The following is a 72,089-nucleotide window of genomic DNA, read 5'->3' as shown; positions in this document are numbered from 1 at the left end:
TTTACCGTTTATTAAGTAGTCAAAACCAATTCTGGAGCAATCAAATATACCAAATAGTCTCATGAATCTTTTGTACTCTCCATGGCTCCAGCACACAGGTGGGCACCCTGCAGGACCATGAGAAACACTCACTGGCCAATCCACGGGGCGACAGGTAGCTTCCTGAGGGGCGGGCTGCAGGTTTCATCCTGTCGGGTTAGCTGTGGGACTTTAAGCAGCTGGCTCAAACGCTCGGTGCCTCCACTCAGGCTGTACAACGAGAATGCTTTCTGCCATCTTGGGCTGAGGATTAAGCGGTGGAAGCACTTGATCCCGGCTGAAGCAAGTTCTCCATAAACAGTAAATTTTGTTCTGGGGTGTGACTCAGTTGTAGAGCACTTTGTCTGGCACGTTCTGGGTCCAATCCGCAGCGAAAGAAATAACTAACTTGTACCCTTCGGAAGGGATTTAGATATTAGAGATGCCCTTGACACACGAAGGCAAAGCGATTATTACAATACTCATGTTTCCTCACAGCTAAGGACTACACATGATGAAGGTAATGAGATCTTAGCCCTGGCTGTCCACGCAGGCATTTGGGTGTGTGGAAATCACGCACCCTTCCGTCCCAGTGCCATCATGTCTTCTGTGTGACCTCAAGGTCACCATTTGTAAAATTGGATGGAGAACAATCCGTGTTCTCCATCCTGCCACCTGCGTTGAAATAATCTCTTGCCTTTTTAGCCTCAGACAACTGTCAATACACCAGTTGGGGACAGCTATCAAGCCACGCTTCCCTCCGAGGATGCCTCGGCTCAGGTGGCAGCGGCAGAAGTGCCCACTAGGGGGCGCGTGCGCTCTCTCGTCAGGCCCGGCGCCGGGGAGGGAGGGCGAGCTGGGAACCTCCGTGGCCCCTCTGTGGGCATCAGCACGGGCAGCCCCTCCATTGGCCAGCTCAAGGCCGAGTGTTCTTCAAATACAACCCAAGGACTCTGAGGCTAGAGGAATCGGTCAACTCACCCAGGATCTCAGAGCAATGGCAGTGGAGAGAGGGCCTCTGTGGCTCTGCCAGGCAGTCTCCAGGACCCCGGGAAGAACAGCCCTGGATTTTGTTTGGAAGAAGGGAAGAGATGTGGGTAGCCCAAATAGGCACGGGTATGGAGCTGTTACCCAGTTTGTCCCTGGGAACACGGCCGCTAGGCGGTGCTCTGTGGGAAGGGCTTGGCGTGTGGGAAGTCAGTGGGGTGTGGCAGTGGCCCATCTCTCTGAAATACAAAGCGCATAGTCCTGAGAGAGCCCTGCAAGAAGCGGTGTGCTTGCTGAAGCCGCCCTGCATCTGCCCGGCCTGCTAGGTGCCCTGGTTGTTAAAGACACATGAGATACGAAAAAGGTCCGTTTGAGAACTGATAGCTTGGCAAAGTAAGTAACACACTGAAAGTCAGGAAGTGGGGCATCGCGCTTTTGGATAACAGCTTGACATCACTGGCTTGGGGACAGAGGAAGAAGGACCCAACCAACGTGCTTCCGGACATCTGCGTGGTAAAACAAAAGCGGGCCCAGAATCAGAAAGTGTTTACGGCAAGAAGACTTATTTCGGCGCTCAGGGGGCTCCCGAAAGTAGCCTAGAAAAAAAATCACAGCAAGGTGTGTCGGTCACACCATGGGCGCAGACGCTAGGTTTTATGAGGTTTTGGATCTTGGAAAAAAGCTCAGAGCCACATCTTAACTTGGGTCATGTGCATGGTCAGCAAGGTTTTGCGGTGCACGCTCGGAGTGATATAGAACAAACAGTCCACAATCCGGACAGCTACACCCAGAAGTCTCCTCTTCCCTGTAGAGGCCAACAAACAGCGGGAGCTGCAGGGCCTGACCCTCAGAAGACCCTCCATCAGCACAGACGACATGACCTCACCTCAGGATGACAGGAGAGGGTTAAAGAAGGCTTAAACCCCGCAAGCGCCTTGCCTTCTCGAAGGACGCTGGCTGCTGCAATGGCTAGCGTGACTAAGAAAAGGCAGTAAGGGTGTCACCAGGGGCTCTCAGAGGCTAGCTCACGAGCATTGCAGCTTCTTTCAGCCCCGGAGTCTCTGAACCTAGCCAGTGGGGAAGCCCAAGCATCCTGGTGAGGCCAGATGCATCAGGCTGAGCTGTGGTGGGGGCCTTCCTACCAGCCGTCTGTTTCCTTGGGAGTAGCAAGCCATCCAACCACAACAACAACCCAGCCCTAGCTTACTTTCCGCTCAGCATTTCTCTTTGCTTGCGTTTTGCTTAGTTTGAGGCTTTGAGACAGGGTTTCACCAGGTAGCCCCGGCGGTCCTGGAACTTACTACGTACTCAAGGTGGCCTCAGCCATGTAGTAATTCCTGCCTCTACCACACAAGCACTAAGATTACAGGTATGTACCACCACACCAGGCTAAAAAGGGTTGTTTTATGCTGCTATATTTGAGATTGTTTATTAAACAGCAAAGATAACTCAAGTGTCATTTAACTGCACTGTTACTATGTGGCAGACACTAAGGTAGGTACTTTGCATTCTCATTTTTGAAGTACGGTCTCCCATCCTAGGCTGGCCTCAAACTTACTTCGTAACGGAGGGTGACCTTGAAATCCTGAGTGCAGTACCAGGACAGGTTTTCAAACCCGATGTCTCCATAATCTTTAGTTGCACACTCATTGGGAATGATGATTCAGATCAACAGTGGACTCATGGAGAAACATAACCAATGGGGCCTAGAGAGATGGCTCTGTGGTTAAGAGGGCTTGCGGCTCCTACAGACAACCTGAGTTCAGTTCCCGGCGCCTACACACACACACACACACACGCATGCATACATACAGGCAACAGTGATACACATGAAATAATAAATATTAAAAATAAAGTATGTTCAAAGCCACACAAGAAAGCCTGTTCTGTTCATCACCAAGACCTTTACTGACGAGGAAAGTAGGGCGAACCTACAAAGTGGGGCCAAAGAGCAATCAGGGAGTGGAACATTGGTTGGCGGGCTTGTGTGATATAAAGAAGGCCTTGCAGATCCTGGCATAAAAATAAATCAATAAATAAAAGCTATGGAGAATGGGAAATGTCCCTGGAAAACGCTGTTCCTTAGGCTTCAGTTTTGTCACAGCTATGCGACTGGAGAGGAAATGCTTTCCTATTAGGATCTTTCTGGAAGTGAGCAAGGCCCCAGTGTCAGTCGCCCGCAACCCTCGACATTAGCTTTTCCTAATCGCACCCACGGATGGTGTGCCTACTGTGTGTCTGGCGGGTCTTAGATACTCCACCTGCCAGGTGTCCCACATCTGCGAGCGCTTCTGAGTTTACAAACCCCACGTACCCACACGCTCTCATTTCACCATCACAGCAGGTGCTTTTCCTGGGCAGTGATGAAGCCAAATCAATCAACAGCTAGTAACCATGTATCAGGCACCATTCATGTATCTGAGAAATTATGATCCTTCTTGACTCCTGCACTCTGCTTTGTGTTTGTTTGGGTTTTGGTTTTTTGAGACAGGGTTTCTCTGTGTAGCCCTGGCTGTCCTAGAACTCACTTTGTATAACAGGCCAGCTTCTAACTCACAGAAATCCCCCTGCCACTGCCTCTGCCTCCCAAGTGCTGGGATTACAGGCATGTGCCTCCACCACAGGAACTAAGGGAACAAGGTTTCAAGATGGGGGTGAATAGGTAGGCTAGGACCTGCTGGGCAGCATGGAGTGGGGTGTCAGTGCAGAAGATAGGAAGCTAGCAACAAATGAGCATGTGAACATTCAGGGAGGGGTGCCTCAGAATCCAGCCTCCCGGCCCCCACCGAATGATCACAGAGGGCTGAAGGAGAGCAAGAAGGACTGACCTCAGGCCCTCACATACAGCCAAGGGGGTCCTAGCAGGCATACATGTTTTCTTGAGGAAGAAAAGTGTGGGAGTAGAAGGGCATGGAGGCTCATCTGTAGTGATGTGGCAGGTTTCAATGTCGTCAGTGTGAAGGGTTCACTCTTACCACTATTGCTTAATGCTTAACATGCCCAGTGTTCTGTAAGGTGTACCATGCACTATTTCCTTCATTGTCTCTCCTAGCCTCATCTGATGTTTCATCAGTGCTGGGGACAGAGTGTCACTGGTGAAATCAAGTAAAGCAAACTGGCAGCTCAGAAGCTGCATAGCATTGGCGGGATGGCATTTTCATACTCAGACTAGATCCATACTTTCTAATGTGTTTCCTAGACATGGAGTTCCATCCCTCACAGAAGTTCACAGCACAATGATAATTTCCTCCTCCCCAGAAGTGGAGTCCACTTCCACTATGCACCTCCCAGAATGCTGATTCATACAAGGGCTCCCAGAGGGAACTTCAGTATCATGTGGAATTGAACACTGCATACCCATGCAATGCTGGGTTTACAGCCCTGAACCTAGAGAATGTCAGTTAGCCGTAGACCTGGAAAATGACCTGGTATCTAAAATGACCTGGATACACTGGAAAGCAAGAAGTCAATGGGCCTCTGTGTGTTAGTATGTATGCATGTGCCAGTGAGGAAGACCAGTCACCCAAATCTGCAGTGTAGACCAGGGGGCTGGAGAACCAGGGAGAAGCTTGATTTGAATATGGTCTTCTGGAAGAACTAATTTTCTCTTCTTCCAGGAAAGCCTTCAGCTGAGAATCAGTTTTCACTCAACCCTCTGATACCCAGTACATGCCTCCACACGTTGGACCAACTATCTGGGTCCTATAGTCTTAAAACGGAACCCTGCCATGCAATTTGAGAAAAGAGAGCCTGGCAACAAGCACAGAAGTGAAAATCCCCAGGGGTCCTAGTTACATTTTCCATTGCTGTGAAGAGACACCATGACCATGGAACATTTATAAAGCATAGCATTTAATTGGGGCTAACTTAGAGTTTCAGAGGTTCAGTCTATTATCATGGTGGGGAGCATGACAGCGTGCAGGCAGACACGGTGCTGGAGGAGCCAAGTGTTATACAATGTGATCCAAAGGTAGCAGGAGGAACCTCTTCCATACTGGGTAGAGCTGGAGACCTCAAAACCCACCCCCACAGTGACACACTTCCTCCAACAAGGCCATTCTTTGTAATAGTGCCCCTTCCCATGAACCACGCATTCCAACACATGAGTCTATGGGGGCCATACTTATTTAAATCACCACACTAGGGAGACAGACAACATTGAACTCTCAGGAGAAAGCGTAACGAAGTGTTTTAAGAAAATCATGCAGAGGGCCAAGGACTCTTTGTGCTATGCAGCATCTGTTTTAAGAGGATTTTGGTCAATTTGAGGCTTTTGAGAATGTGGGAAGATTTGAACAGACCCAGAACGGAGCCAAGGCAACTAAAGGGCAACACAGCAAAGCTGGCTACTCAGCCACTGTCCCCCCACCCAGATCTGGAAGCGATGCAACCGTCTTCTTCAGAGAGGCTGTAGAGAGCTGAGATGCCTGAATTAGGAGCCTGAAATTTTCTAAACCACGATTCACAATCCAGCTATGAGATGAGAAATAAGTGTTCAGTGAGTCCGGCCCAACCAGTGGGTACCTCGAGCCACACAAAGTCCTTGAGACTTGAGACTTGGATTCTGTTCTCTAGGTCTACTTGTACATGACTCTGTACCATGAGCAGACAGGGGTAAAATGTATTTCTGTTGTGGACCATGATCATAAAGCTTGGAAGCCACTGGAATGGGCATACCCCTTCTCACCCAGAGTCTACCATTTCTTGAAGTCACTGCATTCCTGCTGAGCTAGAAGGGAGAAAAATCTAACCACAGGATGGGATTACAGAGCAGTTTCCTCTACCCAGTGGGGTGATGAGTATAAAATGTTTCTCTCATTCTGGACTATTTCAAAGCCTGAGTGTAAGTTTGAGCCTAAGCACTGGGAGCTGACAATTTGACAAATCAGCTGAGGAAACAGCACATGCAAAGGATAAACACAGCAGCACACAACCCTGTCTTGAAGACACAGCTTGTTTTGTTTTAGTGGTGTTCCTTTACAGTTCATGCTTATTTTACTATCTCTGAGGAAATAGATACAGAAATACTGAGCTCAACAGGTTTCTGTAAGGGATCAGTTCAGTATCCTCAGGACACTCCAGGGGTTAAAAAAAAAAAAAGAGGAAGAGGACCAGTTGGGAAGTGATAGCTTGGAGCTTCTACCAGAACAGCCAGGCACTGGGACTGTATACGCTGTGCCCAGCACTGGAGCAAGCAGCAGGCAGCAGGGTAGGAAACCTCTGCAGACCCCTGAGGGAGGCCAAATTTGTGGAAAATGTTGGTGCGATGAATGGATTTTCTTAGCCCACTCTTCCAGAAAGAACACTCCTCCTGCCTACAAACACCACGGGCTAGTTTGAAGTTGCAGTGTCTGCTAATTCTACCACGTTACTGGTTCTATTGAGTATTCACTACCCAAGTTCAAGGCCACTTCATCCCCAGACACTGGCCAGCCTCAGAACTGGTTTCACACACTGGCTGAATAAGTTCCCGTTTCTTTCACTAGGTCTAAAGTAACCCAGGCTTCAAGCTTAATGCCCCACCTCCCACCTCTCCAGTGCCTGGGTGCCTCCACCTTACTGTAGGTTGTGCTAGGAATCTAATCCAGGGCCTCTCTCTGGAAGCTAGGCTAGTTCTAGCCACTAAGCCACTATTCCTGAGTATCCTACCTAGTGACTTGATCATCCACTGGCTCCCCCTGGGGACACGTGTGCAAAAAATCCTGTTGTGATGTACTTAGAATACTGTTATTCTATTTTTGAGTTTCACTCTGCAGGCCTGACCTGGACCTTGCTGTGTGGCCCAGGCTGGCCTCAAACACTGAGATGCACCTGCTGGTATTGAAGGTGTGCACGAGCATGCTCAGCTCTTTCTGTACTTTTAAGCATTGATTTTCAACACTTTAAATGTAAAAAAAAAAGCTACATTCCCCATCTCTACACCTCAGTGAGTTGAGTGTAAGAGGCGCACTTCATGCTTAGAACTGAAACTCTTCCATAGTCTTTGTGGGGCTAGGACGATTTGCCAAGCACTGGACCCAGATGGAAATCAACAATACCAGGCCTGTCTTCACGGAACCGGTCTAAAACCACATCTCCTTCTGCTCATACCCACCACTGCACTCCCATGTGTTCAAGAAGCCTATGTCTTATCCACAGCAACCCTGGTAAGGAGAGTTCTCCCCAAATCTATATGCTCCTTACCTCCTGCTGGAACAGATTATGCTACCTCTCATAGTGTCATTTCCTGTCCTCCATCGAAGGTGTGTCCACGGCTTACAAGAGAAATAAGCTAGCTGATTCTGGGCCTTTCCCCTATCTCTGTAAACATGCGGCAGTTTTTTTGTTTTGTTTTGTTTTGTTTTTTCAACTAGGCAGCTTTTTATTACCCATGGACCATCTGATGATGCCCACAGCTGGCGACTTGCTGGAAGCTCCACTTGAGTATGCCCCCACATGGCCGCCTAGTGAGTTAACGGCTGCTCAGGAAAGCCATCAAGGCTGGTTTACTCCATCCTACAAGACACCTGAACCCTATGAGGAGGATGCAAATTCCAATTCTGGAAATACACAGAACAAGAAGGAAGAGGCCCATTTCAAGGAAGCATTTTTTCTGTTTCTGTGCCTTTACAGTTGCATTACACATTACGAAACCTACTTAAAAACAAGTGTGAAAAGAAGTTTGTGTTCCCATAAAAACTGGATGGAACGTCCTGGCATGACTGGAAAGATGTTAGTTGCTTAAAAGAACACACTGTAGGCTTTGCCATGGGCCAGAGAAACATTAAGCGTTGGAGGTTAAAGTAAGATTCTCGGATAAGTTCTGCAAGTGTGTTTAAGTTCCTCTTGGAGGCCACAGTTGATGCATTATTTAAGGGTGTGGATTATACAAAACAGAGTATGTCAATTGGCACACCTGGATGACAAAGAGGAACTTAGGCCATAGAGGAGCTTGGGATACAACTTTTCAGGAGACTCTCACTTTTAGAAGCAGGCCGACAGGAGAGCAGCTACTGAGCCAGCAGTCTATTCTAATGAGTGCCTGCTTGTCTCACCCAGCACTAGCGCTGCGCTGTCCTGCCCTGCCCTCTTCAGATTTGCATGTAGATAGAACGGAATATCATGAAAGATCCGTCACTCCATTAACCAACTAGCCACTTCCAGTCTTATTGGAAAAAGCTTCTATAATATGCAAAGTATTTACTGGGTTTACTGCAGTAAAAGCAAATGTTTGCTGAGTGGGTCCCCTGAGAGAGACGACGCCTGAGCGCACTGCTAACTACTAACGTGGCAGGTTAGCACAGCAACGTAGCAGGTTAGCTACTAAAGACGTTGAAACTGACCATCAATGATTGTATCAGACCACAGGGAGCCTGGGAGGTGAACTGGTCATGTTGGGGTGGATCTTGAACACTTAAGAGGATCAGCACCTTTAAGAAACCAGAGAACTCATGCCTTCTATCACCTGAAGATGAGGCGTCTCAACAAGATGCCATTGTGAACTAGAGAACAGTCCCACCAGGCACCAAGTCGACCAGTGCCTTGGTCTTGGGCTTCCTATCACTGGAACGTGGGAAATACACTGCTCTTTATGAACTACCCAGGCTGTGGTTTGATACTAGAGAAGCTTCCCGGGTCTAAGACACAGCACTGATCTGTGGTGGGTTTCTCTTCCCAGTGTACAGGTGAGCAAAGAGGCATTGTGGCATACCTGGAAGACAATCTTTACTAACCAGAACTCCAGTCAGCTAGGGACACTAGGTAGGTAACTCAGTGGACATTCCTTGTCCATGTACTTCCCTTGCCCACTGACTCGAGGCTGTTCCAGGAGCCATTTACTTCAGGGAACTCTGACTATCCAGGAAGGCACATGGCATTACCAGATCTAAAAGGTCATAAGGTCACCTGTCAGCCTTTGCACTGAGCCCAGTCAGTATTTCTAACTCCACCACATCAAAAAGCCTGTCAGGTCCCTCGAAGAAGCCTGGGAAGCCAGGGCTCAGAAGAGAATGGAGGGGATGTTCAGGAGCTAACTACCATGTTACCATCGAGAATGGTTTTGGCTTACTTTGGCAAGGCAGGGAATTAACAGTTACTCTCCAGGCTCCCACTTAGCCTGTTTCTCTGCTAACCTTAGGTGGTGAATTAGGATTCAACCTTACTGGGCAGTATGATTTAGGGGAGCCCAGGTGGGCCTACTGGGAACCAATGTTTCCCTTTGCCCTGGGCCCAGCATAGCAGTTTAAATCCCTGCAATTGTGGTTTTATAAAGCTGCAGGCCACAGCCTAGAGCACTCATTTTTGTCATATAATGTGTCAAATGAACTTCGATGTCTTGCTGGCAATCTGCTGTTTGAAGAACTCCACAAGTGAAACAGTACCCTTTTAGTGGAAGATTTTAGGAAAAAAATATACAAACTATACCCTAAGAACACAGGTGAAGTGGGAACATCACTTAGGAAGCCCTTAAGTGAGAGGATCCTTACACTCTGCAAGCTTCTTCCTTCCTTTCCTCTTTCAGCAATGATTTAATGGGGCCCCACTCTGTGATAGGAAAAAGTGAGTTCTGCTAAGCCCCTGCTCTCACATGGAAATAAAAACAGGAGCTTTTCAGGTTGTTGAGATGGCTCAGCAGGTAAAGGTACTCTGCTGCCAAGCCTGAAGACGTGAGTTTCAATCTCTGCAACCCACATGATGGAAGCAAAGAACCCTTTACTACAGGTTGTCCTCTGACCAACACAGGCACGCTTTGGCACACACATACACTAAATGAATAAATATTAAAAAGGACACTCTTGTAGTAAGGTTATTGTGGGTGATACGACAAATGATAAAGTAAGGAGCATCTTGCCGAGCGATGTGATATGAAGTAGACCTGATGGTGTGAATTCCAGGCTCAAGTAAGTGAGCAAGAATAGGAAGGCTATGCAATGTAAGATATTTCAGGGAAAGGAAACTACAAGGAACTGCTACAGCAATCAACAGCTTTCTACAAAAACATGCCATACATTTGTATCCCACTGTTGCTAGGACAAGTCACCACAACCATACTGATGTAAAATAACCACCACCTTATTACTGGAGGTCCTCGTAGACTGCCAGTGTACCTGCATTCCTCTAGCAAGCCTTAGGAGTTGAAGTTTCCTTGCCCTCTCTGGTTTCTAGGCAACAGGCATTCCTCCCTTCCTTACGTAACTCTAATCTCTGCAAATGCATCACATCCACCACTGTGACCCTTCTGCACCCTCTACCATGGACTGCTTTAGATCCAGGTGAGCATCCAAGGTAATTCACCACATTTTAAAGATCTTTTATTAAAAACAAAAAAAAAAAACAAAACAACAATTCATTGAATTTTATTCTCTGTGCATTGGTATGAAAGTGTCAGACCCTGGGAACTGGAGTTACAGACAGTTATGAGCTGCCATGTGGATGCTAGGAATTGAACTTGGGTCCTTTGGAAGAGCAGACACTTAACCACTGAGCCATCTCTCCAGGATCCCCATCTGCATAGTCCCTTTTTGGGATGGATTGTAGCAGATTCAAAAATTCAGGGATTAGGGCACTGATAACTTTGACAACCCATGATTCAGCTACCTCTGTAGTACAGTGCCTAACTCTGATCAGCCAAAATCAGAGGACTTCAGTCTTCACACCTAGCTGGTGGGGAGACCACGGAAGAGATCATTTAGTAGATGACAAGTGGGTGGAGCATTGAGGAGAGAGAGAGAGAGAGAGAGAGAGAGCACAATGGGGCCACACAGGTAAGACTCACTTAGGTGGGAAGCCACAGATACACCTAGAGATAAAAAGGGACAGACACCACAAGCAAACCATTACTCAAATCTGGCTGAACTATTGACTGTATTTTGGGTTAATGGCCTACATGCTGCTTTAAAAAGCATTCTGATATGGCAAAGCTGCAAACGGAATTTTTAAAAAAGGACATGCAGTCTCAAAGTGGCTTTAAAACATTCTGTGTCAACTGAAAAGCTACGGGCAAGAGCTATAACGAAGTTGGCAGAATAATAACTGATGATGCAGGGGGTTGGAAGCTTGGAACTTCACTACATAAAACCCATCCTTCCATGCAGGTCTGAAATGTCTCATAGAGAATTTGAACTCTTTGTGGAAGAGCAGCTTGGCCTTTCTACTACAAATGTAGAGTCCTCTGGTCATGAGAACATGTGCAAGGAATGCACCCGAGCAAAGGAATGGAAATGGGACAGTAAGCTGCCAACTTGGAGAAAGCGAGAAAAGGAACAAAGACCAACTGCTGGCAGCCACATAGGTGGTGGTGTGCCCCAAGAGCCACGAGGAAGACTAACACTGCATTTGCTTGAGTAAGACAGTGAGGCACTCTGGTCTCACGTGCAGCCATGTGCCACAGCAGCATGGAGAACAGGAGGCAGCTGCAGATGATCTGTGTGTGCTCAGGAGAGTGCCTGGTGGCAGGAAGATGAGCGGGGTGAAAGCTGTAGCAGCAACCAGCATACAGTGGTGAGAATCATCAGATGAGACGACCCTACCGAAACACTTTAGGGCACTGAGTTGAGAGGGGAAAAGTAGAATCTGAGCTCAAAATACTGCCCCACCAAACAAAGCATCCACTTGGAATGACACAGAAACAAGAAAGTGCCTGAGAAACACTGGATAGTTATCTGGGAGCAGAGAACAAAAAATCCCAGCTTTTGCTCAGGTGAAATCCCACCTAGCCTCGCTCAGTCTCACTGGACACACCCATCCTCATTTCTATGTACTGTCACAGCCTTTTGTTGTTTTTTTTTTTTTTTTTTTTTTTTTTTTAATCTTTCTGTTTTTCCCGGACTCGTTTTGCAGACCAGTCTGGCATCAAACTCAGAAAAACTGCCTCTGCCTCTCAAGCACTGGGATTAAGGGTGCACAGCACTGCACTCAGCTCCATATTGTCACAACTTCATTTGAGCAGATGATGTTATCTACCAAAGATTCAACAAGCTTCCGGACCTGGGTCTTAAAAAACAAAAAGAAGGTAGGGGGAGGGTTCAGCAGGTAAGGGAACTTGCCACAGAGCCTGACAACCCAATTTCTCTCCTGGGCACCCACATGGTGGACAGAACTGAGTCCTGCAAGCTGTCCCCTGACTTTCACATGCACCGACCCCCCCCCCCCATAAATAAAATGTCAGTCTTCAATACTAAGAGGCTTAAACATTCCTGTGTTCACAGCTAGAAGGAAAAGGTAAGATCCACTTTAGAGATAGCCATCCTCCCAGTGACCTGTAAATTAGGCGATGCTTCTCACAGTGGAGTAACAATGGAGGAATGCATCCTCCCACAACTCAGACATGCTCAATTCACAATTCCCATGGTAAGACAAGTACCAGAAAGCTAGCTACAGACCAAACATGCAGGGACAAACCTGAAAAAGCCATAGAAGACCAGCTGATATGGAAATTAGGGGATTATGGTGTAGGCCTAGCTTTGTGGCTGCTGTCTGTCAGCTATCAGAACAGGGAGAAGTTTGAGGGTAAGCCACCCCAGATGGATGGGGAAGCCAACAATGTCCTGTAAGGTTTGACTCAAGCTGCTGTCACTGAGGTGCCGACTTTGACAATATACATGCTCGGTCTTTCAGAGGTAAATGTTTCTAAATCAGAACAGATGCCATGCACACTAATGCCATTATAGCAACCCCATTTATGACTAGCATTAAGGTATCCTTTAGGTTATACAACTGGGTCATAACCAATCAGTCAGCATATTATTTATCCTTACCATAAAAGGTGGGCAATATCACCATTGGTCAGATGTGCAAAACAACCCTGGGACATGCAGACTCTCAGGTGAGCTGACTTCACCTGGGCATATGGATCCATGGCCTGTGCTCAATGCTGCTGTCTGATGCCCACCTTTCCAAGACTGTAGACCATGGCACTCTGACTCCAGTGGGCAGATCCCACAAGCAGAAGACCCTTCCTCGGCTTAGTGTAACCCTCTAGCAGCCACTTAGTAGGGAAATGCTAACTGGAAGCAGCTAGAGCCAGGGCTGTTCAGGCTCTGGGGCAGCTCCATGTTAGTTCAAGGAGACCTTTTGACTAATGAGAAGCCCCTGATGCCACTTGGAAGCTGAAATTTAAAGAGGGAAATATCTTGGAAAGATGACCAGGATTGGAGAAATAATATCCTAGTGTAGACAGGTGAACCCAGGTAAGCCCTCTCAAACCTCGTCATTGCTGGGTCTACCTCAATTGGCCCAGGATGTAGGTAAGGAGCTGACTGCTTGCCTAACATGTTTAAAGCCCTGTGTTTGAACCCCAAGCACTGCACTAAAAACAAAGAGAGAACATGAGCAAGGAGGCATTTTTTCCTGCTCTAATTATGTGAATATCCAACTCATTTAAAACAAGCCACAGAAACTTACCTAACATCTGATCATGGCTAATGGGTGTATTTCTTATTACAAACATGAGGGCGATACATACTCATTCAACAAAGTATATACATATCCACTTAGCAAAAATTTGTAAGATATCAAGTAATATAAATTCCCAGTGGATCAAAAACTTGCATTCAAGCCCATGACTTCACACCATGGTTCTCAACTCTGTTCTTTTCAGCATACCAAGCTTTGGCCACAAATTTCTGAAGTGAGAGCTGGTTGAACCACCCTGTGAAGTAGTTCCTCAAACACTAGCAAATCTTTTACTTCCCACTCATACACAGAAATACAGCTAAATAATAAATGGAGGATTCACAGTACATAATAAATGATATCCTGTCTAACAGTTTGGAATACTGCTCTCAGCAATGGAGGTATCACAATATCTGACCTCAAATATATATACTGTAGAGCTATAATAACAAAAACCTGCTACTGACATGAAAACACGTCTTTGGGAAAGGCCTAGAAGAACCAACAAAGCTATGTGTGGCCATCTAATTCCTGACAAAGGCAGCAAAATACAAGTAGAAAAACAATAGCCCAGTCAACAAAAGGAGCTGGCAAAATTGGATATCCCCCTGGGGAATGATGAAAGTAGAAAGTTATCGCTCACCTTGTACAGAAAAATCCCAGCACTTGAGAAGCAGAGGCAGGTGGATCTGAGTTTCAAGTCTATATATTCTATAACGGAATATAACTAAGGCTATGTTGAGATCCTGTCTCAAAGAAAACAAAAATCAAAGCCAACAAACACCCCCAAATCCAAATGAAAAACCAACCAAACAACAACAAACAAAAACCAAACCTCTCACAATAGACAGCTGTGCCTCCATCACACCTCTTTTTGACTTGTATCTGTCCAGACCTGTCTGTACAATGCAGCCCTCAGCGCCACCTAAGTCACAAGGTAACAGGAAACTCCCAGGTCTCCACGGTTCTCAGCAGCAAAGTCCATTTGATGCATACCTCCATCCTAGGTTGGCTGGAAGTTCTACTCTTTGGTGTCTTGTTCTGCAACACTGCCACAGCGGAGGGAGCTTGATGAACTGCACGGGAAATAAGTCCTCAGGTCATCTTTAGTTGTATTGGCCTAGATCAGTCTTTAAACCAGAAATACCTAAAGAGCAAAGCCTACCATAGGGATAATTTACACATAGTCTATTGCACAATAATCCCAAAGAGTAAATTAATAACTGAACATGCATGGATTCAACCAAGAAACCCAAAGTAACGGTTCTGAGCAAGTCTGCCCACTATTGAACATTCTAGGCCAAGGCAAGAGACTGGCCAGCTTCTTGATTTTCCTTAAGTCTCCTCTATGGGCCTGTTGTTTTTTGGGTTTTATATGCACACACCTGAACAAAAGCCAAGAACATCATTTCTCACCTCAAAAACTATTCAAAGGCTGGAGCAAAATCAGGCCATTTAAAAAACTTTCCTTATCTCTACCAGCATTCTCTTAGAGAGCCAAGTCTAGATGAGATGGGGGATGTTTTCTACAAAGCAGGGGAAGAAGCTGTCCATGTGCCGGGCTATAAGGGCAGCTCAGAGGCTGCCTAAAACACCACACCACTCCCTAGGTGGCCCCTGGCCAGTGCTTCCGCCAGCTCTTCAGCAGAGATTGTCAAACAGGAGGCTGAGAATTTTTTGGTTTTCTCATCTAAAAGCCTAACCACTGGGTGTCAGTTACCAGGGGAAGGAAAATAAACAGGCGGTTATTACCCCACTTAATTGTGCCCACAAATCATGTGAGATTTGCCAAAGCAATGAAAATCAGTTGGGCCAAGTATGTCACTTACGTCAGGTAAAGTTTATTTAACTTTCACTCACATAAACACATCAATACTTATCTTTCTTAATTTGTACAAATAAGACAACGGACAGCAAAGGCTATGAGCTCAATCCTTGCTTAAAAGATGAGGCAGTAATGGCCAGTGACAGTCACTGATCTAGAAAGCAACCTGAAAGGCCCCTGACACCAAAACACCTGGAGCTGCGACATCTTTAAAGGTACAGTGGAGACGATTGGTGACTGAAATTTCCAAAAGTAAGGCTTCATGACCCACTATGTTGCGACATCTGCCAACAAGCAAACAAGAGGAAAAGAAGCTGTAAGTGCGGTAAAGGACACAGGGCTAAAACACTGAGGTACGTCTGCACTGGTGCGGGTCAACCACGGGGTGTATAGCATGATGGAGAGATTCAGCTGATGGGCATTGTGGGCCTCCCCTTGTGCTGCCAAGACTTGCAATGGAGTACTACTACACCATGGACTGGAAACACACCTTCAGTGTTCTCTTGCCTCGGCTGGGCCATAGTGAACAGTCAGTGGTAGGTACTGAACACAGTACCCATACTACACTAAGCGTTCAAACAAACAGTAGGGGTACAACCACACCGGAAACATCGCCCAGCCAGCAAACTTTCCCTTAAGAAAACCATATATGGTTATACTATTATCTACTTGATAATAGAAATATAAAGAAATAAAAATAAGCAAATTTCATCTCTAAAAGAACCAAGATGTCATAGCCTTATTAGAAGCTAATTACATAATTAGAAAATGATACTCTACAGTCATCAAAGGCTTATATTAACTCCCAGAGTTATATCATTAAAATGGAGTGAAAATATTTTAACTCAAAAAAAGTCTTGAAACTATTTTGCCTTCATGACATGTATACAGTTTAAAAAACCTCTCTCTGAAGATGAGGCTGGCCTTTAACTCAGGTATTCTTGCCTCTGCTGGGATTAAAGACTTGCACTATCACCCCCAACTCAAAAAACTTATGGGCTAGAGAGCTAGCTCAGCAGTAATGAGCATTTGTGGATCTTGTAAGAGACCTGAATTCCCATCTCCCACACGATGGTCACAACCACCTGTGCCTCCGGCTCCAGGGGATCCAGTGACCTCTTTTGGCCTCTGCAGGCACATGCAAACAAAACATACATTTTAAAAAAATCTAATAAAAAAAAACTTTTTTTTTTTAAGGTAAAATGAGGAGAGGAAGCAGGATTTAAAACTAAAAAGGCTCCAGGAATGTACTATGAAGATAAATAATAATCTGAAAGACCTTGAACACAATTTTTATCTCTAGGACTTGTTTAAGATAAAAAAGAGGGATTGAAGTCAATGACTCTTGAGCTCCTTCTATTCTAGGACACTGCCCTTTCTGATTCTAGGACAGTTACTCCATCTGCAAAGGAGTTCCCCATCCATGTGGCTCTCCCACTCCACAAAAGAAAAACACAGTATCATTTTCAAAGTCAGAGCCAGAGTCTTGTGGCACATCACTGCAGAGGTTATAAAAACCCTTCTCTTTCAAACAGCATAATAGTTGACTCAGAGTTTGATAAAACTAAGTACCAGTGAAACCAAAATGGATTTTTAACCTACTAGAAAATCTAAGTTGACAAAGCATGCAAGAATTAGTTCAAATGGCTGCAGCCTTTCTCGGAGTACCTTGGAAAATGCTTAATGGTTTGAGTGTTTATTGTATATGTCACAAAAAGCAATGAGGCTGGAAGTGTGAATGTGGTATGCTTAGAAGCTGAACCTTCAGTCACTGGGGCAAGTCTCAAGAAGTAACAAGTTAAAAAACCTACAAATTCATATCAGGAATTGCCTGAATCGTACCAGGATAAACTGCCAACTGTATTTTCATGTCTCCAACTTTTCAGTTACTGGATTTCACTATGATTCTAAGTTTATTTCCCAGGAATGGATACAGTGAGACAGTTTGCAAATAACTTTTGATGTACAGTGGAACTTACAGAAAAAAAATCACTTAAGAAATCAAATCTTAAATAATAAAAATACTCTTTAACTAGAGCATTCACACATCTGACTGTGGATTCAAGAGCTTATCTGAACAGAACCCATGCAATTACACTGCCTTCACTCAAATAGTGTCAGAAGGCAACTACCCTATTTACTACCCACTGATAAGTTATGACAACACCATTTCATAGCCTGTCATCCTATTTCGTTTAACCCTCACCACTATGTCCAGGCTTTCCTCAGTGCTAAGGAATGTTCACAAATGCTTCAGTGTATCAACTGTAAAAAATCAGGATGGCAATGCCGCAGCCAGAAACCAAATAATTACCTGAATGTGAAAGGCATAGGGTGATGAAATGACATTTTACTTTTAATTGAAATTTTTCTAATAAACAGCATAATTTAAAACAACCACAGAGAGAAATCTAACAGACCTGAAATTCTATAGGAAATCCAATGGCTATGAAAAGCTTTCAGCACTCTACCAGTTTTAAGAAAAAACTCAACAATATGAGCATGAGGCTGAAACTCACAATGGCTTAGTAGATAAAAAACTGGCCACAGAAACAAAACAAACAAAAAGCTAACTGCCAGAAGAGCACAAAACAAGCACAAGGCCAGGGTTCAAACCTAGATCAGTCTGTTCAGGATGCTAAGCTCTCCTCATTGTTTCAGATTACCAGCCTTATTCTACCTCAGTGTTTGAACAATTTCTAGCTTAGTGGGTGAGAAAGGAGTGGGTATATGAGGCAGAGGTCTATTACCAAAAAGGAACAAAGAGTCAGCCATAAGAATAAGTCATAGCAGTTACATTTTCACTGATTTACTGGGAGTGAGGAGGGGCAGAGGGCATGGGGGGACAGAGCAATAAATTAGAAGAAATGACAAATGTATGAAAATGCCACAATGAGGGTCCCCAGATGGCTCAGAGGGTAAAGCTCTTGCATCAGTTAACTACCTGAAATCTGATGAGACCCACACAGTAGAACTGACCCTGCAGGTTGTTCTCTGACCCCTACAGGCATGCCATGGGAATAGGTACACCCACAAGTGGTAAATTTTCAAAAGTCAAAATAAAAGCTATGTCTGTTTTAATCTAAAACATTAATTAAATAGTATAAAATGTGGAAAAATTATGGCATGCTGGGCTTAGTGATAAACCAGGGACATACTTAAAATATGGCTCTCATAGGCTAGCAGAAGAAAACTGTTTTGACTTTCAAATGTCCAAGTCCAAAGATGGAAAAGGTGACAAATGTCACTAGGATGGCTCCCGTCTCAATGAAAGGCACTTTGGTGTGAACAAGCAGAAGATAGACTTTATCATGCAAGGTTTCTAGCCAACAAACCTTGGGAGTGAGCATGCTCAGATGCACACAGCACCGCTCCACTGCCACCATCAAGAGTGGCTGGACTGAAACCTATTAGAATAAGGAAGGTAAGTACTGGAAAGATGCTCATCAGTTAGATCACTGGCTCTTCTTCCGAAGGACCTGGAAACCAATCTCCACCACCCCTAACTCTGAAAGAATGAGGCCACACATAGTGCACATGCCCACTCAAACACATAACAAATTAAAAAACTCAAAACAAAAAACCCTATTTCATCCAACTGTAAAAGTTGGATCTGCTCTTCCATGCTTACCTCTTGTGATAACATAACAGAGTGGAAAACTAGACTGGGGAAAAGGGCACAGCGGTAGACCTGTAATCCTTGCAGCAGGAACTGCCAAGTTAGACCAGCTGAGGTTACAGAGCCAAGTCTACAAAACTGCCCCAACAACACTAGATCCACCTGGTTCCTTGGGGGCTAGAGCAGAGCTTGGGCATCTTTCAAAACTACAATTAGCACTACAATCTGAGCCGCAGGAAACTGATCAGGGACTAGTACTCTGTAACTCAGATCTAGAGCACCAAATTGTGCAGAGTTGGCATGTTTGAGCACTGGTCATCACCAGGACTATAGTTCCACTTCTTCCAAAATCAGAAAAAAGGGTTATCTGCCTTGGAGCTATGTGTGCCACTCAGTTTTGATCTGAAATGCTCAGTCCCTGCCAACAATCATCACTACTGATTACTTTCTTCCCTCCCACCATGCTATGTTCTCTACTGCCTGCAACCTTGTCTGCTGGACAAAACCCACTCACTAAGCAAGCATAACCAGTTCTCTACCAAAACATGTCTTACCTGCCATCACACCTCTCTGTGGTAAGAAGAAAATTGTGGTGGGGGTGTTAGGTTTCAAAGACTGCCCTAGTCTCTATCAATAAACTTTTACCAAGTTAACAAGCAGATCTGATCCACTGGAGATGTTAAAACAGTCAGCTTTTTGTGAAAACTTACTGCATTAAAATAAAATTCATCTACAAAGGCCTTGAGAGGCACAGATGCGCCGATTTGAAGTTTAGCGAGTTCCTTCAAAGTCAGCTCCTGATTAAGTGAATTAAAAATATGAACTAAGTTATAACACCCAAATATAAAGCTTTAAAAACCTTATTTTGTCCAAGTAGTCTTCAGTTTGTTTTTGTATTGATTATATATTTAAAAAGTACACTAAAAGTAACTGCATTCTCACTATAAAAAAAATCAGAGGCTAAAAAAAAAAACTAATCGTTGTCTTAAAGTAACTGAGTGCACAAAAATAAACGTTTCCCTAATTTGAAAATGTGGTTAAGACTGGTCCATTGTCCCCTAGATGAAATATCAGCTTTTTTGTGAAGACACTAAGCAGTGATATCCAAACACTGAAGATATTTTCCAGCTCCTCGTCTGGCAACAGTTCTACAACATAAAATGACATTCAGCTAACATTAAGCACTAAACTCCCATTCACTTATCATTTCAGTCATTCCCTAAAGCAGTCACATTTGAATTCACTCTGCTCCTTTATTCAGATTTGGGTAAATCAAAATTTCTTCTTTAAAATGCCCAATTATTTCTGCAGGCAGCAAATCCATGAGCCAGTATCACCAATACTGACATGAATGCCCTCAATCAAACATTGCAGGGCCACCGGGCATAATGAAAAGAAGCTGCACAAATCTGAGCACAATCAATGTATTGTTAAACTCTAAATTTAAAAAGGGCGCGGGAGGCAGACATGGTGGCAGGCGCCTTTAATTCCAGCACTTGGAAGGCAGAGGCAGGTGGATCTCAATAGTTTGATGACAGCTGTGAGTTTGAGGCTAGTCTGGACTACAGGACAGCTACAGAGAAACCCTGCCTTAAAAAACAAAAAGCCCACAGCACCACCATATGAGCCAGAACACCAACCCCCTATGAAAAATTCCACACGGGAGACCCTGTACACAGGTGGCTAAGCCCGATGGTCGCACTTTGACTTACCAGCTACACCTGTGACTTTAAGGCTTGACTAATCTGGCACCTGACATCACATTATTGTTCTTTGTATAAATTTTTAAAAACTCAACTAGACCTTATGTTGAGACTGTCCTGGACAGTACCTGTCTACTTTTAGGGCTAGTCTAACACAATGAACTCTGGAGCTGGGGCTTAATAATTCAACAGTGGTTTAGAGCACTTATAATAGGAATAACAGTAGTCCCTAAAGCACCTGCCAATCAAGCGTAAAGGCCTAAGTTTAGATTGCCAAAACCCACATAAAAACAAGGGATTGTGGCACTCATCTGTAACCCTAGCCACACAGCATAGACGAAGAAGATGGAGTAACAAATGGATATCCACAGTTCATTGCCCAATCTGGTCTATCACTGGGCTCCAAATTCTTTTGAGAATTCATGCCTCAAAACGTTAAGGTAGACAGTAACAGAGGAAGATACCTGACATTTGACTTTGGGCCAATTCATTCATTCATTCATTCACTCACTCATATTCTCTTTCACTCTGCAGTAGAGTATGGCCTAGATTCAATTACAATATTCCACCCTCAATGCCCACAATTTGTTAATTATAAATGCATCTACAACAATCTTAAAAAGAGAAACAACAACAAAAAACAGAAATTTAAGAATAAAGTGCAGGACATTTGCAAAACACTATGGTTTAAGCTCATCCACTAACAATGAGACTAGCAAGAACACTTTTTGCTCTTCTGAGTTCACATGTCCTGAGACAAGTCACAGTAAGTTAAAACTAATGTTTCCATAACCTGTAATGGTGCTTGTCTTAAGGGTGGCAAGGCTAACCATTTAACCCTCATGTAATGGCTGCCTGTGAAGTATTTTACTCAATCTTAAAACCCAAGTTCTGTAGGGTACTAGTTTAAAAAAAAACAAAACTGAGAAGACTGACTCCCTTTCTAAGTGCTTGAACAATCAATGTGTAAACAAGTACCTACTGAGCTTGTCAACTTTACATTTAAATTTCATGGGATAAATTTGATTTTACACTGGTGAGATGCCTCATCAGGCAGACACTTGCAAACAAACCCAACGATCTGAGATCAGTCTCCATACAATAGGAAAACCATGATAGGAGTAAACAAAAATTGATGAACAATGAAATCATGTCAGAATCAGAAAGAAATTCTTATCTCTTTCTCTATGAAGTATGAGCCAGTCCTAGAATTCTAGATTGTTAGGGACACTTGAGTACTTTTCATTGCTCCCTAGTAGGTTCTGCTACAAATGCTGGATTAAAAGTCTCTAACAATCTGGTTCTAATTTTCTCTTAAGACATAAACAAGACAGAAATATCTTTAAGTAACTGTTACTTTCTCTTACTCCTGAGGCCAATGAGCCAGTCTGTTTTCTCATCTCTCTGATGTGATTTCTGAATATCCAGAACCACTGTAAGAAGAGGCACTCTAAAAAGTATTCAGATCCCTTGAAACTGACACTTCTTTTCAAAAGAACACAACTATACATTTCCCTTTTATATGTGAAAAGCTGAGGAGGCAGAGGCAGGAGAATCACTGATTTCTTTGGCCAATCTAGTCTACACAGTAAATTTGCAGGTCAGCCAGGACTTCATACTGAGACCCTGATCTTAAAACAAAGCAAAATATCAAAGCAAGAGAAAGGGGCATCCAATGTAATAACAGCATTTAGTTTCTATGTGAAAAAATTTTATTATACTCCCTTTACAAACTAGCTACATCAAGAACCTCACTTTGGTTCCAAAAGCCAAAAGAATTTAGTTTGTCTACTTCCTGCTAATAGGAAGGTCAACTTCTCATTTTAACACACTATACAAATTACACTATAAAAGCTTCCAACATTCAATATTTAGTAAAACTAGTGGTGATCCATAATACCCTCCCCTCCTATGCACCCAATACTAATAAACATGTGCCATGGGCTGGAATGCTTAAACTGTTCAGCTGAGTACAATAAGATCGACAAAAATGCATTTAACAAGGTAATAAACTACCAGCTGAATGAAATGAACTTTAAGAAGAATGAGGAGAAAGCCATTCTTCCATTATTCTGTCTCTAGGGATCCAATTTCAAACAATATTACACACGTTATCCCATTAGATCACACACTGATTAACCTAACAAAGTGCCACATTATGCTCTTCAAGCCCTCGTTTTAATGGCTACTGTACCTAAGGAGCACTCCTTTCGAAAAGTGCTACATAAGTAATAACAGTATAATTACAATGAGAAAAGAAAAATCCCAACACTTGGGAAAAGCAGCCGTTATATAGACTACAATAAAGATACGGAAGGACGTGGGCCAAGATTAGTATAAATAGACTTTATTGAAGTCAGTGCCTCTGTACGGAGACAGAAGATTGTGTCTACATAAGCACAAGTTGTAACATTTCACAACTTCTAAAAGGAATGTCAACAATTACAACGATCATGCATACCATGGTCGATAATCACATTTTAGAAGCATTTTCAACCATTTCTAAAGAAATGCTTAAAACATTGTTATATATAGAACTACTTTCAATAAACTGCAAAACATTGATCGACTTTTCCAGTATGAGCTACAGTGTCAACACAAAAGGGAGGCATAAATGTTTAATTTATGAAATCAGAATGGAATATTTACTGTAAAGAAAAATTAAAAAGCTTTCAAATAAAGGCCATTATTGAACCAACATGAAGAGCACAACTTGAACTTGACTTCATTCATCTTTAAAGCTGTCCTCTGAATAACTTCAGTTCTAAGCATTGAATTCAGTACTGTGAATATTCCTTGGATTGAAGTTTGGCAATAATGCGGTCCAACTGTCTCTTTGCTTCACACTGTGGGAAATTGCTCATGTCATAATATTGAGGGGCAATTTTCACCAACCTGTCCAGAAGGGAGGAAAGTTATGAAACCAAGATTTAAGTAAGTACTAGAGTTGCTAATAATCACATTACTGCCAAATGAAGGCAAATATTCAAAAACAAATCAATGACATAAAATATAAACCCACATCTTTACAAACATCAGTTTAGAACTGTCAGCTCAGGAAAAGTACAAATCTTCTGTTGAATTCATCAACTTTGAAAAAAGTATCAGAATTAATTGTAAGTAAGTTATTTGCATTAACATGAAAATAACACAAAGCTACTCAAGTGTTTCATCTGACCATACTACTTTCACCTGTATGTTAAAGGTTATGGTTTTCATAGTCAAATGATTTCATCTCATTTTCAGTGTTTTAGGAACTACAAATATAAAACTGTATCATCGATAAAGGCTAACTATACACATCTATCCCTCAGCAAAACATTAGATAAAATGGTAATGTTCTACACAACTTAAGTGTCAAAAGTCATAAATCAGTGATGGATGGAATCGGCAAAACACTTAAGTGATGTCACCTAACATAAATGCTTTCCAGTCCACTCTTGGCTGACAGTCCCATAACTTACAACAGTGGTGGCAGGGGTGGGTGAGTGGAGGGGAATTGCAAGAGTAGCACTGTGCTAAAAACTGAACAGCCAGTCTTCATTACAATTTCTAGAAGCTAATATGCTAGCCAAGATACAATGTGATGTAATTTTTTTTTTTTTGGCTTTTCAAAACAGGGTTTCTCTGTGTAGCCTTGGCTGTTCTTGACTTGCTTAGTAGACCAGGCTGACCTCAAACTCACGAGTTCTGCCTCCCTGAATTCGGGAATTACAGGCATGTGCCACCGTGCCTGGTTCATGATAAAATTTTTATCTTATCAAAAACAAACAAACAGGGTGCTGCAGAAATGGCTCAGAGGATAAGAGCACTGATTGCTCTTCCCAAAGGTCCTGAGTTCAATTCCCAGCAACCACATGGTGGCTCACAACCATCTAAACATGAAATCTGGTTCCCTCTTCTGGCGTGCAGGTGTACATGCTAACACACATTACATAATCTTTACAACAACAAAAAAAAATTACAGAAAAAAATGTTTAAAATAAAAAACTTGTGAAATGTTAAAAAGACAAACAACTGCTTTCATTGACTATGAAATGACCCCAAAGAAACTCCTAATGTTAAGTCCCTGCCTACACCAACATCCCCACTATCTTCTCACTAAAAAACTGACTTAAAAAATTCATACTATGTTAATCCTACATCTATACACAGGAATATACACACCTAGCTGAGAGCAGAGAAGAATATGTCTACTAAGACCAGTCAAAGTCTATCCACAGCAAAATACTAAAATCAAAATTGAAAACAAAGTGTGCTTACCATTCTGGCTTGATATCTGTACATGTCCGGATATAATTCTTAGTTGTCAGCACAAACTCATTATAGAGCACCCATTCAGGCTTGTGATCAAGCACAGTAGAGGGATGCAACTGGACCACCTGGTTATCTTTCACAGTTAAATAATGTCCTGTTCGTTCTAAATGTGCCACCTGAAACCAAAACAGTATATAAAATAGTGCTTGGGTGAAATACTTGTAAGAGTATGACAATTTTTACATGAAAAAGAGTAGAAATCAGGCTTAAAAACTATTTTTGAGTTTTTAGTGCACACACGTTTTGCCTGCATAACTATCTGTGCACCACATGTATAGCTGCCTGAGGACAGAGAGGATGTTGGATCCTCTTGGAATTTGATTTATAAACTGTTTTTAGCTGTTACATGGGTGCTAAGAATTGAACCTATGCTGTCTGGAAGATAGCCAGTGCTAGTGCTCTTAACCACTGAGCAATCTCTCCAGCCCTTATTCTTTCTTTTTATTCAATGGTTATTACAGAAATATGTTGTACAACAAAGGTATTTACCTGGTTTGTTTGTTTTTTTAAGTCTTCCAACAGCCTCTAATACAGTACATTTAAATTAAATAACTTGTAATTAGGAAAAACTCAGAATGGCTTACATCAAAGGACACTTGGAGTGCTGCAAATTGGTCATGAATACCAATGAGCTCTATGTAAAATCTCTCACACACACAGACACACACAGATGTAGTCATTTAAATGTGGCAACACATGCCAAGCCTAGTGGTGCATGCCTGTAATCCCAGCACTCTGGGAGCAGGACCTGGCAGATTTCTGAGTTCAAGGTCAGGCTGGTCTATAAATTAAGTCCACTACAGCCAAGGCTACACAGAAAAACCCTGTCTCAAAAAACAAAACAAGAAAAGAAAGAAAAGAAAAGAAAAAAATAAAAGAAAAACATGGACACGGGGACTGGAGAGATGCTTCGTGGTTAAGAGAACTAGCTGTTCCAGCAGAGCCAGGCATGGATTCCTAGAACCCATGTAGCACTAAGCATGCACAGCTGATATTCACACATACTCTTCAACTCAAACCAAACCAATTAAGTTCAATAAAAAGCAAATACTATATGAACATTTAATTATGGATACCTGACCTAACTACTTACCTGCATAAAATACCCAGTAACCAATGCTTTTCTTATATTAATATAATAGTCCCTGCTTGTAAAATCAGTACTCCGACGAGGCAAATTAAATCTGTCCATAATTCTTGATAGCTGCTGGCGTACATTGTCTGCAGACATCAGGGACCGGTAGTTAATGAAGTTGTCATAACACCACTGAACAGATTCATGATCTAAAAAGTTGGAGGGAAGGAAAAAAGAACCATGAATCATCCACACAACGAAAAATTTGAAAGGCAACTTTTTATTTAAAAAAAAAAAAAAAGAAAAAAGAAAAGGCTACAGGGCTGGAGAGATGGCTAAGAATGTGTATTGCTTTTGCAGAGGACCAGAGGTGGTTCCTAGCACCCATGCTGGGTGGCTCACATTGAGAGACTTGTAGCTCCAGCTTCAGGGGGATCTGATACCTCTGCTCTCCTCCAGCACTTGAGTTTACCCTCAGACAGAAACAAAGACAGACACACCCACACACCCACTCCTTAGTAAGAAGTATCAGAGAAAATGTTTATATAAAACTTCTCTAAATAAACTGTAGTACCACCAACTTTTCTTTAAAAAACAATAAACCTGATTTAAATGAATTTAAAAAAAAAAAGTACTAAGGTTTCTGGCTAATAGATGGTAAAACAATGATTTTTTTAATCAATGGTTCTTAGCAAATTGAGTTATTTACCTATTAACAGCCACCTGGCTGTTTCCAACAAAGGATTTATTAGACACTGGTAGATTCAGAGAACTTGGTAAAATGCCAGATTTTGCTCATTTTCAAAGAAACCAGAGCCTTAGCTGAAGAAAATCAAATACAGCATTAAGTAATGTAGTGAAGTTCCAACAACCAGCATGCTGCTCTCTAACTTGAACTGCACCTGAACTACTCCTTTAGACGGAGACGCTAAATTATGATTGTGGCAACATCTGCCTCAGCAATTTCTCCAAGGCCAATGAACAAGCATGTCAAGCATTAACAATTTTACTACATGTATTATCAAAAAATATTTTTCTACTAATGAATTCTTAAAAATCCTCGAAACCCAGTATTATTTAGCTCGGAGCTCAAAAGGCACTGAATATATTGAAGGAAAAGAATCCTTTTGGAGTAACCTGCTTTTAATGACAGTCAGGCAAGAAAACTGCATCATCTCCTTCACAGATCTTTTGATCTTGAGAAATAAAATTGAGAGGGTTGGAAAAAGGGTAAAGTGTACAAAAAAAGCACTAGAAACCAGAACGTTGATCTTCGTCAGCTACTGTAAAACATATATTGCTTTATCCTTTGGTGCTAGGATTAAGTCACTATACATAATGTGTATCTTTGTCTTAAACTGACTTAAATAAGTAGATAGGTTTATCATATTACAAATAAATTACCATTTTAGAATAAGCAGGACTATGAACCAGTTCTTCAAACTAAAGAATATGACCAAAAATTGGGCAATGAAAATTTCTAAACTAAGGTATTGTTGATTTCCATACTCTGACCAAGGGTGCAGCTTTTTAAAGTCTCCCAATTTTTAGAAAACAGACATTAAAGACTAACAAGAGCTGGGCATGGTTAAACAACCTGTTGTCCTACCTACTCAGAAAATCATTATCACCTAAGTTCAAAACCATTTTGGATAAACCAAGCAAAATGACATATTACTGAGTTGAGATAACCAAGTTTCTATCATATAGCTCTACTATATTTCTAAATTGATAAGAAATAACTAAGATAGATAAAAATCTGAATGCTACTCGTTCCTTAGAATGCCAAGAGCTACTCTACATGGTGAAATACAAGCCATCTGAAGATAAGAATGAGGTCTCCCCACATACAAAGGTGTTACAAAATAACTTAAAATCTGTTTGTAGATATTGTACTGATACTAAGATCATTTTATTAACATGACTTCTTAATCCTTCCATATTAATATAAAAAATCTGAGATTCAATAAATAGGATATGAAACATTCAAATAATGGTATGGTGATCTGGAAAAAATTTTTAAAGTTTGTTTTTTAAATTGTTTATTATTATTATTATTTCTTAGTTATATATGGGGCCATGTCAGTACAGTAACTGGTGGAAGCCTAAGTCTTCAGGTCCTCCTGGAACTGGAGCTAACAGCTGTTGGAGTTATCCAGTGTGGGAACTGAACTCAGGTCCACAGGAGGAGCAGGAAGGGGCTCCTGGGCCCTGAGCCTCTCTCAAGTGTCAAATGTTTGTATTTTAAAAGGCAACAATTAGTGAATAAAGGCTAAGTGCTCTACTTTGAAGAGTCTGTTCTATCAAAGACATTTGCTGCCTCTGGTGTAATGTAAAGAAGAGTTTAACAGGCCTAAAAACCAACCAAGGCTTGCCACCCCCTTCGTACTAGAAGCATTTCGTATAAAATAATCATGCCTCTAGAAAACTAATCTATCCTCCTTCCTTCCCTCCCTCCCTCTCTTTCTCCACACCCCCCCCCCCCTTCATTGGTTTTTCAAAACATGATTTCTCTGTGTAGTCTTGGCTGTCTTGGGCTCACATTGTAGCCCATGTAGACAGGCTGGCCTTGACATCTCACCTCTGCCTCTGGGTGCTGGGATTACAGGTATGCACCATTGCGCCTGGCTAATGTTATTTTCTAATTCATTTCCCCCGTCTGGCTTCTTCTGGTCCTACCTCAACAGGAAGAGTAAGACATCTGTGGATAGCTGCTATTTAATATTTTCACCAAACTCATCTACCCAAAAGTCAAAATAAAATATATATATACTATTAAATTTAAATTTTACACTTGCTTTAAAATGAAATTGAGAATATTTTTAACCTGTATTAATTATAATAGTATTTGAAATTAGAAAAATTAAATAATTAAGTGGGCAATTAATATATTCTAATTTTACAGGTGAGAAATAATGAAGTGACCTTTGCCTTTCATGTGTACAGACAACCCATAGTTTGACCAAGAACAGTAACTCTTATTTTTCGTTCAACTTGTTACTTTGTAGAAATGTTAATGACTGTATAAGCAATACAAAACTGTTAAAAAATACGATATATAGAAATTAAGCACATCACAATTTTTCTAAGTACTAAGTTTATACAAGTCTCATTTTTATTACTGTTTTTCAAGGTTTCTGTAATTGTTCCTCTTTCCCTTGACTATATGTAAACAGTTTTGGAAAAGATTGGGCAATTTTATTTAACTCCTAGTCAGGAGTTTTTCTAACAAACCTCAGAGTGTCTAATGTAAAGTTGTCACAGATTATAAATGAAAGTGAATTGAAAAAAAAAAAAGTCTTTTACATTGCAAATGACATTTATACAAACGAGTGCCTTCAATCAATTTTACTTACTTTGTTTAAAAGCGTGGTAGACATTCAGCAGTGTCAGATGATCTCCATCTATGTGGGCAAATCTCATCTTGGCCTCATCTGCAGCTTTCTTGGCCTCCGTGGGGCGAACAAAACACTGTGGGACTAAACAAGGTTGGTATGGGCCCAACACAAACGCCCATATCGATGAGTCACGCATTCACAGATAGAGGAACAAGGCCTAGCTAGGTCAGTTCACAGAGCATAGGGCAGGGCAGGATGGCCTCCAACTGCATCTTGGACTGTTTACTACCTTGATTTGGTACATCACCTAACCACATCTGTAAGACAAGAGGGTTTCAAAGCTACAGAGTACCTGATTATTTTAACTAGATCTAAAAGAAGGCATCAAAACAGCTATTCTGAAGGCCATCAAATTACTAGAAAGCTCAACTTATTTCAAAAAACCAGTGCTGATAGCTCTACCAATAACCAGAAGTATGGTGTCAATAGCCTTTCCATTAACTGTAATTTTTCAAAAGGCCATCCATTCAACCCACTGAATGGCTGTAGTTAAAAAGCTATACTTGCCCACTGAGTAACTAAAACAACCAGTCTACTGCCACATTTCTATCAAAATTGTTTCCCTAAAACTGTGGCTATTACCAACTGGTGGGTATCACTATTAGCACCGGTGAGCAAAAGCATATGCAAACATTAAAAAAAAAAAAAAAAAATTCAAGAAATGTTGGGTTTGATAATAGCAGTAATGGTGGAAGGTTAAACCGCCTTAGAATTAAGAAAATTCAAGAAGGCTGGGATGTATTCAGTCTAATGTTGCAGCATTTTCATTAAAAAAAAAAAAAAAATCAGTTAACGAAGCCCCAAGTTAAAAAAAATTAATCAAACCCTCAATATAAAAGTAAATCCAATATTAAAGAGTTGACAATTAGTCAGAAACAGTCAATATTTCAAGGGTCATCAAAATATCAAACTACAGTAGTTGTTTAGAGCCTCAAGATTAATTCACAAACTTTTGAGTTGTTACAAAGTATGCACTACATTTTTTTGAAATACGACCTTCCTTAATTCACTTTACAATTCCATAGTTATAAAAAGCAGTATCAAAATAAATACTTAACAAGCCTGGGACTTTTTAATATATTCTGAAGCTCTTATAATCTTACCAATAAAAATAATGAATTATCAGTTCAGAGAGAAGATAATGGGAATAATCGACAATGAGATTAAACACAGCATCAAATTACTCTTTCCCATACAGTTTTTCCCTTTAAAGATGCCAAAGTAGCCAAATAAAGACATCAAAGCAATCACAGTAAACATTAACGGTCTTGCTTAATATAACTGAAGCAAGGTAACTCTACAAGTACAAAAACATCTCACAGCTCTAAACATTAAAATGAAATAGCCACCAGAGTTGAGTAGGAATAAAGAGCCCCATAGGCTTGCAACTGAGAACCTCAAAGTAATGGGCAAAAAAGCATTACAAGTTCTAACTACTTTTTGTCCTGACTTTCCCCTCACTGTGCATGCTCAGTGTCCACAAATGGCTTGTTTAAAAAACACTACGCTTATTTTCAGCAGTCTAAAGACAGCCAGCAGTAAACTGTTTTTCCTAATTACTACTACATATAAAACTAAGATCTAACTGGATGAGTTCAATCTCACAATGAGCACTGTAAAGGACTAATGCACTAAACATAACAACTGTACTGTTTACTATGTCTGATATGAAAACCTACTTGAAAAGAAATCCTGGCAGTTCACACAAGCACACTTTTGCCCCAACTTTTCTCTAAAATCTACAATCTTGGGAGAAATACAACTGGGAGAACATAACAAAACATATTAAGCAAGGCAGACAACAACCTACCACCACCTCTGCAAATGAGACAATTTATTTAAAACATTGATACTGCCCTGCCCATCTGCTCTGAGTCTGATCATAACTCTGCAAGAAAACATTTAGCTACTTAAGTAAAAGTCACACCATTAGAATATACCATACATCTGAGCTATGCCATGATTTTGTTTAGAAAACTTATTCTTTAACTCCATAGATTTTGAATTTATGGCATTAAGTAATCAAGACCAATAAACCACTCTGCAATTAGAAGTCAGTTCTCTCCAGTACTGAAACTAGGAGTATACAGTACTATGATTATTTTTGGTTTTAAAAGACACAAAAAAAAAAACCAAAAAACTTTGATTTCCAAGTTAGATTTAAGTTTTACTGCTACTAAGAAACAACACTATTTTCTCAATGTAACAGCTAATGTTTAAAAATTACCAAGATTATCAAGAAGATATATTTCTTTAAGTAGGGTTTTTTTCTGCCATTGTAAAAGAATATCAAAATCAGATTCTGACTTTTAAGTACCAAATTAAACATTACTACTTCTAAATCACTAAATCAGAAACTCATGTTTGTCACTGAATACACATGTAGGTAAGGCTCAACTTAAATGTAACATCGGCTCATTGAACAGTTAAGTATATCAAGTACTAACATTTGTGTACTTTCAATAAACCTTTAAAATAAGACTAACGGATCTAAAGGGAAAAATGCAGTTACAAATGCATTCAAATGTATTCTTGCTGCAATTTCTAGATGTACTCAATAGAGCCAATGTTTTACTATATTTTGTGCACAAAAACTTTACTTTTGTAAAAATTTTTATAAAGCTATTTACAAGGTATTTAGGAAACAAACTAAATTCCTTAAAACCATCTGTAAAATCTACTACCACACTGAAAAACAGTAGCAATAACAGTAATAGTAGTAGTAATAAGGTAATAAGAACCAACAAAGGGGAAGTCCACCCAAACTCTCAAGAGCTGTGGGCTTTTGGTCCCTCTCCCTCTATTACCTGACAACATAGCAGTAATAGACAGGACCTCATTAGAACAGTTGTAGTCACAACTTGCAATAACCATTTTAGCGAGCTGTGGATCTAGAGGAAACTCTGCCATCATGGATCCCAATTCAGTCAGATCTCCATCATCATTTAAAGCAGCCAAATAATTCAAAAGTTCCAGGGCTCTCATCAGAGTTTCAGGAGCTATGGGAAAAAGGTAATCTATTAGATGAGTCCTCTTAAAACATGGCAAGTGCAAACTATTATAAGCAATCTCATTTTCATTTATTACCGGACCCAGTTCAGAACTCAAACTGTCATCAAATTCAGTAACAAAATACTATTCTAAATACTACACTAAAATGACTTCTAACCCAAGCACTGTGGCAAATACCAATACCTGTAACTCCTGCATATAGAAGCCAGGAGGATCAGTTCAAGTTTGTCTTTAATAAGACTGAAATCAGCAAAAAATTATTTTCATAGAAATATTACATACTTTCTCATAAAAGTGTTACAATTTTTACATTGCCTTGCTCTAGCAATAATTCAATTAAGCTGAGTTCCCAGAATAACATCTAGAGAACTTATTTGCTCACATCACTGCCACCTTTTAAAAGTTTTAATACTACCCCGTAAGACCTATCTTAATGTATAATGGAGGCAAAAGGTAAAATGTACTTAATGCATATATGCTCTATAAGACACATAGAAAACGTCTCTGGTTAACAGAGCTGACAAAAAGTCCTGTTTTGAGTCTTACCTGGTGGATCCATAAAATCAAAATGTACCAAATCATCAATACCAAGCTTCTTCAATTGTAATACAACTGATCCTAAGTTAGAACGCAGAATCTCAGGATAGGTGTTATCCTAATAAAAGCAAAAGAACATGTAATGATAATAATACCCTTGACAACTGCCTTCTTAACCTCTTGTTTTGGCATTACACAGCTTATACATAACTATCTCAAGAGAAAAAAACACTTGGAACTATCCCCAAAGAAAAATCAGTTGACTTCTTCCAATTGCATCTATGTTTTAGAGCTAGCTGCCTAGCTGCTGTTGAAAATAAAACAAATGTATCAATATGTTATGACATAATTCATTTGGAGAAAAGGTAAGGAGCTTAAGGCTCTAAAAGAGTGGTTCTCATCCTTCCTAACGCTGCAACCCTTTAACACAATTCTTCATGTTATGATGGCCAACACAAAATTATTTCCATTGCTACGTCATTAACTATAATTTTGCTACTATTTATAAATCATGTTTTCCGTTAAGAGATGCCTATGAAAGGGTCATTCATTCAATGCCCTTAAAGGGGTCACAACCCAAGGATTGAGAACTGCTGTTCTAAAATGTTAGGTGAAATGAAAGAAGCTCTTTTTATTCAACTAGAATGTCACATTTACTCTTCTAAATGTACAAGATATAGCGAAACTCCTTACCTGCATTTCTGTTTTATAAGCTTTCTCTGTGTAAAGCCTAAAACATTTCCCAGGTCTGGTACGTCCGGCTCGACCGGCCCTTTGCTGAGCTGAAGCTTTACTAATTGCTGTCACCAAAAGAGACTCAACTCTGATTCTAGGATTATATACCTATGGGAATGGAAACAATTTACAATTCTTTCTTCAGCAAAACATAAAAATAAACCCAACACAAACATTCATAGACAATAATTAATGTCAAAATAAAGATAGTTTTGCTGACCATGGTAATGGCTTCCACACTGCTCATCTTATGATCTACCCTTCTTTCAGGCACTCTGGCTACCATTCCAAGATTGAAGCTAATTATCTCTAACATACAGAAGCTAAAAACATACAGATGGCTTAATTCTGTCTCTCTTCACTTAAACTTAGCCATATTCAGTGAAAGAAGAATTTTGCCTCCCCCCCTGACCCAAGGGAAGAAAAGACAGGCAATTTAATCTGTTGTTAAAAATAGGCAATAAATTCGCTACATGCATTCACTTTAATGGGAAAGTTTTCCATTAATAATATACCTATAGATTAAATTAGAACATGCTTACCGAAAGCATGTCTGAAAATAGAACATTTTAGCAAGTATTCACTTAGAAGTGACTGGTGTTCCTTACCTAGAAGAGTTAAATTTTTCCAAAAGTATGCCCAACATAAAAAATAAAAACTAGATTTACTGAACACAGCATTAATTTCTGAGAGCCAGACTAAACACAGGGATCATGTTAGAAGTTTGAAAATGAAACCCAAATTTAGGGAAGTAATCCTTAAAAACTATTATAGTCACATACTTAGCACCCTCAGGCTCACACTGTGTAAAGTAAGCTTCAGCAGTTACCTTTTGCTTTGCAAATCCAGGGTCAATCACAAATACCACACCATCTATTGTCAGAGAGGTCTCTGCAATGTTAGTGGACACAACTACCTGTTCAGAAATCAAGTAAAATTACCATGAATTAAAGCTAGACACTGTCACCAACAAAAGAATTTTTGAAGCAGTAAATAAGAGATTAAAAAAAGGTAAGGCTTTAAAGACAAACTAAAAGTATAATATGACTCATTTCAACTTATTCTCACAACAGCAATTTACCAACACAGCTTTATTATCAAGCACACGGATTTTTTCAAATAAAAATGTATCATCAATAGGCAAGTAATAAAGAAACATTAAGCAGGTAACAAAAATCTTCAAAATTCACATACCATGTATTTCTTCCAGTATTTTCAAGCAAAATACAATCTTTAAGTAGCTTATACCTCTGGATGAGTAAACAGATAAAAGATTTACATCATATACAAAAGGGGATCTGGGTGGTGAAAAATGTCATGCTTAGAAAAGTAGATAACTTAAAGAGTTTGGGCATTATATTCCCCTAAAATTTCAATATTTAAAGACTATGATTTCCACAAGTAGCTAACACCAAGAAAAGCAAGACTATGGAGTAGGGTTCCTTGCTCTTGATTTAAAAAAAAAAAAAAAAAAAAAAGTATCTAGTCCGGTCAACAAAGAGAGTCCAAGAGAGCCAAGGCTACACAGAAAAACCCTGTCTCCACAAAAAAACAAAAAACAAAAAAAGCGTGCAAATACATATCTATCTATCTATATATTTTTTTTTTTTACCTAAAAACGTAGGAATACGTACATGTGGCCCTCACATGCTTACAAATGGAGGATTACGCTAACTCATCAAGCTCCATTTCATTATCTGTTGCTAGACAAAAGTAAAGTCCCACAATGTTAAGTCTAGGGGCTTTTTGTTTGATAGTCACTAAAGACTCTACTACCCAAAGGACAGAATTTAAAAACCATGAAAGGTTTTAGGAACAAAAAGGCCAAATTAAGATTTATTCCTCCCATAGACTGGACCACAAAATCTGAAAATACCAGTTGCAGCTAAAAAATACCTAACACCCACACACAAAAATGAATAAACAAATAAGTACATAGAGCTACTTTGCTAACTCATCAAAAGAAGATAAAGCAAGTAGTCAATCTGATCAGATGTTAACAGTTCACCATGTAATTCAGAACAGGTCAGCAAAGTGATCCTCAATTAGTCAAGGGATTCACATGACACCAGTGGGAAATGTTACACATCTTTTCTAGACTATAATTTTGTAATAAGTGTTCAAATATAGGCTTTGCCAAAGTCTCAGGACTAAGAAACTTTTGTTTTGTTTTTTGAGACAGTTTCTCTGTGTCACCCTGGCTCTCTGCTTGATCTGTAGACCAGGCTGCCCTCTATCTCACTTAGATCCACAGGTCTCGGCCTCCAGAGTGCTGGGTTAAAGGTGTGCCCCACCATGTCCAGCAAGAAGCTAACTTAAGGCAAATTACCTATAGCACAAGATAAACTCTCAATTGGCATCCGTGCTAAAACTTAGTTACCCACATATCTACATAGAACCAATATTTAGAGTTCACTAACTGCTCTTCAGATAGAATTCAGGGTGCTTGGATTGCCCTGCTTAAATACTGTTTAGCCACAGTCATCTATTTAAATAAAGCCAATTTACATTATTTTAGCCATCAGAACATGAAGTGTGTTCCTTTCCAGTTTAAAGACATGATTCAGCTTGTGCAGTTAACCATCTTTAAATCAATAACCCTTTCTTCAAAACCATGAAACCATCTCCACAGGGGCCATGTTCCTTTTTACTGAGCAACCCATATTTTAAGGCTTACTAATAATTAGTAAGCTATAGGTTAAGGTCCAGAAAAGACCCCACCTACCTATTTTAGCCTGAAATGGTGTCTCATACTTGCTATTCCAATATTGAGGAAACTCAGGTAGAATGACTGTTGAGACCAGGCTGAACTACAGAGCATGCTTGTCTTTTCTGTTGTTTTGTTCTTAGATCCTGTGCAGCTTTGAGCTCAGTAAAATACTTAAAATAAATCAACATTTTAAAACTGTAGGCATACAAAACACAAGTATTTTCACCACAAATTTAGTCCTCAGGCTCTTTCCGGATGGCCTACTAACTATACCACAGAAATAATTCAACATGTCCTAGAAAATAAACTGATGTCTTCCAATAATGGGAACTTGAACCCAGTGAAACATCAATTAGACCAGAAATTAATAAAAACCTTCTCAAGTTGAACTTCACCCAGCTGGAATACCTTGTTCCCTTACCTAGGCCAACTACATGTCCATCTACCAAAAGAATGTTAAGGTTCCTGCCTTCAAGGAATTCATGTGTTTATTCATGAATAAATACATGTGTGATTAACACTTTAGATTTTGTATAGAGTCATTAGTTAACATTTGTTGACTTAAAAGCAAATTCTAGCAAGGGAACAAAGCACCAAATTAAAAAAGAAAATCGCTTAGCTGCGAAGTTATCATACACCTTATAGGTACCTGGCCAACTTCCCTCCCTTTCCTGGATCCTCCTAAGCATTCTTCTTATCTGCTAAGAACAAACTGCTTCTGTGGGAGGAAGTAGTTCATTTTCTTATAGAAGAATGCAAAAATGGCATTCATGTTAATACATTTCCCACTTACTTTTGAAATGCAGACTATTTTGTCAAGTCCTATCACTCCTTCCTAAGTCTGGTGACTGCAGTGGTTGTGGTTTGTTGTCTCACTATGTATACCAAATCAAGGCTGGCCTTGAATTTGTGCTTTTTTTTCTTTTCTTTTTCTTTTTTTTTTCTTTTAGGCAGGTTCCATTCAAACCCTAGGCTGGTTTTAAATTCTTTATCACCCTGCTTCCTCTGCCAGAATGTATTAGAATTACAGGCATATACTATGACATCTAGCTTATAATTTATAGTTCTTTCTTTCTCTCTCTCTCTCTCTCTCTCTCTCTCTCTCTCTTTCTTTCTTTCTTTCTTTCTTTCTTTCTTTCTGGTATCTCATAACTTTTCTACTACCAATAATACGACCATAGGGAATATTGAATGTTACCTTTCTTCCAATTGCTCCATTCTGTTTTTTGGGAGGTGGTGGCTCAAAAATACGTTGCTGCTGCTGGGGTGGAAGTGTAGAATACAATGGAATGATCTTAATATCACCAACTTCAGGGCCCAAATCATCAACTTCACGCTTTATTCGCTTACAAGCCTCATCAATTTCCTACCAAACAAAAATGTTGATTATGGAAACAATAATCATAAAATGAAAGTAGTCATCACTATATGCATTTTATTTGACATATCTATAATCTGCTTTTCTTTCACAGATAACCTATTTTAACTTTGTTGGCCAAAATTTTAAAAATTTCAGTGTGATTTTTGAAACCAACAAAAAAATTTTGACTTTGGTATTGAGACAAAAATTTAACTACCATTATTTGTATTCTATACCCCTTTTCTTGAAGACTCAAACATCCTAATTACTTCTCAACCAATTTTATTAAAAGTGAAATTTCTCACCCAGGAATATTTAACTGCATTCATAACCTTTTCATTTTCACAATCTGAAAGAAACTCTTGTGTTAGATATTTTAAATAAGCCAATTAGGCTAATGTCACATATCACTAATGCAATTTAATGGAAGAATTGCTTCATTGTACCTAATGAGAACAAGCACCTTTACAGTATCAACATAGATATTTCAGGAGAAAACTGACACAATGCCTCAGAGAGGCTTCAGAATGTTCTCCACTAGGCAAACTAATCCAATGCATTTGTATTCAAATACAAATTTAAAGAAAAAAAAATGAATACATTTGAGAGAGCAGTAGTAGCTGCGGAGGCGGCAAATGGCTTAAAAAGCAAAGGTTGATGATGGAACAATAAATGTTTTGCTGAAGCAATTATACTTCAATGTTTATTATTATTATTAAAACAATCTTTCATGTAATAACTAAGCAGTCAGCTATCCTAGCCAATAAATTGTGTCAAAGAGTTATCACTAAGAGAAAAAAGGAATTTTAGGTAAATTGGCTTTATATCAAACTAGGTTTCCTGAAAATGATTTAAAACCAACTTGCAATTGTTTCTGTTAAAGAATATAAAATCTGGGGCTGGCTTGTTGTTGTTATTGCACAACAAACCTGAGCTTGGTTTCTAGCAACCATATGGCAGCTCACAATTCCAGTTAGAGTGTATTTGGTGCTCTTGTTCTGGGCCCCTGGGCACAGGTACAACATCTGATACACGCACATAAATGCATGCATACATACAGGCAAACATGCATATACACAAAATTAGAATAAATCTTGAAAAAAATGTAAGATCCTTGGATAAAACAAACCTTTTGCCTATTAAAAAATATCAATTTTCTTAACTATCATAAGGTTGTTTGACTGAAGAAAATTACTATTAAAGACCATGCATGGAGAGGACCTAAAACCCCTCCTCACATGTAGCCCATAGACTCAGTCTCCAAGTGGGTGCCCTAATAAGGGGAGCAGGGGCTGTCTCTGGTATGAACTCAGTTACAAGCTCTCTAATCACCGCCCCTTGGGGGTTGAGGGGGGTAGAGCCTTGCCAGGCCATAGAGGAAGACAATGCAGCCAGTGCTGATAAGACCTGATAGGCTAGGATCAGGGGGAGGAAGTCCTCCCCTATTAGTGGACTAGAAGAGGGACATAGAGGGAGAAGAGGGAAGGAGGATGGGATTGGGAGGAGATGAGGGAAGGGACCACAGCCGGGATACAAAGTGAATAAATTGTAATAAATAATAATAATCAATAAAAAAAGGAAAAAAAAAGAACCCAAAGTTTCTGTTAAGACCTCAAGTTTCTAGAAAATAAAAATTGAATACTATATATTTGAAAATAATTTAGTCTTTTTAGAAAAAAAATGTGCTTAAATGCTCTCTAGATCAGAATGACCCTGCTGGCATGTAAATAGGTCATTAAAATCCCTATCAAAATGAAAAAAGAAGGTCCCTGTATTTCAGATTTGTTACTGTCAGCACACATTAAAAAATAAGTAGTCAACCTAAAATCTACAAATGTATTAAAAAACTTAACACAATAACTAAAATATATGCAAAATGAATCAGCTCAAAGTCTTCAAGTTAAAAAACATGAAGAGTTCACAACTACAGCCTCACTTCATTTCACAACGTGCCAGCATACACCTGAAAACCCCTTTTCCCAGTTAATGAAATAAACTGTACTAGGCTGGCTCAGAAGAAAAAAAAAAGAAAAAAGAAAAACAAAAAACACCGTTCTGGTTCTCTCCATGAGATCATCTTCTAATACTATTCAAATACACCTCATCAAGAGGAAGTGAGAAATTGTAGAGACCAAACACAAAAGGACAAAATGAACACTCTACCAACATCAGCATTAACAGTTAGAGCATGAATGTTGTTTAGATGCCATTGTGGGGGAGAATTCAACCAGTAAGTTTTGCAGAAGCTTTATGGAAATTTTCCACTTTAACTGCATAGAAAAGTTTGAGTAGAATCAAAGAAGAATTGCATTTAACACACCTTAGCTCACAAAAGAACTAAGGGTGAATCTCTACAGGGAGGCAATGTCTAAATGTTTGCTGGTTAGCGCCCACAAAGTATTGCTGCATATAATATGAAAAGGCTGAGAGTGCTGATAAATGTCCTCCAATGCACAGGCACTGAACCAATACAAACATCTTCAACTTACAACAAACATAAATAGCATTTAGGCCCAAAAATCAAACTCTATAAGTCCAAAGGCACAAATATTCAAAGAAATCCCAGAATTAAAAAGAAAAAAAAAATTATCACAAATTTATAGCTCTTAAACTGAATGGCATTTGATAAATTATCATCTAGCTAACAGTTCTACAGGAGCTGGATACAATAAAAAGAGGTTTTGGTGCGGTGAGGCATACCTTTGGTTTGTATGAGACTAGAGCAATTAACTTTGCACCACACTGTTTAGCTGTCCTTAGGTATCATAGTCGGGATCTCCTATACTATAACACTCCTCTAGAAAAGCAATTCTATGTCTTAAATGAACCACAGAGCTTGTAGGCAATATAGGCTCAAACTTCACTCATTTTAAAAAGCACTGACCAAAAACATGAACTTTATTTAATAAATTCTCTTCCTTCAGACCAGAAATCTACTGACCTACTACAGACCATACTCAAGACATTCTAGAATAGGACTCAGACCTAATCTAAAAGGTACCCAACATTTCAAGGAACCATCTACCAATTCATTTATATGTTTTTCTTCAGTATGCACCCCTTTGAATATGAGTATATTAAAAAGGTGGTTAAATACTTCAAATATTTCAAACAATTATATTGAAGAAAAACTTGAAAGACTTAGTTGAGAAAAATATGGCCAGCTTTGGTCATGTAAGTATAGAGTTACTGTCTAATAAAAATGACTACACAAAAACTACATAAAGCAAATGATGATACCTCTTGACCAGTCAAGAAAAGGAGAAGGTCTCCTTCCTCCTCTTCACACATATGTATCTGGATCACTGTTCGAATCGCTGCTTCAAGATAATCTCTCTCTGGTTCTGGAGTATAAAAAATCTCAACAGGATGTGTTCGGCCAGGAATAGTTAAGAGAGGACAGTTATCAAAGTAAATCTGGAATTTCCCAGCATCTAGGGTAGCACTCATAACTATAACCTGTCGGAGAAAACAGCATATTACTTTTATCTCTAAAGATTCTTACATAATCTCAAAGGAAAAAAGGTTAGTTACTGTTCTAGTTAAGCATATATTATCAACTACAGACAGCTTTTAATGCTAGGCTTGATGGTGTATGTCATCTTTAATCCCAGAACTAGGGATACACAGGCAGGAGTATCTGTGAAGTCAAAGCCAACCTGGTCTATCCAATGAGTCCAGGTTAGCTAGAGCTACATACTGAGACCTTGTCTCTACAAGACCTCCCCCTCCAAAAGACAGTCTTTAAAGAAAGATTAAAAATAAGAGGCCTGTGTAGTTGCACACACTTTAAATCTAAACATTCAAAAGCTAAAAGTAGGTGGATCACTGTGTGAGTTCAAGGCCACCAGGGTTATATAGTGAAACCCTATTTTTAAAAAACAAAAATAAAATATAGAAAAGGATGAACTACAGTTATTTACATTTTTAAATACTAGAATACCTATAAGCAATGTGTCTTTATAAGGCCTATGTAAAGGATATATTCATTATATCAATGTAAGTAAGGAGTTGTTAATATGTAATAATTCAATTACTGACAGATTTAACTATCTCCAAATAGAAAAAAGGGAGGGACTGGCTGGGGAGGAAAAAAACCCAACAGACGAAATTTTTGTCATTTCTTCTAAATTATCTTAATAAGCACAGCATATTTTGAAAATCTAAAGAATGCTAAGGCCTTTAGGCTAGCCACTGAGGCCCAAGGATCTACCCATATCCACCTCCCTGTCCCAATTATTAAAGATGCCACCACACTAACACAAGACTGTAAGCAAGTGTTTTCTGGGGGCTGATGGTCCTGTGTACAGTTACTCCCACCATGTTAGGGATCCAATCATCTCTGACCTCTGTAGGCAACTGCACTTGTGCACATTCCTACACATGCATGCAAACAAATACTTAAAAATTTGAAAATTCTTTACCTTTAAATCTGATCTCTGCCTTACAACTTCCTTCAGAACACCCATGAGAATATCTGTAGCCAATGTTCTTTCATGAGCCTCATCTAGAATTATCACTCCATAACGTTCCAGGAGGGGATCATTCATAGCTTCACGAAGCAGCATCCCATCAGTCATATACCTATAATCACAAAGACAACATTGGTCAAAACTATGTGATATTAAAACTAACCACCCTGACCTAAGTAACAACTGCAAAAATTATAATACTATAACTAAAAAGTTCTATTATTATAAAATCTTATCAATACTGCAATATAATGAGAAACATTATTCTTGGGTAATGATACATACAATGATCACATGGTTTCACACAAATGTTTAAACCAAATGTCACTTAAATGCATGTCTTTACAAAAAAAATCCCTAAAAAAATATTTAAAACAAGCCAATAAAAAGCTGTAAGTTGTTTAATGCCATCACACTACTAAAACGCTACTATATGCAAAATGTACATTTTGGGGAAAAAAATGCAACCATAATTTTTTACAGTAATAACAATAGATGACAGAACAAAAGTCTACTCTGCTCCATCAACACCACCAATTAAGTGACCTAAAAGACAAAATGAGTCCATTCATAAAGGCTATGGGAATGACCAACATCAGCACCATGAGAATCCAGATACTTAAATGTAAAATAAAAAAGCAAATGACACCAGACTGAATGGTGATTCAAAAAAGAAAAACAAACAAAAAAACGGTTTAGAAATGCTTCAGAGAAGGCATCTGGAATCCAACCATCACAGAAGGAACCATGCAGAGGCGGTATCAGATCAAAGAATGTTTATAGAACGTTGTAAACATTGTAAGGGTCAGCTATGTCCTGTCCAATCCACTCTGGCCAGTGCTGTCAGTAATACAGAACAACTATCCTTAAATTTGACCCCTGGACAAAAACATAGTATGTATACCTTTACAAGCTAAAATCACAGTTGATGGTCAGTTAAGTAAAAGCCCGTTATTTTATTTAAAAAATTAAATGGTATAACAAAATCTGAAGCCATCACTTATAACTTCATTCTGGCCCTTTATCTTGTAATCTAACCATACCTAATCTTTCATGAACCAACTTGACTTCAGTCTGTATCTTTCAAAGCAGTTAAGTTCAGCAATTATAGCATACAAAATAACGAACTCCTCTCTTTCATCTAAGAGTAATTCTAAATTTATTAAAACATTTGGCAAACAAGTACACTTTTGCTACATGCAGAGACAAGGATTTATATAGCACGGGCTGCTTCATTCTCGAGCGCTGGTGAGAACCACCATACCTGGTCTCCATTTATAAGTTTGTATTTCTTTAGTGTTCATTTAAAAATAAACTACCACCATTTCTGGAATCAACTCCAAGATTTTAAGAACATGCAAGAAAAATCACCGTCAATGAAACAGTAACTGTCCTAACAATCAACCCTAGAATCTGTAAAAGCCACAATATAGCTCTAGAAGCCTTGAAATTTTTCATCTATTTGAGGACATTTAGCAATTGTTGTTTTCAGATGTGTTACTGTCATGAACTAGGCAATCCAGTGACGAAGTAATTGTAGGTAAGTGCCTGAGCTACAACAAAACTCACTTTACTTTTTAGGGGAACATGAAGAACTGATTATTTCAATGATATTTGCTCAAATACCTATCTATTATATCTTAGTACTGTTTCTACATCTCTCTGGACTATCAATTGCGAGTCTTTCGATATGAAGATCTACATTTCTGAAAGCACTTTAATTAGCAGATTAATCCAGTCTGTTATTTCCAAAAATTCACAATATGTATTTGAAGTGACAACACATAAAACTACATCTATGTCAAAAATCACAGGAAATGACAACCCCTAACCTACCAATTACTAGATTTCAACTGACTCATATAAGTCTCTTAACTTGAACAGGCTTCCAACTATAATTATTTAATTAAAACCAAATAAAATAAACAAAAAGCCAGAACTGCTGAGAAGCACTAACCTAGCTTAAATATTTTTCAACTAAATATACAAATGACACAGGAGAATGAGCAACAAACTACATGTAACTTTCTCCTAACTAAAGAGTACTAACAAAAACTTCTGGACATGTCAATAAAGGTGTTTCTAGAAACTTTAAAGTGAGGGAGAAGACACACTGTAGATGTGGATGCCATAATGCCATAGGCTGAGGTCCTGGATTGGACCGGCTGCCTCATACTTCTGACCACCATGCATTCTTCATGACATAACCTATCCCTTCTTAAAAGGTAAAGCAAGGCCGGGTTTGGTGGTGTGTGCATTTATTCCCAGCAGAGGCAGAGGCAGGTGGAAAATCTGTGAGTTCAAGGGCAGCCTGGTCTACAAACCCTGTCTCGAAGAAACAACCAACCACAAAAATAAATATAGATAGATAGATAGATAGATAGACAGACAGACAGACAGACAGACAGATAAAGGAAAAGAAGGTAAGCCAAAATAATAAGCCTTATGTTGCTCTCTGGTATATGGTCATGTCAAAGAGAAAAATGAATACACATTAATATGCCTATATAAACAAGATTATAGAAAGCAATTTCTTTAAATTATAAAGAGTTAACACTTCGCAAGACACTGTATTTTTAATATGGTATTCTTGGAGGACTGCTTTCAGCACAACAAGCACCTGTGCGGACTCTGAAGTATATAATATAATATAAATTAGCCTAGTAGCATGGAACTCTAAACATCTTCCTATATATAACTAGTTTCCAGATGTACAACATATAACAGAATGCAAATCCTAAAGTACTGTTTAATAAAGGAAAAGCTAAGTGTCCAAGTTTAATATAGATACCAACTTTTTTGAGCACTCAACTTTCACAAATGCAAAATGAACATGTCAACTCTATTCACTTTTGCATTACTTACCACACAGCCTTTAGTAACAGTATAATTTCTGGATGACAATAACAAACAGAACAAAGCAAAAATAGCTTTTATTTAGCAGAAAACAGTATGGTAAGAGACAGTTCCAAACTACGGTAGTAGTTCAACTTTACCCTGGGATTATGTGTGTATTAAAAACATGGGACTTTTGATGAGCTAACTCAAAATCTTTTATCATTAAATAAAAACTTCACGCAAACCTTAGCCATTTAAATGAAAGTTTTACAAGCTATTCTAGTGTTTAATATTAAGATCTTTTTTTAAAATTTATGTATATACTATCTCTACAGTGTTCTTCCTGCATGTAGGTCGAGGGCACCAGATCTCTTTATAGATGGTGGTGAGCCACCATGTGGTTGCTGGGAATTGAACTCAGGACTTTGAGAAGAGCACCCAGTGCTCTTATCCTCTAAATCTCCTCATAAAGAGCCTATTTATAGTTCCTTGGTTATGTTACAGACAAATCCAACAAGCTGAGTTTGGATAATTAATAATCTTAATGTCTACATAGATATCCAGAGCCAATCGACTAAACAAGTATTTTGGTTATAAACAGGTCACTCAAAATGATATTAAATGTATGAAAATCTCCTAAATCTTAAGTCTATGGAAGAATTTCATCTTAATGTAAAAGGTAACATTACTACTAGTTCAGGGTAGCTTAGTATAACAACAAGCATTTCTTGGCAATTTTCACAGAATCAAGTTCAATATGACAAGAAGTAAAACAGTAAAGCACAGTGACAACTGCTAGATTTGGGTGCTCATCTAAAAACAAAATACACATAGGAGCACACAATATTTTAAATATCTTAGTATTCTAATAAAGCAAACAAAGCAAAACCCAGGAAAACATCAACCCCTTGTGATATATACAATATTGATTTTTGGCTGAAATGTTTACCTAAACACGCTGAACACACAGCTTTGTTATATCAAGTATTTAGCCAATCTAAGATACCTAATCAAGAAAAGGCCTAAAAATTTAATAACTGCAAATAAAACACCAAATCATTTTTAAATAATTTCACAACACCTACAAATCTAAAATTTGAAGGCAATCGTCTTTTATTCCCAGAACAGCATAACTGAAGCTGAAGTTGTAATTTCTATACAGTATTTTCTAGAACACCAGCACTGTGTGAACAAAGTGAGCCTTCTACAATTAATCTTTTGCAAGTACATATATATTAGAAATATTCGTAGAAAATCAAACTGATAAAAGTCAATAGGATTCTATTTGCAGGAAGCAAAAAGTATTACCCTTATAAACCCATATGAACCTAGGTTCTGTGTAAGATTAAAAAACCCAACTTCTGACCTCCACGAGTGGTATGGCACAAGTTGCCTACACACAGGTTTAAAATAAAATAAAATAAATAAAATAAATAAAGCTACTTGAAAAGTAACAATTATTTCAGTCTTTAAGAGTTGTTTGAATGGTCAACTAACCATTTATTCTTTACTCCCCTACCTTTCTAAGAGAACAAAGATCAAACTAAACCACTTAGCTTCCTAAGTACTATACTTCAATTAGAACAGAGCCTACTACTAAAAATTACTAATAAATTATACAATTGTGGCTTAAAGTAGTAGCAGAGCTGTTTTTACATCTTACCTCAAGCCCTTACAGGTATTTGTCTACGTTTCATTCCACAAAGACAAACATCAAATTTTAATTCATGCTAACCTTTCTCAACTGTAATTCAATTATTATATTATATAGAATCTTATTACACTGCTTTTGTAAGAACCTTTTAATTACTTTAGCTGGTGTCTTAGCTACTTTTCTATTATTGTAAGAAGACACCAAAACCAAGGAAACTTATCAAATTTTTTTAGAGGAGGCTTGCTTTCAGTTTCAGAGGGTGAGTCCATGACCTTCACTGCAGGGAGGATGGCAGCAGGCAAGAGAATGCAGCAGAAGCTCAGAGCTTACATTATCACCTGAAAGACCATGACTTATCCACCCCAAACAAGGCCACATCTCCTACAAGGCCACAATTCCTTAGAGGAGTCCTTTCCAAAAGGTTTAACTGGGAACCAAACAATTCAAATATTTGAAGCAATGGGAGCCATTTGTATTCAAACTACAGCAGGTTAGTATGATTCAACAGTGTATCAAGCCAGAAATTCCACCACTACCACCAGCAACAAGTGTTAGCCATGTTGACTGCACACTACCAATGAGTGTCAGTAATTACTTAGGTTGTATACAGATCAACATACTCAGAATAACCCTTGAGGCAGTTACTAGCCTTAAGACACCTAATTATCCCACTGTAAGTATCAGCACTAGAACCCAATTCAAGACCCTAAGATACTGGGGCCATCTTCTTGGTTCTCAAATTCCCTATCTGTTAAAATCACCATGCCCCTGTTAGCTATCATTCCAGACTATAAATTCTTATACAGTTAGCACTTCAGTATAAAATTTGCCAGGCAATGTATCATAATCCTCTGGGTGCCAACCTTAAATGTTCCATACCATACACACACAATCACTATGAAAAGATGGCTCAGCAAGTAAAAGCACTTCTGCCACACCTAATCAGAGTCAGATCTGCTGGAACCCACAGTATAGACAAAACTACAAGTTGTTCTGATATATACTCACATTGTCATTGTGGACAATGCTCAAAAGTTTTTATTTTATGTAATTATATACTATAAATTATAAAACAAGCCAGGCACGGTGGCACACGCCTTTAATCCCAGCACTCAGGGAGGTAGAGGCAGGCAAATTGCTGACTTCGAAGGCCAGCTTGGTCTATAAAGTAACTCCAGGAAAGCCAAGCCACACAGAGAAACCCTGTCTCGAAAAACTAATGAACAGACAGACAAACAAACAAATTATATATTTAAAGAGTTAAAGCTATCATTTCCCTTAAGGGAACAAAGAAAATGAAAAAGAAGCTATTGCACATGCCTGGAATTCTCTTACCCTATACCTCAATCCTTCATTCACTTCAACTTTTCAAGACTGAGATACAGCACTTAACTAGCAAGCTCAAGGTCCAGGGTTAGACTCCACAACACCAAAACAACAACCAATTTCTCCATCAAAGGTAAATTCCTGTGTTGTTCTTCCACAGAAACACCATGTATTTGTATTTGCTTCTGATAGACATAGACCAAATGAATTTCATAGTACACTGCCCAACACATAAAGCACTGTTTAATGGCTAAATAACTGACTATTTCTTAGTAAATAATTGGGTTCCCTCAAATATTAACTACTTCTAATTGTGCAGCTGGGGGAAAAAAAATCTGATCACCTTAACTACCAGCAACATTAGCCACAAAGTCAACTCCAAAGTATTTTTCTACAGGTGTGAGTATCAAACTGTTCCCTTTCCAAAGTTACCTGTTTCCTAAAACAGAAATTTCCTATGATTTGTCACAAGTCACACTATGAAGTTCTTCCATTTATTGAAATAGTACGTGTTAATGTCTTCTTCCACACAATGAATCAAGATGTTATGACATGACTGTCACAATGGCATTTATCTCTAACCCACTATTTTTCACATTGGGCTGTTTCTTTAGCTTCCTTGATGCTATGTCCAATTTTTCATTAATTTCCATCCCATGACAGCAACACAACAGGAAATTAAGTCTGAGGCCCAGAGAGACCTAACACACATCTAATAAAATATGAAGTGTAGCAACTTATCCACTGAGACTGGGTAGTCACTTAGGCCTAACTTATGTTGACTAATTTGTACTAGAGCAAATCCTTTTCAAACAGCACAGTATCTGATGTAGAATTTAATGCATCTCAAAAACTGCAAATAATATATTATGGATACTATTTGGGACCAATTTAAAAAATACGAAAGTGTAGTCTCAAACTGCCTAAATTCTGAGACATTCAAGAAAAATCTTTAAAATCCAGTCTTCTCTAATATCCTTTTTTACTAAAAGTTCCCTTGGCTATTTGATAAATATGTGAGGTCTTTAATTTCTAGGTAGGAAAATGGTTACGCAGGATAAAGAGCTATCCTATCCATGCACTCTTCCTACTCAATACACAACTGACTTTCAGTTTATTAAGGCTTTAGCTTTTTTTACTATCTGGATTTTCGGTGATTTAGTACATTACTATAGCAAATATATATCCAGATACTTTTACCAGACTGTTTAGTGAAGCAGTCCTATCAATTAAAACTACTACTGGCAGTCTTCCTACAAATTAAGTTACATTACCACTTCTTCTCTCCTTGAAGGTAATGAAAAACATACCAACTTCTAATTCTGTTAACAATGCCAAGATAGTTTTAACTACTGAACATACTGTAGAACACCAATAAGCTTACCTTATCTAGAATTATTTTTTTCCTTAAGCTTAATTACAACTTCTGGGAATTTCTTAATGAGAAAAATGACAGTGTCAAAATGCCTTCACTTTGAACAATTGCACCTGTTTGTTACCCTCTATAAACTGAACCAGTCTTTCACAAAGATTAATCTTTTGAAAGTCTACCCTTTCTATACTTTCTAGCACACAATATTAAGACAGCTTATAACTTAAATTCCGAAGTCCTTTCTTCCCTTAACTGTAACTTACTGAGAATAATCTGGCATACAACGAAATATCAAAAAGCTACTCCTTTTAGAACTGAGGAAAAAAAAAACATTTTTTTTTGTGGAAAGGGCATATCCACACTACAGTTTCAAGTCACTGACCACTTAACATGTATTCCAAGTTATCTTTTTACAGTGCAATTGAAAACTGCACTGCAACCAAGTTATTTCTAAAAATAGGACTAAATGTTCTATAAATGTAGATAAGCAAAAGCAACAGAGAAAGTAGGATTTGTTGGATATGATAATATATATATAGCTACTTTTGTAAAAAATAACTGTAAGACACAGAAAACAACTAGGCAAGTAAAAGTTACAAGGTTCAATATGGTCAAGAGCATACCAGCTATAAAGAAGCAGGAGGTATCGTGAATACTCTATGAAAGAACAAGGTTCTGCCACGAGTTCATGCACAGCAAGGACTACCCTTATCCATAAAGCATATCTTACCCACATCACATGTTTTAAAAGCAACTCTTACCAACAAACATTTTTACTCTATCACATTTATTAAACAATCCACTAAAACCCCCATTTTATGCTATTATTAACATTTCACAGAAGAAACAGTATCACTAACCAAAATCTGACCTTTGAAGCAGAATTTCTACTGAAGGGCTAAATATATCACCAAGAAAAAAAATTTATTAAAAAAAAAAATCACTTGGCTTGCCTAAGAATGTCTATTTCATACTATTTTAAAACTGCTAACTCCATTAGTAAAGCTCCTTAACTAGTGGTAGATAACTACAATGAGAAAAGCATCAATTTTAAAGACAGAGTACTTACTTAAGAATGGTTTTTGCACTACTGCAGTCTTCAAATCGAATGGAGTATCCAACTTCCTGGCCTAACATTACATCCATCTCATCAGCAACTCTCTGAGCAACACTCATTGCAGCTACTCTTCTGGGCTGTGTACAGGCAACTCCTCTTTTGGGTCCTGGCAATGATCGCATATACTCCACACACCACTGTGGTATCTACAAAATAATTGCACATTTAAATTATTTGTTCTCTGCCTGCATACAAACTGTACATATCAAGTACTTTATCTCACTGTAATAATTTAAAACAAAATTCATTTATGCAAACAAGTTATTTATGAGTCAGGTTACAATAACTTGAGCTCTCGAGCCAGAAGGGATCATACACAACACTGATGTGACATAATTATACTCCTGGGAGGGCAAGGTCCACTCATATTCTGCTTAATATGCTCCACAGTACAGCTGTATCATTACTATTTTTCTAAGCAATGGAAAAAATAGCCAACTTAAATTTTACCCTTTAAAACATTTCTAAGTCTTGTTGGGTATGGTGGTGCACACCTGTAGTCCCAGTACTGAGGGAGACAGAGGCACGTGGACCTGTGAGTTCAAGGCCAGCCTGGTCTACCAAGCAAGTATACAGGACAGAAAAGACTACATACACAGAGAAACCCTGCCTCAGAAAAACAAATAAATAAAATCTTAAGTCTCAAAAACAAAATATAGCAATATTTTTCTGAAAATCACAAATTTTTAATTATAAAAATGCAGGCACAAGCATTATACCTCTTATAGCTATAAAGTGCAAGCCATCAAAAGTCCTAACACTATTATTTTTCCCTCAGGAGTGGTATGCATAGTGACAGTACCTTAGGTACCATCTTAAAAGTTTTTGAAATCACCACCTTCATGTTCAATGGGACTGAAAACAGCAGCCAAGAAAAAAAGGAAAAAGAGTATTTGAAGCTCAAGGTGATCATTAAGTGACCTGTTACATATGTAGACATGAAGGGGTTCTCTCATTGTTTGATTCTCTACCATTTAAATGAAAACAATAGGAATATGAAAATGTTCACCACCTTCAGTAAGAATCAAATGCTACAGCACCTTGATTTGTCTCCATCAAAGCTTCTTTCTAATGCTATTAAATGCAGAGGGTTTGGATCTAAGTACATGATATCTGATGAAAAATACTGGCAGACACACTGTTAAATAATTTAGTTAGATTATTTTTACAATTGGAATAATGCATAAAACAAATAACTCAAAGGGGAGGCAATTATACTGTTTCTCCAAGAAAAAACTGTGTGTACCTTTCAAAGACTTAAATAAAACTACTAAATAAAAGAACAGTAACTCCCTAGTTCTGTGAGCCAACAGACCCAGAGTGCTTTTCCGGGAAAGCTTTAAGTATCTACCTTCATTTCACCAACCCTCCTCCATGAAATCCAAAACATCGACTAGCAGGTTAAAGGAACAGTTAGTTAATCCTTAATTCTTAAAAATGTTCAGATTTACAAAAAAAAAAAAAAAAAAACACAAAACAAACAAACAAACAAAAAAAACTCCAATGAAATGAATGATTTAACCTGATTTTAGAAACAAGACAGTTTATTTAATTTGGCAGATCTCAAACTTTCTCAAGTTCTTTGTATTCTTAACTGATAACAAAGTAATATACATATTAATTCCCAATAAAAACCATCTTGTAAAAACCTGCATTTTTTTCCACAAAAAAAAAAAAAAGAAAAATTCTCAAACGAAATTTTTATAGTAGGGTGCATATTCTACATATTCCCAGTTCTAATGTCCATGCTATTAAAGAAAGTAGAGCACTTGGCTCTCCATATATGCTCATCTGCAATACACAAACTTCAATGCAAAGCTATCAAAAAACTTAAAATGGGATAGTGTGAAAAATATATGGGGCTTGACTCTCCAAAAGCGCTAATGATACAGAAGATTGTCAATAGTAAGTGAACATACTGATAAAGCATCTGAAATTATTTAAAATTCTATAACATTAATAAATTTACAGCTATATTCTTTCATGAATCCTTTTCTAAAGATTTCAACACATTAAATTACAAAGTTTGAGGATTGAGACCGGTTATCCCTCTGTCCACAAGGCAGCCCTCAAACTGCCCTGCCTCTGCTTCCCAAGTGCTGAGACTAAAAGTGTCACCAACCACAGCTAAAAGTTTAAGTCGTTGTCAACATTAAGTTGCCTCTCAACTAAGTCTTTTTAATACTTTTGGTTGCTACAGTATCAAAATGCTTCGATGAATTACTCATATTAGTTTGTAGCACATAATTTTTAAACGATTTTTAAAAATCCACACCTCAGGTTTAGGGAGGAGGATAGCAAACTAGAGGCAAGCCTAGATTAATAACAAGAGCTCTTCTTGAAAGAAAGAAAAAAAAGTCTAAACATACAGCTCAACAAATGGTAGAGCACTTGCTCAGCAGCATATTCAATGTTTATTCTACATTTGTAATAATGAAATAATACACCAGTAAAAGCATATTAAAATAGGCAATTAAGTTCAACTACTTTCCTCATTTTTACAAATTCTCTACCATATCCAGCAACTTTGTACTCAAAACAAAACAAATTCCAACTCTTGGCTTTCAGGTTAGAACTCATGAAAAACAGGTAACTTCACTCTGTCTCAGCAAGCAAATGCATATTAAACCCCACAAGTACTACTTTCACCCATCAGATTAATAGAATGTAAGTTCAGGTATATAACTAAACAATCTATACATGCTCCCTAAGGAAAGAAGGGCAAGTTGGCTACATGTATTATACAACTACAATAAATCCAAACTCTTCAAAATCTATAAACATCTGCTCCTGAGACTGACAAAGCCTAAGGTTGGCATGTCAGCTCAGCAAGTTTCAGGCACTTGCCATTAAGCCTGACAACTTGAGTTTAATGTTCAGTTACCCATATGATAAAAAGAGGACCCTCCCAAGTTATTTTAATTGCCATACATGTGCTATGACATGGGTTCAGCCATACACAAGCATATATACAACGATGCAATAATATAAAAAAATATAAAAACACGCTACATATCTATCAACAGAGCCTAGTTAAGTGATGGCTTGTTCATCTTTAAAAACTGTGGGCACCAAATGAGACACTTGTAACAGTGTTTAGTACTGTATGCAGGAGGCGGATGGATGCAGGTCACAACTAGAGACCAGCCTGCCTGATTTCTAAATGTTGGAATTAAAAGGTATGCATTACCAAGACTGGCAATTTCAATTTTTTTTTACACTATTCAAATAATTAAAAATATTTTAACCAAAAAACAACTACTGCAATTGTTCAGATCTCTCTACTAGAAAACAAACTTTGCACTCCTAGTTCTGTACTGTCTCAGGGCTAAAAAGTGTTGGAAATTATTCCTGTCATACTTAAAAAAAAACTAAACACTCTGTATTAGAATTACAGTAACTAAAAAGTGCTCATCAAAGTACTATTCTTCAAGGTAGTCTACAAGGCAGACAATTGTAAATGAGTAGACAGACAATGGGAAATGGGTACCATGACCAAATCAGCACATTTAGTTAAGTTTAAATATGAACATATTTACCAACTCACCTGTGTTGTTTTACCAGACCCAGTCTCACCAACCAGTACAAACGACTGATGTCTAACAAGAATATCTGTAAATCTATCCTTGTATTCCCAAACAGGGAGCTGAAGCCGTTTCTTTAGAATATCATAATATCGAGGGGTATGGGGCAGGTTGGTAAATGGATTGATGCACTGTGGAAGTGAAGTGTGTCCTGCGTGTCCAGTGTGTGTTGAATGGGCAGAATGTGTAGAATGTGTTGAATGAGCTGAGTGGGTTGAGTGAGCCGAATGAGAAGCTTTTAAAGGTGGCAATCCAGCACTGATAAGCATAGCGTTGGTGGAAGCTCTCAATTCCTTTTCCTTTTCTTTCTCCCTCTCCCGTTCTCTATCTCCTCGATCGCGCTCTCGGTCACGATCTTTAGATCGGTCTTCTCTATCCCGATCTCGTTCCCGGTCCTTCCTAGAAATATAAAAATTCAGAAATCAGAGTGATTTTAAAAACATAAATCTCAATGAATTATTAGAAATTATGATCAGCCAGGTGTGGTGGCTCACACCTGTCTCTGGGAGGCAGAGGCAGGTGGATCCGAGTTCAAGGTCAGCCTGATCTAGTGAAGGCTATTACACACAAAAAAAGGACTGAGCCACAGGTTATGGAAATGGTTCAGCAGATAAAGTTCTGCCAACCCTTGTCACTATTAATGATACTCTGCTATGACTGCACACAGGAACCTAGCTTAACGGTCTTTTGAGAGGCTTCACCCAGCAGTGGATGGAAACAAATACAGAGACCCACAAACAATAAGCCAAGCTCAGGCAATTCTGTGGAAGAGTAGGAAAAATAATAGAGGAAGCCAGTTGGGGTCAAGGACACACTACAAGAAGACCTACAGAGTAAACTAACCTGGGCACATGGGGGATCAGAGACTGAACCACCAACCAAAGAGTGAGCACAGGCTGGACTTTGACCCCTTACATATATGTGGCAGATCTGCAGCCTGGTCAACATGTGGGTCTCCTAACAATGGGAGTAGGGGCTGTCTCTGACTCTGTTGCCTGCCACTGGATCCCTTCCCCCTAAGTGGGCTGACCTGCCAAGCCCCAGTGGGAGAAGATGCACTTAGTCCTGCTACAACTTGAGGTGCCAGGGCGGGTTGATACCCCCTTGAGGGCCTCCTCTTCTCTGAGGAGGAGAGTGGACAACAGGGGAGAGGGAATGAGCATAGGCCTAGGAGGAGAGGAGGAAGGCTGTGATCAGGCTGTAAAGTGATTGTGGTGGCACACACCTTTAACCCCAGCACTTGGGACACAGAAGCAGGTGGATCTCTGAGTACATTTTAAATCTATATTCCTTGAGCAATCAAAATGAAATGTCAAATTCAAAACAAAGCTCACAAAACACAATTTTTAAAAAATTAGTCACTTTACTGCATTTATGCTAATTTTAAGTAGTTATTTCTAGTATCTGCTACAGATAATCCTAATGGAATAATTTAAAAATAATTTATAATAGGCTGGGTGCAGTAGCTCACTCCCAGCACTCAGGACGGCAGAGGCAGGCAGATCTGAGTTCAAGGCTGGCTCCCTACAAAGGGAGCCCAGGACAGCCAAGGCTACATACACAGAGAAAACCTGTCTTGAAAAAAAACCTAGAAGAAGGAAGAAAGAAAGAAGAAAGAAGAAAAAGAAGAAATAATTATAATAACAAACAACATCACTTTGAGTTGCATCTAAAGGTGGTTTGAGTGGCTAGTGATGGAAGGAATCAGTTTACTCACTCATTCTACCTTAGTTTACTTCAGACCAATTCATATACCAATAGCTGCCATAAGGTTCTGGGTTCCAGACTAAAATACTGAGGCAATATGGCCATACAACAGAAACAACCCCTTGAACCTGTCAGTGTTCTTTACTTACAGCACACAAAGTTCGATCCCTGTGACCCAAGTTGGTGTAGCAGAGCAGGAATGGGCGCTCACTACTCTCCATAATCTGGGAGGGAGCAACAGTGGAGACCTTAAGCAGACTGCAGCTAAAATGCTAACTTAACAGCACTGTGTGAATGTGCTCAGCCACAAGCACTGGCAAACTGTTAATGTGTCCAATCTTGTTCTTCAAATATGGGACTCTATTCCACACAACCCTGACATGAAGAAAAGCCTTACTAGCCCGTGGCTTCTCCTATTATACTGCCCACTGTCCACCCACTACAGAATTATAAAACATTCAACAGGTCGGGCAATGGTGGTACATGCCTTTAATCCCAGAGGCAGGTGGACTTTGAGAGTTTCAGCCCAGCCTGGTCTACAGAAAGTGCTCAATGACAGCCAGGGAAACAGAAATTCTGTCAAAAAAAACCAAAACAAAACAAGCAAACGAGCAAGCAAAAAGCTATACAACATAAAACTGAATAAAGCCTCACAGGCCAACCGAAACCTCAAGAAATCAAGTCTATAGGCAGAGGGTGGGATCAGTGGTAGCAGTGTGGAGGAAGTTAAGGGAGTATTTTCAATATTTAAAAAAAAAAATTAAACTCTTTTCACCTAATTAAAAAAAAAAAGTAGGGGAAAAGAAATACAAAATTAAGTCTCAAAAATTCAAACTTGAACCATAGCCTGTCTTTGAAATACAACCCAACCATCCATTGTCTTTGTTTCTAATTTTGCTTCTCAACTAGGGGCTCCTTAACTTGACTTTGTATCACCTCAAAATGTGAATCTGGCAGTTTACAAAAGCAAAGAAAAAAGCATGTAGACTCAAATAGCTCAAGGACTAGATACCCTGCAAGGCCTACTGGTTCGCATTGCTATGAAAGCAGGTTCAGATCGCATGTAAGCCAGGCATGGCCTTGTGGTGCCTGTAACCCCAGCATTGGTAGGGGAGCCAGATGGACCTTGAGTTTGCTGACTGGCCTAACTTTTAACAGTCAGCTTCAGATTCAGGGAGACTGCTGTCTTATACAAAGTAATGTATTGGAATGGGTACACACACACCCAGCACCCCACAGAAAATGTATTGGAATGGGTACACACACACCCAGCACCCCACAGAAAATCTTAAAAGGGTTCATATTTTAGTTATCACTTCATTAGAAAGGACAAGAAGAAATCTGAGTAAAATAGCAAACCATTAAGATAAAGCCCTAACCTTTTCAAAGTAACAAAACTTGGGGGGAAAAAGATACAAACAAAAGGCAAAGCAATCCACTTAAGTTTATGTGATAAATACCCATACTAACACACACCCTTCTCCAAGACCGGATTCACCTGCAGCTTTATCATTATTGCAGAGAAGGAAAATACAATGCAAAACACAAGGACTTGCTGATCAGTAAAGTAAGAATTTAAACAAATAAGTAGATAGAGGGTCATGGCAACCACAGCTTCAAAACCACAGGAAAGGCTCTATCTATTTTCTGCAAAGTGAAAAAATTGTAATAATCAAGAAAACATTTAGGAAGATGCAGAAAGCTAATTCAACAGCCTAGGAATGCTGTTGCAATTCACACTGGCTACTCTGAATGTCAAAGTAAAAAAGCTCTGTTAATGGGGGCTCAAACCCTCTCCACTTTCTACATACGTAGACTTGTCCATGTGTACATTTTCTCACTTTTACCAGAACTTTTATTATAAAAGTTTTGTTCATAACATTTGCTAGTTGAAACATAATGCTTTTAATTTTAAAGAAAATAAAAACAATCCCAGTATGGTGGTGATACACGCCTTTAATTACAGCACTCAGGCGGCAGAGGCAGGCTGAAGTCAGTTGGAGGCCAACCTGGTCTGTCTATGTAGTTTCTAGGAAAGCAAGGGCTATAGAGAAAGATGCTGTCTCAAATAAAAACAAACAGAACAGAAACAAAAAGAAATGTGTTCTAAGCAGGGCAACACAAAGAAACATTGTCTCAAAAAAAAAAAAGAAAAAAAGAAAAGTGTTCAAAATAGTACTTCAGTCAACAATGATCAAGAACAGTGTTTTCTTGCTCACATGAAAGTTGTGGCTTTTGATATGGATCTAAAAACAATAAATAATCTAATACACATAATGATGTTGCCTCGAATATCTGAAATGTGCCAAAAAATAATGGTTACTACTGATGTTTCAGTTTAAATTGTACATGGATTAATAAGAGGCACTAATACACTGCTAATAAGAATGGAAACTAGTTATCTACATCAGACTTTTTTGTTTTGTTTTTCAAGACTGGGTTTCTCTGTGTAGCCTTGGCTGTCCTGGAACTCACTCTGTAGATCAGGCTGGCCTCAAAGTCAAGAGATCCACCTGCCTCTGCCTCCCGAGTGCTCGGATTAAAGACTTGAGCCACCACTGCCCAACTACTTCAGATATTTTAACATAAAAACTACTTTTTCTTCTTACAGTCTCACTTTCAGAACTTCTAGCATGTATTAATATGTATATATAAGGATACTGCAAAAACCCCTAGGAAATTATTTAACATCAATGAGCAAGACAAGAGATGCATCTTACAACTGCAGTATCACACAACCAATGGGACACAAATTCCAAGAGCTCACTGATACTACAGTTTGTATTGATGAATAAACATGCTCTCCAAAGATGAAAATAAAGATTTGGAGTAATTTATTGCTTTTTTTTTTCTTTATACTTTTATGTATGAAAATTTCTTGCCCAGTACATCTAATTATTTAATCTCAGCTATCACACAAGACTGCAGTGAAACTCTTCTACATACAAAGCACTTATGACAATATCAGGTACTCTTCCATAATTAAAAATTCTGATCAGGAATACTAAAAACCATTAGAATGAAAATGTCCTTATGTTCAGATTCTTCCAGAGCTGGTGAGATGGCTCATATAGCTAAGGCACATGACACCAAGACTGAAAAACTGAGTTGACCCCTAGGGACCACTTAATGGAAAAACTGACTCCCATCTATTCTTCAGCTGGCCACCAACCAGTAGTCATCTGCCCACATACAACACAAAAGTGTACTGGAAAGATGAGAGAGTAGGTTCTGGTGACAGCTGTGATGACAAAATGAACAAGTCTATGCTGTCAAATACACTAAACAAGAGCAAAGAGGAAGGGAAAGAGAAGTAAAGTACTCTGGCCATCAAAAGTGCCTTCAAACTAAGTGAAGAAAGAAAAAAAAAGATGCCAAGCACAAACTCACTGCTAAAGAAACCAGTTCTATAATAAAAGGTACTCAACTAACTTAGGAAACTACAAAAACTGCCCTCCAGAATCTCTAGAAATTAAGGAATTGCTGTACAAATGAACTAACTCTCCTGTACTCACTGACAAATATGAACTATTCAGAAGAAACATGAAGCTACCATGACACACCCAAGGTTATATGTTTGGAAAAAAAAAAGAGAGAGAGAAAATCTTAATATATATTGTAATATGGAACCACTAATCCCAACAAAATCATTGAGTGGTGAACATACACAGAAAACATACTGAACTGTCTCAGTGTGACCTAAGGAGGGAAATTAGTTGCATCTTGGCCAACCATGACATTCACTTTGGTTTCACAAAGTTCCCCACTTTACAAACCCAATAGAAATATTATGACAGGTGGTATGCCGAATTACAGTACAAAGTTTCATGTTGATAAAAGAATTCTAGATGTCACTATAAAGTATAGAAAAAAGCCCACTGTAACCCTGCTCTTTCACAAAGAATATTCATGAACCTTGTTTCTGCCTCTAAAACCTGTAACTGAGCTCAAGTACTAATTTGGGATTTTTGCTTGAGGGAATAGCCCAAGAAGCTGTCTTGTGATGTGGTATTATTACAACGCCTAGTATTACAAGCTTTAAAATGTATATTATGTATGTATGTATGTAGAATCAGAACTAACATATTCAGTATTTCAATCTAAGAAGAAAGCATCAGAACACTATACTTCACATTGATAGTTAGAAATAAATCCCAAAGGACTGCCTGTGAAAACTCAAGAGGCCATACAGATGACTTGACAGTGAGTTGGAGTCACAGGGCAAAAGAAAATGATCAAATAATACAACAGATTTCGATTTTAGGCCTTCTGTAGAATTTGTTTTTTAATTAACCAAACAGATCTCTGTACTGCCTGGGGGGGAGGGAGGGAGGAATATAAACCAAAGTGCATTTTAAGTATGAACTGTGAAAGAACAAAATTGGAAAATGGCAATTTTAATACAGCTGCTTACATGCTATAGGCCTCTTCCCTTTGCGAAAGCCTAAGGAAAGTAACCAAACTGCCAAACCAAGAGTCGGTGTAAGCATTTCTCAATCTGCACGTGGGTGTTGTTTGCTCATACATGCTTAAGATTACTTTTGGAAAAGTGCGGCCCAAGTGGGGAGGGGACAGAAAATAACTTATGGAGCGGAGGGGGAATACATCTTTCCACAGTCCTACCCCAGTGATGCTCAGCAAGGCCGGTTTTTTAAGCAAAGCAGGAAATAAATGAGATGGCGGGAGGGCAGGCGGAGGGCGGAAGTTGGCAACGGCCTCCTCTCAAGTGCCTCAATGGAAGGAGGCCCGCCGTCTCCCGCCAAACAGTGCGCCCCGCAGGGGGCTCGCCCCTATCACAGGTACACGGCTCCCACCGCCAAGCAGGGCCGTCCGCGGCCCGGTGCCCTGGGCCACCGGGTTCCGGCCGCTCTCCCCGGCTGCGGGCCTCACGCGAGCACCGAGGCCTCGCGGCCCGCTCCCCACGCCCGCCGCCCGCAGCCTCGTGGCCACCGCAGGCCTCTAGCCCCTCCGCACACACTCAGCCTGCGCCCCTGGCCGGCCGACGGCAGACAAAGACTGGGCGGCCGGGCCTGCTCCCCGCCACAGCCAACAAAGCCCCCGCCGCGACCGCGCGCCCCGGCCTGCCTTACCCATCGGTCCCCGCACGCTTCTTGCCGGAGGGGTAATCCTCCCCCAGGTCCAACCGATGCCGCTTGGACATCCTCGCTCTCCCAGCGCGGACGCTCAGGAAGGAAGGAAGAAGAGAGGCACCCGCAGCCGGATCCACACGGAAGAGGCCCGCTGCTTAACTCCCGGGGACCCCCTCCCCTCCCGCCACCACAGCCCGCTCCGTGCGGCCCGAACCAGGAGCTAAAATGGCGGCCGCGACGAGGGCTGGGCCTGCGCGCGCGCCTCCGCGGCGGGCGTGCCGGCATGGTGCGCGCGCACGCCGTCCGAAGGCGGGAACTCCGGTCCCGCCCGCCGTGCGATTGGCTGAGGGGCCAATCTGCGACCCTCGGGCTCCACCCTCTTCCTCGGAGCTGTCTGCGGGTGTGTAGCTGTGCGCCTCGAGCTGTCACTCGCCGTCCCCAGTTGACTCGGAAAGTTGAGAAAGCCATCAATCCTAGTTAGGAAATCTATCCATCTGCGTATTTACCTTCGCTTTTAGGGGATGAAGCTCAGGAAGGTTAAGAAAACAACGAAGGTCACACAGCTGGCAAGTGGCAGAGCAGGACACAACTATTTTATAACTCCAGAAAGAGAATTTGCAATGGTTGCGCCAGATGCCCAACCGCGGTGAGAAAAACGTTAACTTACCGTGACTCGTTTTGACCATTTGCCCCGGAACAGATAACATCTATTTATTCATTCTATAGCTGTGTACGGTACGGTGCCGAAAGTTGGCGGTAATCGTATGGTTCACCTTGTTTTGCCTCCAATCCTCTGCCCTGGTCTTCCTCCGTTTGTGTGTATATGAGTACATAATAAGTACCCGGGAATGTTCGCCCTATCCCTGTCCTCGTTTGGTTTAGTTTGGTCTGGTTTTCGAGACAGGGTTTCTCTGTCCTGTGTAGACCTGGCTGTCCTGAAACTCCTCTGTGCGAGAGGCTAGCCTCAGATTCAGAGATTAGGCGCTGCCTCTGGCTCTCGGTGCTGGGATTAAAGGCGTGCTCCAGTATGCCTGGCTTCTGTGCTCATTAGAAGAGTGAACCTTGAAATGCATTTTATAGACGTAATCACCTAGGCTGAAAGAAATCAACAACTAGCTCAGCCACTGAGACTCCATTTTAATGGCAAGTTGGTAAGGCAAGGTGAGCCTCAAGAGTTTGGTGGATCTTTACCGCCTATGTGCTTGCTCCATTGCATTCATTCCCAGACATACAGGAGAAAGCGGTCTAAGGACCAGCCCAAACACAGGATATCACTTCATGTCAAGGCTCTCCTTGGCTGCCCCTTGGCTTTAGTCCCTGGCTAATTTTCAAAATCACAATCTTTGAGATTAAATTCAACAGAAATAGCGCAGGTGACAGTTTCTACTTTTGTAACCAACACATCGATACAAAGGAAAATGAGTGTCTTTTTGTTACTTTCACAATATGCAATACCAATTCTACCTTAAATGTACATTAGGCCGGGTGTGGTAGCATATGCTTTTAATCCCAGGACTCTAGAGGGCAAAGCCAAGCAGATTTCCGTGAGTTTGAAGTCAGCCCGTTCTCTATAGTGAGTTCCAGGACAACCAGAGCTATATAGTGATTCTCTCTGTGTGTCTATCTCTCTCTGGCTCTCTCTCTCTCTCTCTCCCTCTCTCTCTCTCTCTCTCTCTCTCACACACACACACACACACACTGGCCCTCCACCAGGGGCAAGAATGACTCACAAAAAAAGCAGTGTCACTGAAAAGTCCCATGAGCAACCTGCAGACAGCTACATCACTGAAGAGTTCCACACTGTCAGTTGTTTGCCTCTTTATATTTTCTGGACAGGAGGGGCCTCTTGAGATTCTTGTGCAAGCCGTGCAAGCCCCATGAGACACTCTTCCCGCCAGTGTATATTAATGGGCCAGTCCTGTGAGGAGTCATGTGAGTTAGCACAGCTTCTCTGACATAAGATAATAATGGTCATGTCTAACCCAGAGGAGATAAGTACACTGTACTATTATTGCCGAATTAGTCAGAGTTTCCTAGAGGAACAGAACTGATAGAATGATTATATAATGTGCAGTATATGTATATACATATATGTATACCTATATACATTTCAATATATGTGTACACATACACATATATATATGGGAATTTGTTAAAGTGAATTACAGACTGTGCCCTGACTAGTTACTGTCCTCCAACAGAAAGACCAAGAATCTTGTAATTGTTCCATCCATGAGGCTGGATATCTCAGTTGATCTTTGGTCTATGTTGAAGGGCCCCCCAAAATAGCTTCTAATACCAGAGAAGAATACGTTAGCAGCAGGACAGAAGAACTTTCGAGTGAACGTGGGGGCAAGCAGGAACAGAGCAAAAGCTTCCTTCTTCTTATGGGGGCTCACACCAAGGAGGTGGAAAAACACCCTCAATTCCAGCACTCGGGAAACAGAAAGAGGTGGTTCTCTATCAGTTCCAGGCCAGCCTGGTCTATGTAGTGAGCTACAGGATAGCCAGAGCTACATCATGAGACCCGTCTCAAAGAAAGAAAAGAAAAAGAAAGAAATTTCTCAAAGGTATGCTCAGCTGCTTGGGTTTTAATTGATTTCAGATGTAGTCAAGTTGACCTCAAGATTATCCATCACACCAATCTTTATTTATCCATTCGATGGATAGTTTTAAGCCAATGTCAGACATTGAGTTAAGTGCTATAAGAAATCAGAAAAGATAGAATAGCCATGTTTTCTGCCTTCAAGGGAGGTATTGGAAGGCAAGAAACTGCATTAAACAGCTAAATGCGTGGAAAACTACTTTGGTGAGACTGTGACAAGTACTAAAAAATACCATATGCGGAGAACTGGAGTTATGAGAACATATAAGTGGTCTTGATCTAGACTGAGGTAGAAAAAAAGATGCTCTGAGGAAAAAGACATTACATAAAAATCCAACGGGGCAATAGGAAGTAGCATGCCTTTAATTCCAGCAGTCAGGAGGGAGGCAGAGGCAGGTGAATCTCTTAGTGTGAGGCCAGCCTGTTCTAGAGTTCCCAGGACAGACAGAGCTACGCAGAGAAAACTTGTCTCCAAAAAATAAAAACAAACAAAAACAGAACAAAATTAATACGTAGCCAGAAAGAGAAGGGGGAAAGCATTTCAAACAGAAGTCCTAAACCGTTAGAGACTCATGAGAGAGCCCCAGAGAGAACAGCAGATACTAGCTAAGGAAGTGTGCTCCTCAGGATGCAAACACAAGCCACATGGTGCACAGCCTGGGGAGCCCTGCTGAGGAGAGAAGACCTAAAACCTTTAAGGAGAACAATTGGTGTGATCACAATCAGCCCTCCAACCACCCTTTTTTTTATTATCTGTATCTATAAAGTCCATGCACATTTATAATAGTTTTCAGTACTTAAAAAAATGAGTGTGGGTGTTTTGTCTGCTTGTATTTCTTTTTTTCCTTTTTTTTTTTTTTTTTTGTTTTGTTTTTTTGGTTTGGTTTTTGGTTTTTCGAGACAGGGTTTCTCCGTGTAGTTCTGGCTGTTCTGGATTTGCAGACCAGACTAGCCTTGAACTCAGAGAGATCCCCCTGCCTCTGCCTCCCAAATGCTGGGATTAAAGCATGTGACACCACGCCCAGAGTCTGCACGTATTTCTGTGCACCATATCCACACCTGGTGCCTACAGAGGCCAGAAAAAGGAGCTGGACCCCTGGACTAGAACTAGAGATGGTCGTGAGGCCTCTTGTGGGTTGTGAGACATCAGGCCTGGGTGAGTCTTCTGGTGGGGCAGCCAGTGCTCTTGATCATCGGAGTCACCTCTCCAGCCCTTCCGTACTATTTTTAATCAATTTGTCCTCTCTGATATTTAAGACCTATAAGTAGTTACAAAATGTTGTGGGTGCAATGACTTGCCACCAAAACCCGCACTTCCAGACTGAGACATTCCTCAGCGACCTGAGTGCTGCCCACAGACAACCTTCAGCCTCCAGATCCCTCAGTAACTCTCTTGGCTAAAGAGAGCTGCAATGACCAGGGTAGCCAGAATGTACTCCAGAAGTAGAAAGACTTGGGCTGTCCTCCCCAGCTCAGAACAGCTACGAGCTACAAAACATCTGAACTCCTTGAAGGACTCACTGAGTTCTTGATTTGGATGGTGTTATTGGCTATGTAATGTCCCCCACAGACTTATGTTTGATTCCCAGATGGTATGTGGTAGTAAACAAAAACAACGAAGGGCTACCTGTTATTAATTATCAGCCCCAACATCACAGCAGTAACTTAACCCGCTCTCACAAATAATGACACACACACACTCGTTAGATTTATAATTGGCTTATTTACCTTGGGCCGGACAGATATCTCACTTACACTGTCTCAGTATCCTCACCATGCATCTCCCAGCCCCCATCCAATGCCATCCACCTTAATCCTCCTCAAATTGAATACCTTTCATCCATAATCCCATGGTACTTGTTTATATTCTTCATCTGGGCGTTTGCATGGCATTGTTGAAGTCCTTCCTCAGCCCACATGGTGTTCTCTTCAGGATAACCCATCCTTACTCTCTTCCCATCCATCTGTTTCTGGTGATTCCTCACAGGATTCTCCAAAGCCTGGGAACCTTAGCCACGCCTCCCCCATTCTGCCCTGCCCAGGTATAGGCAGTTTAATTAGCCAATCAGGTATAATAACTTAAGCAGGTTTACACAGAAGGCCAGTAATTAGCATCTACCTCCAATAATGGTATTAAAAAATATTGGAAAGTCCTGGAAAATTTATAAGATGGAGTCAAGGTGGAAGTACTATGTCCCTGAGAACAGGTTCTCTCCTTGGCATGCTACCCCTCATCCTGCTCGTGCAGGTTTGTGTGTGTGTGTGTGAGAGAGAGAGAGAGAGTTATTTTTCTATTATTGACAACCCCATGACCAAGACAACCTACAGAAGAAAGGGCTTCTTTTGACCTAGAGTTCCAAAGGGTGAGTCAAAGATAGTAGAGACCGCAGGGCAGCAAGAGCGGAAAGCTGAACATTCACACCTTGAAGTGAAAAAACCAAGCAGATAGATGATGATAGATCTCAAAACCCATCCTCCAGTGACATTCTTCCTCCCACGAGGCTGTACCACCTAGACCTCTCCAAACAGCACTACCACCTGGGGACCAAGTATTTAAATACCCAAGACTGTGGAGGACATTTCAGACTCACACTACCACACTCTCTCCTTCCTGACATATCATACTGCAAGGTGAGCTGCTCCACCATGCCTCCCCTGCCATGGTGGAGTAAACTCTCTAGAAACAGATCTTCTTTTCTTTAAGCTGCCTGTGCTAGGTAATTTGGTCACAGCGATGGAAAAGCAACCAATACAGGTGGCATCTCTGGACCACAGTGCAATTGGTCATCAACTCTGTGATTTTACCTCAGACCCCAAAAGTTGAGATCAATGTCGCAACTAAAACTGAAGGTGCAGGGCTGGAGAGATGACGGCTCAGTGGTTAAAAACACTTCTTGCTCTTACAGAGGAGCTGAGTTCAGTGCCTAGCACCCACATGGCAGCTCATTAACCATCTGTGACTCCAGTCCCTAGGGATCCAACACTCTGTTCTGACCTCCACAGGCACCAGGCATGTACATGGTGCACATAAGTACGTGACAGTAAAACACTCATAAAATAAATCTCAAAACAAAAACTCTGAAGATGTCTGCTTCCCAAGTACCATCCATAAACTCAGTCATCTTCAGACTGCTTTGACCTCTGTTCATCCAAGGGCAAATTCTGTTTGGCAATTTGTTAGCATGCCTTGCAGAACTCTAGGAAGCAATATGTTCATCGTAAGGCATACAATCAGAACCTGCTGCCCTTTTCCCATAGGATCAGGACATATAACCCTGCTATACACCACCATCCTCATAAACCAAGAAGCTCTGTTGAGCTTCAATATATGATTTTTTTTTCCTGCAGTAAAGCAGCTTAAAACCTAGAGTTTTGTTCATGCTAAGTAAGTACTGTACCACTATTGACTATTATCGCCTCTGCCTGGCCTGAAACTCATTGTGTTCTGTAGACCAGGCTGGCTTTAAACTCACAGTGATTCACCTGGCTTTGCCTTCTTAGTGCTGGGATTAAAGGCAGGTGCCACCATGGCCAGTTGTCTTCATTCTTTCCTTCATTGATGATCCTAAGTGTGCTTTTTTATAAACTTCCTGATCATTAATCTTTGATCTGGAATGTACCTTTCGTGGAACCCAACCTCAAATATATGATACAAGAAAGCATATACTGTGATTGGATTTGGAGTTAGCAGTTTATTACTGCCATCAAATGGATCAGTGCTATCAAGGAAAACATATCTACCACAGGAATTAGGCAAATCACTGAAACTTTCACCGTAGTGTATTAGAGAACAGAACATAAGAAATATCTCATGGGAAAGATCTTGTGGTGTTCAGCAAAAGAAATTTTTTTCTCCCCCCAAAAATGGGAGAAACAATGACAAGACTTTAGAAAGAGCATTAACTCTAAAATCTATTACACTGTATTTTATTTTTTGAGACAGGACTCATGTATCTTAGGCCAAGCTCCAACCTTCCACTCAAGGGAGACCTTCAACTTTTGGCTTTCCTGTCTCCGTATCTGGAGCACTGAGATTACAGGCATATGCCAACATGCCTTGTTACTCTATAATTTGTTGTATGCCCAAGGCAGCTAGCATCTCAAAAAGCAAACAAACAAAAACTGAAAAAAGTTTCCTTCAATTTGAAGTGCAAAGACCAGAGAATCTTCTGAGGAGCTATGGGAAAGCAGAGCAAACTGAGGACTAGGTGCCAGGACTTAAGCAGAGTAAGAGAAGGCCAATCGAGAACGCTGATGGAGATATAGCTCTCCCTTAAGCCATGATATTAAAACTTAGGGAAAACCTGAAGCTCTAATGTCACTTACCTTTAGTTACTTTCAGTTGACTTTACATGTCATAATTTTGTTGGCCATACAACCGGGCTATGTTAGCAGCCTGCCACTAGCTTGGCTGTAGATAACTTTGAAAAGTGTTATGCTGACAATTGCCTGGTTTACGTTTTAGGATCTTGATTCGAAGTACTGACTCTTTGTGCTTGCACAGCTGTCCAGTGGGTAAGTTCTTTGATGATAGGAAGCCAATATCAGGCCCTCAGACAATGCTAGCACCACCATTTTGGAAGGTATATTCAAAAGTGAACCATGGGACTGCGTATGCAGACACTCATTTTTGTGAAGCAGCACGTCCACAGAGGGTTGCCATTGTCTTTCTTCCCTCTTGATGCCTAGGGTATGGCAAAGTACAGGGTCTGCCCTCTGCAAGCCTGAAATTTCACTTAATGGTTTTAGAGCGCTGAGTGCTTAGGTGTCCAACCTTTATCAATTATATACATAAATACTGTGTAATCGTTAAAAAAACAAAGCTAATCAGAATATGAATCAGCTCACATAGTTCTTGTATTTTTCTTTTTAAAAGGTTGGTTTGGTTTGTTTTTTAACATTTATTGTATGTGATGGGCACATGCTTCGTGGAACTTGGTAGAGGTCATAGAACAGCTTTCAAGACTCAGTTCTCTCATTATTTATGATTGAACATGGGTCTTCAGGCTTGGTAACCATCATCTTTATGGAGCGAACCGCCTTGATACTGACTTGGGGAGTCATCTCCCAAGATGTCAAGTTCCACCACCCACACAAGCCAATAAAGCAGCAAAATTAATAGTAAAAAGCAGAAAGATGATATTTGTCCAATGTGGCCACATTGAGAAGAGGGACAGTGAGAGATCACGTAACCCACCCTCACCGGCCATTCTATCTTTGGGGTTCTGAACTGGAATTAAAGTTTCAATAGAAGGCCAGAGATAAGCGCACAACTAAGCCATCCAGTTAAAGTTGTGTTGCCACCTACCGCTAACCCATCATTGGACGGAGACAAGTTGCCACCTCTGGCTAAAGCCGTTTTCATCTTCTATTATGGGATACTCTGGGAAATTTCCATTTCTTGAGAATGGGAGAGACAAGTGTCTCTTCAGAATGTCTTCATTTTTGCCAGATCTGTTCTAAGCTCTCCGTTTTCGTAGTGCTGGGGAGTGAACCTTTGTACTAGTCAAGCACTCTGTCAATGTGCCACAACTCTAGCCCTCACATGGTTTTGAGAGGTTTTTGGTTGGGGGAGTGAGGTAGGGGTGTGAGAGGTTAAGAACATTAGAGATCTACTGTCCTAGAGAGAAAGAAATGCTTTTTAGTTTTGTTTATTCAGTTGTTTGGGGATTTTGGAGACAAGATCTCATCATGTCGCTCAGGCTGTCACTGAACTTGTGATCCTCCTGCCTCAGCTTCTTATGTATTAGGATAGCAGGCATGCAAATCATGTCCAGTATATTAAAGAATTTAATTTGCCAACATACTTTGTGAGCGGGTTTTATTCTTTTGTATACTCTCATGCTACTATTATCGTCTTCTCATCTCAACCTGGAGATCTTTCAAATTTCTTGTGGAACGGGTTTGGTGGTAATGCACTCCTTTGGCTTCTCTTTGTCTGAGAACATCTTATCAGTTCTGCATTCCTCATGGGTAGCTGTGGGGGACTAAGTATCCCTGGCTGGCCGTTTCTTTCAGCACTTTCATCAAGCCCGATTTCCAAGCATTCCGCTGAGAAACCACAGCCAATCTTAACCAGAGAGAGGGGTTGCATTTGTGTGTTACTAGTCTGTTCTCTTGCATTGCTTTCAAAATTCTGTGTTCAATTTTTGTTTGCTTGTTTGGAGGATTTTTGTTTTTTTGAGACAGGTTTTCTCTGTGTAGCCCTGACTGTCCTGGAATTCATTCTGTAGACCAGGCTGTCTTCAAACTCAGGAGATCTGCCTGTCCCTGCCTCCATGTGCTGGAATTAAAGGCATGTCCCACTACTGCCCAGCAAATAATTTTTAGATTTATTTACTTGTTTTACTTTATGTACATGAATGTTTTGCCTGTATGCATGTATGGAGGTGATATCCATGCCTATTGGATGATGGTATGTATGATACCATGTGAGTGCTGAGAATTGAACCCTGATTCTCTGCAAGAGCAACAGCTGCTCTCAACCACTGAACCATCTCTCAAGCCTTAATTTTTTTGTCGCTTTGGCTATAATGTGTCTTTACATTAAACGTATTTGGGGAAAATTTGAACTTTATTTACCAGAAAAATGATGTCCTTATTTTGGAAGGTTTTGGCCATTCTTTCTTTTATTTTATCTTTTATTATTTTAAGGGTATGAGTACTTTGCTTGCAGGTATGTGTGTGTACCTCATGCATGCCTGTTCCCTGAGGAGGTCAGAAGAGGATATCACATCCCTGGAAATGGAGTCACAGATGGTTATGAGCTGTCATGCAAGTACTGGGAATGAACCCAGGTCCCTTGTAAGAGCAACAAGTGGTCTCAACTGCTGAACCAACTCTTCAGCTGCAGTTATTATTTCCATAAACAAATGCTGTACTCCATACTTTTCTTACTAGAGTCCTTATATATGTTGTCCCTAGGACTTCCTTTTATTTATTCATCAGTTTCTCTTCTCTCTCTCCCTCCATTTTTTGGAACACAGTTTCTTTGTGTAGCCTAGGCTGTCCTGGAACTAGCTCTGTGGACAAGGCTGGCCTCAGAGATCTGCCTGCTTCTGCCTCCCAAGTACTGGGATTGAAGGCGTGTACCATGACTGTTCAATTTTTCTTCTAACTGGAGAATTTAAAATATACTAACTCCCTCCAGTTCACACATATATATATTTTATTCTTTTTTAATTTTTATATTAATTACAATTTATTCACTTTGTATCCCAGCTGTAGCCCCCTCCCTCCCAATCCCCCTCTCCCTCCCTCATCTCCTCCTTGCCCTTCTCTAAGTCCACTGATAAGGCCCTTTCATCTGACCCTAGTTTATCAGGTCTCATCAGGACTGGCTGCAATGTTCCTCCTCTGTGGCCTAGCAAGGCTACTCCTCCCTTCGGGGGGGGAGGGAGGTCAAAGAGCCAGCCACTGAGTTCATGTCAAAGACAGTCCCCTGTTCCCCTTACTAGCGAAAGCCACTTGGATGCTAAGCTGCCATTTTTTATTCTTGTTAGGATATGCTGTTGACATTTGATGGTGTACTTTTTAAATCTATTTTATTTATGTTTCTTATATCTCTTTCTTCCTTCTCCACCCCAATCCCTTCTAACACCCCAACACCGGGCAGGAGAGAAAGAAGGTTAGTGGAGAGAAGGGACATAGTTTTTCTTAGCTACTTCCAGCTGGTTGGGGTCGTCGGGTTTCTTGGGGCAAGTCCAATCCTCATTTCAAAACATCTCCAACTTCTCATCACGCTGCAACAACAACCACCAGGAGCAGCAGGAGGGGAGAAGCATCAACAGGCTTCTTTCTAGAGCCCCCTTCTCCCTCTAGGCTCTGGCATTTATTCCCTCTCCTCAGATCTAAACTATCGGCAACTGGCAAAAGAGCCTCTCTCAGAGCCTGCACAAGGCAAATAGTTTGCTGCTGTGAACAATCTGAATCAGTCCCTCAGCCCACACCTGAGATTAAAACAATAACATGTTTGGTTTATGTATCATAAACCAAAACTTCCACAACAGACATTACTTATTGCATTTTTTTTTCTTCCGGAATTCCTGTTCAGTTGGTTTAGATTCCTGTCTCCCTGTTGCATTTGTTTAGGTCACATGTTGTTTTCCTTATTTTATTGAACTACATACAGCTAGCTCTAATATTCCTTGTTCTAATGTTAGAAGATTGACTCCAGAATCTCATGCAAACACCTGACACAAAACCCCATCTTAAAGGGAATAAGAGATAATTTATTCTGGGGCCGGTCTGAGTAATTATGGCCAGAGAACAGAGTTAGCCCCTCCAGAGACTATGTCCTGATGTGGAAGCGGGTTCATGAAGTTTAATAGCTTTACAGAACAAAGTCATAAATCTAGGCAATTAAAAATACATTTGTGGATACGTTACAGTGATGGTTACAGCAAGATAGGCCCAAGATACTATCTGATGACATTCTTACCTTTTGGTTTGGTAAAAGCTAGTGGATTGCTAAGTTAATGGAGGCGAAATGTTTTGTTTTTTTGAGACCAAGTTTCTCTGTGTAGCCTTGGCTATCCTGGAACTCACTCTGGAGAGCGGAGATCTTCTTGCCACCGCCTCCTGTGTATTGGGATGGAAGGCGTGCACCACTACCCCTGGCATTTTTATTTATTTTGTTTTATGTGTGTTGGCATTT

The 72,089-nt window shown here is 40.1% G+C and overlaps 1 protein-coding gene across 1 annotated transcript; it reads right to left on the bottom strand.

The window, feature by feature from the left end:
* Positions 1 to 22,855: 22,855 nt before the first annotated feature.
* On the bottom strand, positions 22,856 to 61,094 carry Dhx15 (DEAH-box helicase 15). Its single transcript, XM_021637687.2, has 14 exons — positions 60,829 to 61,094; positions 53,995 to 54,430; positions 50,400 to 50,593; positions 42,093 to 42,252; positions 40,909 to 41,127; positions 37,507 to 37,674; positions 34,428 to 34,514; positions 33,557 to 33,706; positions 32,873 to 32,981; positions 32,122 to 32,313; positions 29,273 to 29,395; positions 25,935 to 26,125; positions 24,788 to 24,957; positions 22,856 to 23,419 (listed from the first exon to the last, which is right to left on the bottom strand). Exons 1-14 carry the CDS (start codon positions 60,897 to 60,899, stop codon positions 23,302 to 23,304), a joined length of 2,388 nt encoding a protein of 795 aa, XP_021493362.1. The 5' UTR covers positions 60,900 to 61,094; the 3' UTR covers positions 22,856 to 23,301.
* Between the last annotated feature and the right edge of the window lie 10,995 nt (positions 61,095 to 72,089).

The sequence above is a fragment of the Meriones unguiculatus genome, chromosome 12 (genome assembly GCF_030254825.1).
Source record: "Meriones unguiculatus strain TT.TT164.6M chromosome 12, Bangor_MerUng_6.1, whole genome shotgun sequence".
NCBI lineage: Eukaryota > Metazoa > Chordata > Mammalia > Rodentia > Muridae > Meriones > Meriones unguiculatus.
Note: the sequence above shows the minus strand (reverse complement) of the source record. Positions and strands in the feature narration are given on the sequence as shown.

Bases quoted from the DNA above. Each gene is read 5' to 3' on its own strand.
- Dhx15 (XM_021637687.2), bottom strand. From the start codon at position 60,899: ATGTCCAAGCGGCATCGGTTGGACCTGGGGGAGGATTACCCCTCCGGC. The intron at 33,707-34,427 runs GTAACTGCTGAA...CCATTCCCATAG, and splicing joins CTGGATTTGCAAAGCAAAAG to GTATATAATCCTAGAATCAG. The intron at 29,396-32,121 runs GTAATAGAGGGA...AACCTTGTTTAG, and splicing joins TATTACTGCTATGTTGTCAG to TCCCACAGTGTTTTGTTCGC.